The sequence below is a fragment of the Quercus lobata genome, chromosome 1 (genome assembly GCF_001633185.2).
Source record: "Quercus lobata isolate SW786 chromosome 1, ValleyOak3.0 Primary Assembly, whole genome shotgun sequence".
NCBI lineage: Eukaryota > Viridiplantae > Streptophyta > Magnoliopsida > Fagales > Fagaceae > Quercus > Quercus lobata.
In genome coordinates, this window is record NC_044904.1 from 37,853,413 (window position 1) to 37,924,505 (window position 71,093).

General features: G+C 36.2%; 5 protein-coding genes and 1 long non-coding RNA gene across 16 annotated transcripts; 3 read left to right on the top strand and 3 right to left on the bottom strand.

Annotated features, from left to right (window-relative positions):
* Nucleotides 1-2,755: 2,755 nt before the first annotated feature.
* On the bottom strand, nt 2,756-6,329 carry LOC115989443 (putative receptor-like protein kinase At3g47110). The gene is made up of 2 exons (XM_031113126.1): nt 3,640-6,329; nt 2,756-3,462 (listed from the first exon to the last, which is right to left on the bottom strand). Exons 1-2 carry the CDS (start codon nt 6,314-6,316, stop codon nt 3,080-3,082), a joined length of 3,060 nt encoding a protein of 1,019 aa, XP_030968986.1. The 5' UTR covers nt 6,317-6,329; the 3' UTR covers nt 2,756-3,079.
* Nucleotides 6,330-22,398: 16,069 nt separating this feature from the next.
* LOC115989452 (pentatricopeptide repeat-containing protein At2g29760, chloroplastic-like) lies at nt 22,399-25,215 on the top strand. Of its 2 annotated transcripts, none has more exons than XM_031113147.1 (2): nt 22,399-24,325; nt 24,568-25,215. In XM_031113147.1, the coding sequence occupies exons 1-2, from the start codon at nt 22,444-22,446 to the stop codon at nt 24,924-24,926; spliced, it is 2,241 nt and encodes a 746-aa protein (XP_030969007.1). In that variant the 5' UTR covers nt 22,399-22,443; the 3' UTR covers nt 24,927-25,215. The 2 variants fall into 2 exon arrangements, with proteins under 2 accessions (XP_030969007.1, XP_030969000.1); XM_031113140.1 differs by having other exon boundaries at nt 22,399-24,294; nt 24,537-25,215.
* Nucleotides 25,216-25,603: 388 nt separating this feature from the next.
* Nucleotides 25,604-29,031, bottom strand: LOC115953482 (putative receptor-like protein kinase At3g47110). Its single transcript, XM_031071161.1, has 4 exons — nt 28,633-29,031; nt 27,683-27,833; nt 26,364-27,412; nt 25,604-26,017 (listed from the first exon to the last, which is right to left on the bottom strand). Exons 1-4 carry the CDS (start codon nt 29,029-29,031, stop codon nt 25,604-25,606), a joined length of 2,013 nt encoding a protein of 670 aa, XP_030927021.1.
* A 709-nt stretch (nt 29,032-29,740) lies between these two features.
* LOC115953007 (tropinone reductase homolog At2g29290-like) lies at nt 29,741-40,019 on the top strand. 4 transcript variants are annotated; one of them, XM_031070678.1, is made up of 6 exons: nt 29,741-29,829; nt 32,869-33,076; nt 33,854-34,073; nt 34,170-34,296; nt 35,329-35,364; nt 39,711-40,019. In XM_031070678.1, the coding sequence occupies exons 1-6, from the start codon at nt 29,741-29,743 to the stop codon at nt 39,838-39,840; spliced, it is 810 nt and encodes a 269-aa protein (XP_030926538.1). In that variant the 3' UTR covers nt 39,841-40,019. The 4 variants fall into 4 exon arrangements, with proteins under 4 accessions (XP_030926538.1, XP_030926467.1, XP_030926307.1 ...); XM_031070607.1 differs by lacking the exon at nt 35,329-35,364 and adding an exon at nt 38,430-38,479 and having other exon boundaries at nt 34,170-34,279; nt 39,708-40,019; XM_031070447.1 differs by lacking the exon at nt 35,329-35,364 and having other exon boundaries at nt 34,170-34,344.
* Nucleotides 40,020-45,780: 5,761 nt separating this feature from the next.
* On the top strand, nt 45,781-55,429 carry LOC115989463. Of its 7 annotated transcripts, XR_004091947.1 has the most exons (6): nt 45,838-46,211; nt 48,146-48,190; nt 49,398-49,486; nt 50,129-51,158; nt 51,465-51,566; nt 54,597-55,429. It is a non-coding gene; the product is annotated as an uncharacterized LOC115989463 (long non-coding RNA). The 7 variants fall into 7 exon arrangements; XR_004091948.1 differs by having other exon boundaries at nt 45,781-46,211; nt 48,111-49,486; XR_004091950.1 differs by lacking the exon at nt 48,146-48,190 and having other exon boundaries at nt 45,844-46,211.
* A 1,220-nt stretch (nt 55,430-56,649) lies between these two features.
* LOC115953490 (putative receptor-like protein kinase At3g47110) lies at nt 56,650-59,981 on the bottom strand. The gene is made up of 2 exons (XM_031071175.1): nt 57,305-59,981; nt 56,650-57,128 (listed from the first exon to the last, which is right to left on the bottom strand). Exons 1-2 carry the CDS (start codon nt 59,979-59,981, stop codon nt 56,746-56,748), a joined length of 3,060 nt encoding a protein of 1,019 aa, XP_030927035.1. The 3' UTR covers nt 56,650-56,745.
* Between the last annotated feature and the right edge of the window lie 11,112 nt (nt 59,982-71,093).

Consider the following 71,093-nt stretch of genomic DNA (forward strand, 5'->3'; position numbering starts at 1 on the left):
TTATTTATTTATTGGTCAAGTATCATGTATGGCAGTCCGCAAGAGCCTTGGCAATATCAAAGTGTGTTTGTTGCTTTGCCTAGACATGAATTAGTATGCAACCTTAGCACTGCTATAGTTAAAATATTACTAAAGATGCTTCATAAGATCAATGCCTTAGTTAGACATTTCGTATGACAAGGGATAGGTTCAAGGAGTTTGATATGCATAATGTATGCTTGCAATTAATTGGTTTATGATCAATTGATGGTAGGCAACAAAATATGCCTACATGCTCTGAAGCTTCTACTATAATTGTAGGTGATTTTAGTAATGAAAATATCCACCATTTACGCTATAATATGTACAAAAATTTCAAAAACCATTTTACATAAAAGCTTACAGCATTATCCGTGCAACATGCAGGCAACCTTCTAGTTTATTATAATGGGAAAAAAAAAAAATTATTTGCTTCAGCCCCCCTTTCTCCGTTGCCGCTTTCAATTCTTCAATTGAATCATCGGAGCACCTCAAAGCCAACAAAAATCGTGAGTATTGGGTTGAAGAGATCCGCCTTTGAGTAGACAAAATCTTATAAAACTAACTCTCTCTCTCATTCAAATTCATTAACCATAAATCCTTTCTTGTTAATGGGAATAGTCTATGATTGGGTGCAACCATGCAGGAAACCCAACATAGATCTCTACAATAAAAAGGCAATCAAGCACCCAAACTCAGATCTGTGCAATAAAAGGCAGTCGGTGATCCCCATGAACATTGGTTGGAGGAGAGGTAAACAAAAAGGATTAAAGATTTCTAATGAAATGGATTTAAACCTTGTCATGTTAATTATAGTTATATAGATCCATTGGAAACAAAGCTCAAAAGCAAAGAAACATAGAGATCTTTGGAGATTAGCCTAGTGGAGATCCATGGAGATTGGCAAACGACAAAGAGGTGTTTGTGCTAGTTGAGGCAGCAGCAACGACAGCCATTTGGATTAGAGAGAAATATGGCTAATGGCGGCAACAACAATAGCAACAAAGGCAATGACACACACTAGCAGAAGAGGAAGCTTGGGGTGATCACAGGAAATAAATGAAGAGTTTGGAAATGTTTTTAACAAAATAATAATAATAATAATGACTCACAGGCTAAAGTTAAGAACCTGGAAAATTTTCCAACGTGGCCATTACAATATATAAAGATTTATATTTAGTTTGTAAAACACTGAAGTAAAAAGATGCTAGGTCATTGTGTTGTTAGTCACATAGGCAATAATACTAACGGTAGTTAAAAAATGACTAATAATGCTCAATTTTGAAACTTAAAGGACTAATTATGCTCACTTGAAACCTGAGGGACCAATTGCGCTCACAAGGTAAACTTTAGGGACCAATAATATAGTTTCGTCTAAGTTTTACAAGTCATTAAAACTTGTATACATGGCCAGATCATCAAATTCCCCAATTCAAAGATATATAAACATTCTAGAATGCTCAAAAGGTTTAGTATCAAAGCTCAAGCTTCAGTTGCATAGTTTTTATTCTACATTCAATCAACTTGTGAACTAAGATTGTTTTAATGTCATATTGATAATTTGACCTTCTTTTTTTTTTTTTTTTATTATTATTAATAATTTGAACTGAGTTTATCTTATATATAGTGGGTTTTTTATTTTTTATTTTTTTTAATCTTCCTTTGTCATGAACGAATGAGCTTCTTTGATCTAGGATTGAATTAAAAATAAATAAAAGACTATGGACTTGGCATCAATTTTTTTAAAAATTATATATAATTAATTTTGCAATATCTTTTCTTAGTTTCTCTTATTGCAATAGTTGTCAGTGTGTTGTCTTTCTCTGTCAACTACTATAAAGTAGTTTTTAAGTGATCCAGTTAGTTATACAGACAAGTGTGCAAGACAACATGCTTTATATTGGTGTTGGGCTATATGAATTCAAATTATGCCCAAATCTGTGCATGAGCTTTTGGAATGTTAGCAATAATGTTTTCATTGCCATATAGCAACCAAGGTGTGGCCTTTATGTGTTATGTGGAGCACCCTACACTTGTAATCAAAGAACATAGGGGCTTTATATGATTATTTGTAATTGTTATTTAACCAACTATCCCATATATCGCACGGATTAGCGACTAGTGTGTGTATATATATATATATATATATATATATAAAGCAAAGACCTCATGTGGAAGTAAATGAGGTCCTGTTATGTGGTATTCTAATTTTGCATTTATTTATATATTTTTAACTCTTTTTTAATTTCAAGTTTTTTTTTTTATTTTTTTATTTTTTTTTATTGTTATCTAAAAGATCACATTAATTTATTTTTACTGTTATCTCATCAATCTCTCATTAATTACCTAAGCATACACCACATATTTCTCTCTTCTTTATATTTTTTAGCATAACCACCGTTTTAGTATTAAAAACAAAAGCAAAAAAAAAATTAAAAAAAAAATAAAAATCAAGGACTAATGTAACTAACTAGATAAGGCCCTAAGGATTGTTAAATAAAATGCATTGTTTCACTATTACCAAAATAAAAGACCTAAGATTGGCAAAGCATTTGTAAGAGAGAGAAAGAGAGGAATCTAAGGGGCTACCACCATCGTTATCTTGGTCTCCCTCTACCATCAAGTTGCCAAAAACCTTGCGGTTTTTTTTTTTTTTTTGTTGCTTCTTATAATGAACTCATTACTAACAAATTTATATAACAATTATGCTATAATATATTTACAATGTTCTCCAAAACTATTTTGCATAAAACATTACAATATTGTCTGTGCATCACACGTGCAACTTACTAATTGAATTAAACAAAAATCCATACATATAGACCCATAAATTAAATAACACTCACTTATTAATAGAAGAAAACCCCGTCCCATACCCAACAATTATATAATTACTAAAATACCCTTGACTATAGAATAAATAAATAAAATATAAAAACCTAATTAACTACAATGGATACCTATTCTTATTCTTGGGCTTTGCCTATAACGTTAAGCTTCCAAAGATAATATTCTTCTTCTAATCAGACTATGATTGCGCCATCAGCTATGGGCTTTCATTTCAAGACTTTCGGTCCAAAAGAATTTTCCTTCTACTTGAAAGCAATTCCAGGGATACTCTACTCATGTCCATTCTATCTATTGGAGATTCTGCTGAACATGCAAGTCCAATTTGAAAGACTAATATCAAGCATTCAGTGTGTCCACTTGTCCAGTCACTCCAACTTGTAACCATGTTATCAGATTCTCCTACCTCATTGAAAATTGAATGGTCCACAATCTCCATCACTCGTCTTGGCAATGCCAACTTAACAAAGTTGTGAAGGTTCAAGTCATCTTTGAACAATTTATCAGTGGGTCTTCTTCCAGTTAACATCTCCAATAAGAGAATCCCAAAGCTGTACACATCCCCATTAGTTGAAAGTTGACTACCCATTCCATACTCTGCAAAAATTTAGAGCACTTTCATACACTAAGAACAATTCTTACTCAATGCTATGAAACTAGTGATTTGGTGAAGGTGTATGTAAATACTCTACAATGGGCATCCTTGTTTTTGATTATTGATGCATTCATTATATGTTAATACTTTTACAATTGAGTGAAATCATGATACATTACCTGGAGCAACATATCCAACAGTTCCCTTAATCCCCACTGAGCTTAATTGATTATGAAAAGCTTCCTTCCCAGATTTTGAAAGGAGTCTAGCCAAACCAAAATCACTTATATGAGCATTCAGATCATCATCGAGAAGAATATTGCTTGGCTTTATATCACAATGAATAATAGGGGTTTGGCAATGACGATGAAGATAAAACAAAGCTGAAGCCACATCTAATGCAATGTTGATTCTTTGGAGAAGGTTTAAACTTCTCAGTTGCTTGACTCCATCTTCAGAATGTAACCACATCTCCAAGCTTCCATTTGGCATGAACTCATAGACTAAAGCTTTGAAATCATTGCCCTCAAAATCAATACTCGAACAAGCAGTCAGAATCTTAACGAGGTTTCGATGCCGAATGTTCCTCAAGGCTTCGCATTCGGCAATGAAACTCTTGGAGGCTCCTTGCTTTTGACAATTGAGTACCTTGACTGCAACAATTGTTTCATCTAGACCAAGTTTTCCTTTATAGACACTACCAAAATTTCCTGTTCCAATCAGATTCTTCAAAGAGAATCCATCAGTTGCATTGCGTAATTCTTTATAAGAGATCTTTTGGTAGGAGGGTCCAAAGGTGGAAATGGAAAGGCATTTCTTCTTCGACTTTTTCAACCAGGAAAGAGCAATCAAAGAAAACAATGTCAAGCAGAAAGCAGCTGCAATGCTTATTGCCAATTTCAACTTTAAAGCAAAATGCTTTCTAGGTTTCTTGGGGCATGCCTGCAAATGTAGCTTTTGGATCCCCCCACAAAGACCAATGTTGCCTTTGACTTCAACTGCACTAGCATTTCCGAAGACCCCTTCTATAGGTACCTCTCCCTCGAGATTGTTGAAAGAGAGGTTCAAATTTTGCATGGGAAAATTAATCATATACCTTGGGATTTGGCCTGACAAGTTGTTGTTAGAGAGATCAAGATATTGAATACCTTCTAACTGACTTAAGTCGGGAATGGTTCCTTCAAAAGAGTTTACTTGCATATAAAGTGTTTCTAAGGCCAAACACGCCCCTAGCTGGGCTGGAATCTCTTTGGAAAATTTGTTGTATGAAACGTCTAGTGCAATAAGAAATTTCAAGTTTCCAAAATCTGGTGGTAAAAAACCGGTCAAGGAGTTATGAGACAAATTAATTTGGATTAGAGGAAGACCGAGAAGTTGCACCGGTATGGTGCCATTTAATTTATTATGGCAAAGGATTACCTTTTGCAGGTGGCTGCACATACTAAGACTTGGTGGTATGCTCCCTTCTAAGCTATTACTGTCCATATAGAGGTATAGCAATTGAGTCATGTTGTTAAAGGAAGATGGGATCTCCCCAATCAATTTGTTTTCATTCAAGTACAAAGCATTCAAGTTTGAGAGCTTTCCAATTGAAGATGGAATATTACCTGTTAACAAGTTAGCTCCCAGGTTAAGTTCAATTAGGCTAACAAGATTTGATATTCGTGTAGGTATGCTCCCACCAATAGAATTGTCGTTTAGCCGAAGCCGTAATAATTGGATTGAGAGGTTTGTTATGGAGTTAGGCAGTTCACCTCCCAATTGGTTGTCGTTGACAAACAGAAACTGTAACTGGCTGCAGTTGTTCAAAGAACTCAAAAAACTCAAATCATAAACTGAATAATTTCCAAGAAGATTATTAGAAGCATGAAACTTTTGAAGATTTCGTAGATTACCAAAACTCATAGGTATGGTTCCTGTGAAATAATTATGACCAAGACTAAGCGAGTGAATGTCTGAGACATTGGACAATGAAACTGGAATGGTTCCTGTAAATTGGTTTAATCCTATCCAAAGTATCTGGAGATTTTGAAAAATAAAGCCCAAGTCAGGGTTGAGGTTACCAGTGAAGTTGTTATTAGCCAAGGCAATATGTGTGAGTGATGATAAATTGTAAAGGGAAGATGGAAACACACCAGAAAGATGATTTATTCCTACATGAAAATATATCAAGCTTTTCATCTGGGCTACTGTATTTGGGATTTCTCCCTCCAAATTGTTATATACAAACGAAAGATTTTGGAGAGAGGACAAGTTCCCCAGAGAAGGTGGGAACCTTCCACTTAGCTGATTGTTTCTAAGAATTAGTATCTGAAGTTTTGACAAAAAGCCAAGTTCTGAAGGGATTCCTTGTACTAAATCGTTGTACTTGAGATCAAGATACTGTAGGTTGGAACAATAAGAAAGATTGACTGGAATTTCCCCTCCCAATATTGGATTATAACTCAGGTTCAAATTTCGAAGCCTGGTCAAGTAACCAACTTCTGAGGGAATTCCACCATGGAAAGAGTTACTTGCAAGGTCAAGGGATCGAAGGAAAGAAAGATTTCCAATGTGGGGTGATATGGTGCCAACCAACTTTTTGTTTTTTAGGTCCAAACCGATGACTCTTTGGTGTTGGTTGCCACAAGTGACCCCAACCCAGTGGCAGAAATGGAAAGAGTCATTCCAAGAAGCCAGGACATTAAGTGGGCTATCTATATGGGACTTGAATTCGAGCAGTGCAAGTTTATCAGTTTCGTTTGGAAGTGTAGTAGCTAAGGAAAATTTTGAGATCGATAAGGAGAGGAATAGAAGAAAGATGGCACGGTAGGTTAGTGAGAAGAGTGGTCGTGTATTCATAAGCAGATGATCCATCTGGGAGGAAGAAATTAACTTCTTCAGAGAGAGATACTGACATAGGCAGGAACTCTCACGCGAATATATAGAGAACGAACTAAGCAACCTTTTAGATGGGTACTGCTCATACTGATTAATCTGTGATTCTACAAATGATGTAGATTTGATGTGAGTTGTCTGCTTACTTTTTTTTGTAGTTCATAATATATATTGAAAATTTCCATGCAAGTTGTCTATTGTCGTTAGTTTTGACCATGTAGTCAGTCTTTTTTATTTTTTATTTTTTATTTTTTATTTTTATTTTTTTTAATTGAAAAATCCACTAGATAGTTTAGGGAGGATTTCTGAGAGGTCACCAAAATTGTCAGAAGGTATAGCTTGGCCGCAAAAACGAAATGTTGGTTTCATCCCTACTCATATAAAATGACTCGAAAAGTAAGCTTAAAGGCGGCTTCTGCTTGTGGAATGGAAAGCAATGCCATATAAAAAAAAAAAAAAAAAAAAAAAAAAAAAAAAAATCTAAATGTTGGGTTCTGTTTGATAATTGTCATTTTGATTGCTTCGTATTGAAATGAACCTCTCGTGTCTATTATGAATTTATGATCATTGAAAAATCTTTTCCTGTGGTCCCTTTTTCCTCCATTTTTCAACTACTTAAGTCTTCATCTTTCAGTTTCAGGGGATAGTGCATGATATTATCAGAGGTGACCACATTAGAGAATGGCGGTGAAAATGAGCCATGGAAATAATTGCAGTTTGGATAGATGAACCAGTCAAATTGTTGGTGGTAGCAGTCGTTCGTAGTGCTACAGTAGTGTCGACATTTTCAAACCACGAGCTTTTTATTTCAGTGCTTCATGGCCAAATCTTTTGTTGCCACACTTATACTTTCTTGATTGGTGGAACATAAGGATCTTTAATGAAGACTTTGGAGGTTGTTTGAACCATTCAATTTTGGTTAGTATAGGAGAAACATTTCATTTCCAGAAGTTGCATTCTACTTTTAAGAATTTCTTATCACTGCGAAATATTATCAGAGGTGACCACATTAGAGAATGATGGTGAAAATGAGCCATGGAAATAATTGCAGTTTGGATAGATGAACCAGTCAAATTGTTGGTGGTAGCAGTCGTTCGTAGTGCTACAGTAGTGTCGACATTTTCAAACCACAAGCTTTTTATTTCAGTGCTTCATGACCAAATCTTTTGTTGCCACACTTATATTTTCTTGATTGGTGGAACATAAGGATCTTTAATGAAGACTTTGGAGGTTTGTTTGAACCATTCAATTTTGGTTAGTATAGGAGAAACATTTCATTTCCAGAAGTTGCATTCTACTTTCAAGAATTTCTTATCACTGCGAAATATTATCAGAGGTGACCACATTAGAGAATGGCGGTGAAAATGAGCCATGGAAATAATTGCAGTTTGGATAGATGAACCAGTCAAATTGTTGGTGGTAGCAGTCGTTCGTAGTGCTACAGTAGTGTCGACATTTTCAAACCACAAGCTTTTTATTTCAGTGCTTCATGGCCAAATCTTTTGTTGCCACACTTATATTTTCTTGATTGGTGGAACATAAGGATCTTTAATGAAGACTTTGGAGGTTGCATGGTACTTTCAAGTATTTCTTATCACTGCAAAGCACGGGGTCCGCAATGGGTTGCTAATTGGGTGAGCTCATTAGTGGATGTCGCTTTGATTGATCAACTTTTTATTTTTTATTTTTTTGAGAATCAACAAAGTGCCTTTTATTCAAAGAAAAAACATCAAAGTCTGCTAGAAACAAAAGAAAGGAACTGTGGGGGAGCATCCTCCATCCACGTCCTATAATCTAAAACAATTAAAACAAAAAGAGCTAAAACAAAAGCAACCATATTACCCACTCTCTTAACATGAGAGTAGTGTAATTTACTTAAACATCTTGCCAAAGCCACACCGAACCCTGGTTTTTGCTCCCAACTGAATAGTGCATCCTCAAGATTGACCTTAACCATGTCCAAGATAGGAGCTCTCCAATGAACTCGGATTGGGGTGGACTGGTTGGGGAGGTTGTTGCACTGCCTAGAATTCCGATAGGATTTCATTGGCCACGTTGACGAGCTGCTTTGGAATGCAACAAGGTTGGTTAGTTCTGACTCGATTCCGATGTGTCCCTAATATCCAAAACATGACCGACAACGACTTTTTATTTTGTTTCGTTCTGATCATCCACGACAGCGACTCTTTGAAATCCATGAAAGCTGCTCCCACAATAGAATCGCTGTTAATCAAAGACATAGTCGTACTGAGGATGTGCTCAAGTAGATCAAATCAAAGATTGTCATACAAATTTTTATTACGTAGTACGTATCTATCTCTTTGTATTTATGTCCAGCTGATTTGGTCATAGAAATTAATTTACTGGATCACTGTTGTGGGGATTGCTCAATGAAATATGGAGGTCTCTCTCAGCAGTGCAGTACATTTTCAATTTGTCTTCTTTTTATTTCTTTTTCTCTTTTTTCATTTTTTTTTTTTTTCATTTTGAATTGCTGAGCTTACTCTGATTTTCAGTTTATAATATATAATTGAAAATTTTTTACGTAAGTTGTCTGCTATCATTTATTTTTTTGAGTTTCAACTCAGTATTACCTCGCTTTGTTCCACCCCGCACCAGATCTATCATCTACTGTACTAGTTGAAGTTTCTAGAATAATGTGGCAAAAGTGAAAAACATGAGACATAAGAAAAAGAAGTAGGTTTTTCTCTATGTTTGGATGGAGGGATAGGAAATGAGAGTAGCGGGAAAGATTGCTGGAAAATATTAAAATCAAGTAAATCCCAGCCACCTTTCCCTGTCATTTCCTCTCCACGCCCTCTGTTCCAAATATGCCCTTAGAAAAAAGTGGGGGAGGGGGAAATTTAAACAGAAGTAGGATGCACTCATACGCTATATTAAAGAAAAATGAGAAGATGAATATGGAAATTAGTTATGCCCAGGGAATCATGATCTTAAGACCACCATGCCAGTAGAAAAATATGATACAACACCTTGAAGGAAAAAGCGACTTTTGCTTGGAGTTTTTGAACTTATTCCCCCCACTATAATTCTCAAAAGCAAGGGAAATTTCATGTAGACAAAATGCCTATTGCTGAATTTGTGTAACCATTTTGGTGCTTCAGGCTTTGGAACCTGCTGATATCTATCATCTATGATCTGATGGAAGTAATGCAAGATTTGCCACAAGTGATCTAAAATTTCAGTCGAAAGGTACACAACAGGCTTCTTTTGTGTGTGTGTGAATGGAAAGACTATTCCTTGTCTAATAAATAATGTAGTACTTGTTAAGGAAATAATAATTAATAGTTCTTGTGTATCAAGAAATTCATTTCAATCCTTACATATAGATAGTACAGTAAACAAATTGTCTACTCGTCAAAAACAAAAAACAAGTTGTCTACTATAAAGAGTTTAATGACTTTAAACTAAGGGTCGTCCCTCCCATATGAGAAGAAGAGTTTGCCTAACCACATAAATTCTCATCTCTATTGTGTTTGCTAGTTGTTCTTTATTTGAGGCTACTGTTATTTGTTCCAATCCGTGAGTGCCATTGCATAACATACAAGAAGTGGTATAGGCAGAAGCACTTCCCCGGTTGCATAGCATTAGACAAGTCTATGAATACCATTTTTTTAAATGGAATTGGATTCATTGTTACTCAAAGGGTTCTATTCGAGAAGCTGGACGTGCCATGAGTTCTGGTGCTAATAGCTATAACAGAGGAGTTTAGGATATGAGGTAAGTCTAAATTGCATATCCATCCTCTGCTTGGGAGTGCCCTCTGAAGATTTGTGTGTGTGAATGGAAAGACTATTCTTTGTCAAATAAATAATGTAGTACTTGTTGATTAAGGAAATAATTAATAGTTCTTGTGTATCAAGAAATTCGTTTCAATCCTTATATATAGATAGTACAGTAAACAAATTGTCTACTCTTCAAAAAAAAAAAAAAAAAACAAAAACAAAAAAACAAAAAACAAGTACATGATGAGTAAATACAAATGAGTAAAATTTCACATTGAATGATAATGAAAATAGTAAGTGATTATTATAATATAATATACTTAACACTCCATAATTTTAATAATCAACTCTTGCTTGTTTGAATACTAATAAACACTTATATAAATAAATCTATTGACTTCTCCTACTAGAATTAGGACTAAACCAACCTTTTATATATATATATATATATATATATATATATATGTATATATAAAAGCAGAGAACTCATGTGAAAGTACATGATGTCCTGCTATGTGGTGCTCTAATTTTGCATTTAGCTTTTTTTTAACTCTATTTTTAAATTTTGTTTACTGTTATCCAAAAAATTACATTAACTTATTTTTACTGTTATCTCATTAATTTCTCATTAATTACTTAAGCTTACATTGCACATTAAATATATATAATATTTTGAGTAAATACAAATGATTGGACCGTCGGTGAGAGCTTGGGCAGTTGAGCCGGCGGTGAGATTGGGAGTAAGTGAGAGTGGGAGAGGAGAGTTTGGTGGAAACTGAGAGAGTGTGGCTGTGAGGTGAGAGGAATAGATTTTAGGGTTTTTAACACTGTATATAACGAGGGTGTTTTAGTAATTTAGAATAGAACCGAGTTGGGTCTAGTTCCGGGTTTAGGCCGGGTTTTATTAAAACTTGGACTCGATCCTTTTTTTATCGGGTCGGGTAAAACCCAACCCATTAGGGTTGGGTTGGGTCAGGCCGGGCAGAAATTACTTTCATCTCCATCTCTTTTTTATATATTCCATAAACTTCATTCTTCATATCTAATTGTTATTTATTTATTTATTATAATTCAATTGTTATTTTTCTATTATGGGTTATTCACACACATTTTTATGTATATAATATCTTATTTTTTAATGAGAATGTAGATAATATGTTGAGTAAATACGAATGAGTAAAATTTCACTTTAAATGATAATGAAAATAGTGAGTGATTATTATAATATAATATACTTAACACTCCATAATTTTAATAATCAACTCTTGCTTGTTTGAATACTATAAAACACTTATATAAATAAATCTATTGACTTCTCCTACTAGAATTAGGACTAAACCAACCTTATATATATATATAAGCAGAGAACTCATGTGAAAGTACATGATGTCCTACTATGTGGTGCTCTAATTTTGCATTTAGCTTTTTTTTAACTCTATTTTTAATTTTTTTTTACTATTACCCAAAAGATCACATTAACTTATTTTTATTGTTATCTCATTAATTTCTCATTAATTACCTAAGCTTACACCGCACATTTCTCTCTTCTTCATGTTTTTTAGTATATCCACTGTTTTAGTATTAAAAACAAAAGCAAAAAATAAATAATAATAATAAATCAAGGATTAATATAACTAACTAGATAAGGCCCTAAGAATTGTTAAATAAAATGCATTGTTTCACTATTACCAAAATAAAAGACCTGAGATTGGCAAAACATTTATAAGAAAGGCTGCCATCGTCGTTATGCTGGCCTCCCACTATCATCAAGTTGCTAAAAATCCTATGGGTTTTTTTTTTTTTTTGCTTACATCCAGACTCATCATCAGAAACTTCACCATCACTAAGGGTTACAGCCATAGCCTTACCCTTAGACTTCAAATAGGTAGGACATTTAGATTTCATGTGACCATACCCCTGACATCCAAAACACTGAGGACCCATAGAATTATTTGAAGATTGACCTACTTTTTCTCTAAGTTTATCATTATTGTTAGCCTTAGTGGGATCATTCTTCCTAAAGTTTCTAGGTTCAACAGTGTTCATACCTCTTGCCTTTCTGTTACTATTCCTGAGAAAGTTTCTAAAGTTCTTGGCAAGGTAAGCAACCACTGTAACAGAGAGCTCATCATCAAATCCACCAACCTTAACATCATCAACTGACTTAAGTGCCATTGATTTGGATTTGTTAGTTTTGGGTAGGTCCAACTCATAGGATTGAAGAGATCCTACAGGTTCATTAACTGGGATGAAGTCCACATCATTGCTCTCAGTAATAACAGTCACCTTGGGTCTAAAGTCTTCAGTTAATGATCTAAGAATCTTCCTAACAATTTTAGGTTGATCATAGATTTCACCCAAGTTAAAAGCAGAATTAACAATATCATTTAGTTTAACATAGAATTCATCAAAAGATTCATTATCAGACATCCTAATACTTTCAAATTTTGAAGTTAACTGCTGCAATTTATTGATTTTGACAGCCTTTGTACCTTCATGCACAGTCTGGAGGATATTCCAAGCAGTATGAGCAATCTCAACATTAGAGATTCTCTTAAATTCCTTCATAGAAACAGCGTTAAAGATAGCATTCATAGCCTTGTTATTGAACGCGATTGCTTCTTTTTGAGAAGTTTGCCACTCACTAACAGAAGTAGTGGGCTTCTCCCATCCGTATTCAACGGAGTTCCAGACTCTCTCATCAATCGATTTCAGGAATGCTTTCATCCTTACTTTCCAATAAACATAATTATTCCCATCAAAGTGAGGAGGAATAACAAGAGAGTGTCCGTGTTCCATGACAATAGGGGTCAAGGATCAGCTCAGTGATCAAAAGATCAACAACAAGAGAGCAACCCGTTCTGATACCACTTGATGGTTTTTAGACCACTTAAAACACAATTGGATTAACCTAGTTAATTAGTCAAGTTGTTACTTAGTCCAAATTCCAAGTCTAGGTTATTACAATCAAACAATCATATCATGCATAGCAGCGGAAAATAAATAAGACAATGATATGATCACCCAAGAAACCAAACCGGTAAAAACCTAGGGAGGATTTAACCTAACTATCCTCAAGGTAAACCTAAATCTACTATCTTGAAAGAATCGAAGTTCATACAATAAGACTTACAAGCCCCCACGCTCAACTTCTTATTGCTACCTACCAGTAGAACTTACTGACACGACCACGTGCAAGTTCTGAATCCACAGACTCCTTCTTTCTTGGATTCACCACCAGATACAAGCACACCTGCTTGTGTTTCTTTAAGTTTCAATGGCAGCAACTGAATTGATCATCAAGGTGTAGATAATATCTCTTCCTTGAAAACCCTAAGTTTGTGTAAAGGAAAGCTCCTCTAGATCTCACAAGAGATTTACACAAACAGCAATATGAGCCACACTAAAACGTGGCTAGGGTTTGCCTTTTATACTTAGGACAAATTAGAAAACCCTAAATGTTTTAAACAAACTAGGGCTGAGTTGGAATTTTGCAAAAAAACACATTCTGCCCAAGATTCGATCGATCGAGCCAAGCCGAAATGCATAGTAACTTCTGCATCAGCTCGATTCCAACTTTACATAAAATATACAACTTTGAGCAAGTCTAAACACAACTAAAGATATTGTTTTGATCATGGTTTGCCAACAATACACGTTAGAGTTCTAAATACATAAAAACCTAAGTCTTTAGAACCTAACAATTTTCTTTTTTATTTTTTCTGTTTTTTGAGAATCCACACTTACATTTTCTTGATAGGTGGAACATTAGGATCTTTAATGAAGACTTTGGAGGTTGTTTGAACCATTCAATTTTGGTTTGTACAGGAGAAACATTTCATTTCCAGAAGTTGTATTGTACTTTAAGAATTTCTTATCACTGCGAAGCACGGGGTCCGCAATGGGTTGCTAATTGGGTTAGCTCTTTAGTGGATGTCGCTTTGATTGATCGACTTTATAATAGAAAACGTCTTTATGTATATGGATGATTGGTCATTGGTATAAAATGAAGCACAAAAAATGGTACAGAGTATATATATATATCACATCCCATACTCGGTCAAGGCTTGGAGAGCATGAGTCATCTAAATATCTAACCTCTATGCGTTTCTCTTTAGTTCTCAGATAACCATAAACAAAATCAATTTCTAATGTTATGTAATAAAATTCAATTCATAACAGTCAGAGTCCAAATAAACCATTCCAATCTCTTTCTTAATGCCAGGAAACAAAAGTACAAATTGTGATGCAGAACAATCAAGAGAAAATAAAAAGAATAAGAAAATTAAAGGATAACCCTAATAATCAGCACTAAGGTGTTAGGAATCAGTACCCAAATATTGGAAAACCTCCTATCTGAATATCATTAATCAATCAAGCATCTATCATAAATACAAATAAACTAGGCTCTTATGTAGAGCTAGAGCTTCCAAGAAATAAAGAGATAAAATATAACTAATGAAAACTAATCATAACTGAACTCAAATACTAATCCTCATGTAATCTCAAATCTTAGAGCATTCACATCAGTTCGTGTAAATTTTCCGTCTATTTTACACGAAAAAACCTACTTTTTCTATTTTACACTACCACCTATATAAAACACCCACATCAGTTCTTCTATTTTACAAGATATTTTAATAAAATAATCACCTTTCTCATTTTTTTATTATTTCGCTCAACTGCCTATCCCTCTATACGCGCTCTCACTCTCTCTCTTTATTCATTTTTCCAGACCTCTCTCTCTATTCAGCCAAAAAAACAGAAAGACCTCTCTCTCTCTATACGCACTCTCTCTCCCTCTCCCTCATATTTTCTGATTTCTCTCTCTCTTCTATCTCCCTCTCGGTCTCTCTCTGTCTCATCTCTCTCCCTCTCGGTCACAAACCAATGCACATCATCAAAGCTCCGATCACCGATCCACAGCTCCGATCATCATCACAGCTCCGATCCACAGCTCCGATCACCGATCCACAACTCCGATCATCATCACAGCTCCGATCACCGATCCACAGCTCCGATCATCATCACAGCTCCGACCAAGCGAGACCCACGAGCTCCGATCGTTCCGATAAGCACCGATTTGTCTCTTTTTTGTTTTTCCGTTTGGGTTTGTTTGTTTTTCCATTTGGATTTTTTTTTTTTTTTTTAGCAAGTATATCTCTGTGTTGGTTTAAGCAACGATCTGTCTCTTTTTTGTTTTTCCGTTTAGATTTGTTGTTTTTCTGTTTGGGTTTTTTTTTTTAGCACCGATCTGTCTCTTTTTTTTTTTTTTTTTTTTTTTTTTTTTTTTTTTTTCCGTTTGAGTTTGTATGTTTTTCCGTTTGGGTTTGTTTGTTTTTCCATTGAGGTCGTTGTGCACGGATAAGAGAGAGAAAAATTGGTGCGAACGGAAATTAATAAAAAACTAAATACACGAGCTACAGTGCCCGTGTAAATTTACACAGGTACTGTAGCTCGTGGAAAATTTTAGACGATTATGCATGATTTTAGCTGGACTGATGTAGTGTGTTTTTTGCTTTAAAATGTGTAAAAACGGTCAAAATGTGTATTTTACACATTTATACACAGTTATGCAAGAGCTGATGTGAATGCTCTAATAGGTTCTGTTTGATAATTGTCATTTTGATTGCTTTGTATTGAAATGGACCTCTCGTGTCTATTATGATCAATTGAAAAATCTTTTCCTAGGTCCCTTTTTCCTCCATTTCTCAACTACTTAAGTCTTCATCTTTCAGTTTCAGGGGATAGGGCATGATATTATCAGTGGTGACCACATTAGAGAATGGTGGTGAAAACTGAGCTATGGAAATAATTGCGGTTTGGATAGATGAGCAGTCAAATCGTTGGTGGTAGCAGTTGTGCGTAGTGCTACAGTAGTGTTGACATTTTCAAACCACGACCTTTTTATTTCAGTGCTTCATGACCAAATCTTTTGTTGCCACACTTATATTTTCCTTTTTCTTTTCTTTTTTGAGAATCCACACTTATATTTTCTTGATTGGTGGAACATTAGGATCTTTAATGAAGACTTTGGAGGTTGTTTGAACCATTCAATTTTGTTTAGTATAGGAGAAACATTTCATTTCCAGAAGTTGCATGGTACTTTCAAGAATTTCTTATCACTGCGAAGCACGGGGTCCGCAATGGGTTGCTAATTGGGTTAGCTCTTTAGTGGATGTCGCTTTGATTGATCGACTTTATAATAGAAAATGTCTTTATGTATATCGATGATTGGTCATTGGTATAAAATGAAGCACAAAAATGGTACAGAGCATTTATTCCTTATATATATATATATATATATATCACACGTCCCATACTCGGTCAAGGCTTGGAGAGCATGAGTCATCTAAACATCTAACCTCTATGCGTTTCTCTTTATTTCGCAGACAACCATAAACAAAATCAATTTCAAATGTTATGTAATAAAATTCGGTTCATAACAGTCAACAGTCCAAATAAACCATTCCAATCTCTTTCTTACTACCAGGAAACAAAAGTACAAATTGTGATGCAGAACAATCAAGAGAAAATAAAAAGAATAAGAAAATTAAAGGATAAACCCTAATAATCTGCACTAAGGTGTTAGAAATCAGTACCCAAATATTGGAAAACCTCCAATTTGAATATCAATAATCAATCATCTATCATAAATACAAATAAACGAGGCTCTTATGTAGAGCTAGAGCTTCCAAAAAATAAAAGATAAAAGATAATAACTAATGAAAACTAATCGTAACTGAACTTAAATACTAATCCTCATGTAATCTTAAATCTAATCCATATTCGAATCAGGGTTGGCCCTAGGCCTGGGCCACTTAGGCCATTGCCTAGGACCCCCTACTAGAGAAAGGCCCCAAATTAGGGGGGGCAAAAATTGTTTTTTTTTTTTAAAAAAAAATATTTTCGGGAGATATTAAAAAAAAAATTAGTTTACATTTTTTTTTTTCACTATTAAGATGGCTCAAAAAATTAAGTAATGTTAGAAATAGAGATAAGACAAATTTAAATAAATAGGTCTTACAAATAGACGTGTTACTAATCATAAGTAATTCAAATAAGAAAATGTTAAAAATACTATAAATTTTACAACATAACTTTTATAATTTGATGTGAAAATAAATATGATAGGTGGACTTCAACAAACTATTAAATGCATTTTTGAATGAATTTTTGTGATTAGTGATATATCTTTGTAATTTTCATGTTGTAAATTTTTTAATATCTCTAGCATTTTTATAAGCCTCATGTCACTAATCACATCCATTACAATATCAGTCTGTAGTAAAATTTGTTATAACTTTAGCATTTTCTAAATTAAAAAATATATATATTAAAAAGTAAAAAGAATGGATTTTTTTAATAAAAAAATCCTTATATAAAATACTAGTTAAATATTATTTAAGTAATAACATAAAAGACCCAATTTGAAGACTTTGCCTTAGGCCTCCGAAACATTTGGGTCGGCCCTGATTCGGATAAAAAACCATAATTATCCAATTTTCTATGAGATACATACAAAAATCTGAAAATGCAAATTCTAAATTAATTTTGGTATTGCTCTTAGATACATTATAATCCCCGAGAAAACTTGACCTCAAATTTTTCCTAAGTAAATTGACATTTAAATATATTTATTACCACCTTTTGGAGTTACACTATTTTAATTGATATTTTACTGCGACTCCTTTTATCATTTTATGTTCATGTATTGAACAATAATTGTTCTTACGTTATGCTTATAAGAGCATGACCATCAGGTGAGCCAAATGCCAAATATTTGGCATTTGGCACACCAAATACCAAAAAACCTTTCCATAAAATGTTCTAAATGCTATAAATTTTGACATACATGAACAGTACCGTTCCATCTTTGAAACGGTACGGACAGATATGCTAAAAGAAATATTTTTTTTTATTCATTCTCTCTCTTTTTTTATGACTTTTCTTTCTTCTCTCTCTTACTTTTTTCTTCTTTCTTTCTCCACCTATTCCTTATCTTTTGTCACTCCCTCTTCGCTTTTTCTTCTTCTTTCTTCTCTAGCATCTTCACCTCTCCCTTTTCTTTTCTTTTTCTCTTTCACTTTCGTGTGTTCATTTTACTACTATTTTGTTTCACACTTCTCTTTGAACAAAAACCCATTTGGAGTTTTGTAGTTTCAAACCTCTCCCTTTTTCTTTTTCCTTTTTTCTTTTTTCCGACACTTTCTCTACGGTGGTTATGGTTGGTTGGTTGATTTTGGGTTTTGGTTATGGTTGACAGTGGTGGTTGTAGTCGTCATCGATCTCACTCAGCCAAGCTCGATCTCGCCGATCTCACTCACGGCCTCACCCTCTCCAGTCATGGCCGATCTCACCCCGAGGCCGCTGTCGATCCCTCTTCCCTCTCCTCTCTGTCCGCTTTTCACTCTGCCTCTCTCTGGTTGTGGATTTTATTTTTATTTTTTTACAAGGTGGTGTTAGTGGATGTGAGTTTGTGCCGGTGGTGGCTGTAGGTGTTGTTGCGGCAGTGTTTGTTGGTGGCCGTTGTTGCGGCAGTAGTGGTTGTGCCGTTGTTGTTGTTGATGATGATGATGACGACAACGATGGGGAGGAGTTAAAATATTATTTTAATGTGTTGTAAATATTATTTTAATGTATAGAATTGAAAAATAAAGACAAAAACACCATTTTGGTCCCTACATTTTGGTAGCAGTCAATTTGATCCCTATTATTTTCAATTTGCGGTCAATTTAATCCCTACTGTTAATTCACTAACGGAAAATGTCTATATGGCAAAAGGTTTGACCAGTTGGCATATTTAGTGTTAAAATATTAAATTAGATGCTGATGTGTGGCCACATTAGCGATTACATGAAGAAAAAAAAAGCCACATCAGCTTTAATTTTTTTAACCAATTTTTTTTCCTTTTCTTTATTTCTTTTTTGAATATTCTTACCATTTTTTAACCAATTTCATTTTAATTCAAATGGAATTTTTTTATAGAAAAGCTGATGGTAACGCTCTAATTATGTTATTATTTAGGTTGTTTCACTTTCACTTTTACATTAGACCTGTATCATTCCTACTCAATCTCCCTCTATCTCTCTTCTTCTTCTTTGTTTGACCATTCCTCTACGCTTCAGTATTAAAATATACTAATCCTCTCTTTTTCCCTCTTTCTACTTCAGAATCTTCTTTCCTTTTCCAAATTTCTTCTTCAGATCAGTGCCTAATAAATCTGAAGGCAAATGCAATAGGTTAGTGTTTTTTTTTTTTATTGAAATGCATTTTTTTTTTTAATTATCATCTTTTGAATAGTTTATTCTTTTATTTTGGCTAACAATCTGTTTATATATAATTTTGCATGTGTTTGAGAGGTTATAAATAGATTTTTTTTTTTTTTTTTTTTTTTTTTTTTGCATTGCATTGCAATTGTTAGATAGATCACATTTTAGTAGTGTATTGGTAAGTGTGATTGTTATTTCATTTTTGATATCATTTTTTTTTTTAGAGCTACACATTTTTGATATCATTGATTCCTTTTAATTATCTAAAATTGTTACAATTCTAGGCGAAAATTGGGAAAAAAATTATGTTCCTTTTTTTGTGAATGCCTAAAAAGGGTTTTTATGTGCTGCGTATATGCATGTTATTTATGGGATTTATAATTTTATCAACGCCTTTATAATAATATAAGAGCATTCACAACAGTGGTGCTATATAGATATAATTGTATTTTTTTTAGCTCTTTATCACAAAATAGATGTGCACTGTAGTTCACAGGTAAAAAAAAAAAAAAAAAAAAACTTTTTTATTACAATTCTCTCTCCTCTCTCATTAAATATACATTTCCTATTCTCTCTCTCTCTCTCTGACTTCTCTTCTTTCTTCTTTCTTCCTCAATATTTTTTTCTCTCTAGCTTGCCGGCCAGCTCCCTCATCTCCCTCATCCCTCAGCTCGCCGGCCAACTCCCTCATCACCGATCTGTTCCACCAACCCAACTCGTCGACCCACTCCAAGCCCCATCGCCCACATTGATTATGACGACGATTCCGACGAGGAAGCCATCGAAGCTGCAAACACTGAAACTCTGATGAAGACGACTCCTCCATTTGCACCTTCACCACAGCTCGCCTCGACGGCGCCAACGCGGGTGGAGGCTCCGGTTCGGCTCAGCTCGAAACATGAAGATCAAGACGGAGAATCTAAGCTCCTCCGCCACGGTTAAGATCAAGAATCTGGGTCCCACAGCTCATGCCGAGAGCTCGGTGCCTGGAATCGTTGTTTAGAAGTGATTGATTCAATGAATTGAGAATAGAAATGGTGTTTGCGGAATTTGTGAATGTGGTTGTGGTTTTGTTTTTGTTTTTTTGTTTTTTTTTTCTATGTTGTGTTGTGGTTGTCAAAGTAGAGTGGTGGTTGTGGCCGGTGGTGGTGGTGGTGGTTGTGGGTGTGGCTGATGGTAGAGGTGGTTATGGATGGTTTTTTGGTAGTGGGATATATTATTTTATTGTAGTGGTTATATTATTTTATTGTGATGTTTATATTATTTTATTGAGTTGAAAGCTAAAATAGATCCACTGCAGCTGTGGAGGTAAAATAAATAAAGTGACTTTTTGTGTAGCTAAAAAGCTAAAAATTTAGATCCACTGCTTTGGATGCTCTAACAATTTCTGAAAAAAAAAAAAAAAAAAAAAAAAAAAAAAAAAAAAAGGTATACACAGTACAAAGAGATGAATACGGGCATATGGGCCATATGGCATGTGTCAGCAATAAATAAAATTTAAAAAAAAAAAAAAAAAAACATAATTACGCTCTATAGATTCCACCATGTTTTATGGTTATTTGGGTTTTTTTTTTTTTTTTTTTTTTTTTAAGAGATAATTACAACAAGCTACTAACCTCGCAGCTCGAATCCTTTCTCCCCTAGACCCCCCAAGCACTTTGTGCATGAGGAGATGCCAATTCAGTTACAAGGCCTTTGACGATTATTTGGGTTTAAATTAGGACAACTAATTATGATCATTAGATGTGTCATTTAATTTGGTACACATCAAGTAGGGAAAAAAATATTATATATATTTTTAGTTTCAACCTATTATGTCCACTTCTAATAATAACTTTTTATCATCATTAGACTAAGACACAAATTAGTTTTTGGTGTAAGTGGGAATTGAATCCCAGATCTCTTATATAATCATCAGAGATTTTACCAGTTGAGATAAATAGAATCCACAAAAAAAAAAAAAAAAATTTATATATATATCATATTTAAATACACAACATTTTCACTTTTGTGTTACACACCTATTTGTGTGTGTTTGTTTCTAAAAAAAATATTTAGTTCAATATATAAATTAATATAATACATGGATATGTCCTTTTGTTTACACATGAACAAAAAATCTATCAATCTAATGGGTTGGTTGTAAGTTGTAACCCATAGGCATTTTATAGTTAATGGGTAGCTATACATACAACAAAAAAAATAAAAAAATAAAAAATAATGAATTGTTATATCATCCTTCATAAGTTATAATTCTTATTTCTTTAACATCTGTGTAAATTGTACCTCATAACTACTTATCTCCTAAAAAAAATCCTTTAACTTTCGTTAATAAATAATAATTGAATTATATATAACAAACTATACTATGAATTCCAATTGCAACAAAAGTATTCTCACAAAGGTATGACAACTTTAACAGTTTGTTAACTTCTTTTTATTTTTTTTCCTTTTTCAAGCTATTTACTCTTTCTTCTAATTCTATCAATCTTTTTCCTTTTTGAGGTTATTTTTCTATTTTCTTTGGCAAAGAAAATGGTTAATCTTAACGTTGATGATATACTCCATAGATAGAAAGTCTAGAGGAATTAAACAAATCTTAAAACCCAGCGAGAGAGGGAGAGACATGGAAACTGTGGAGTTTCACTTCTCTTAATGTTGATGGAGTTCTATCATTGTTGATGATCTCAATAGATAAGCTTCCAATTGCTTTTGTTTTTCATTTTTGTTAAATAGCAAATCTAATATCATTGTTGTTATTAACTATTGATGTGTAGACCTTTTTTTTTTTTTTTAGTTTACATTAGTTGTTAATTGAAATTGCTGATGTGGTTTTCTCATTCTGGTATTTACAATTTATGCTTTCAAAGGAGGAAAAAGACTAATCAAATTTAGTCACAAATTAAAAGAGGTCAACAAAAATTAATATAAAAAACCCTCTTTACCCTCTTTATATAGTAATAATTAAAAAAAAAAATTCTTCTAAATGCAGCATACTTTTTATAAGATATCTACTTATAATATTTATAAATTGAAGAAAAAATCGGCCAATAACTAGTTTGGTTACTAAAATGGAATTGGCTGTCAAATGAGCCAAAAACTGATGGCAACTCAAAGCACCCCACCTGTCTCTCTACCACGTCACTCCAAGTCCAACAACCCAAACCCGTACCCGCTCTCCCCAACTGTCAATAACGACCGGTATCCAATACTATCACTGATCAACCAATGCAACAGTACGAAGCAGCTAAAGCAAGTCCATTCCCAAATGCTCCGTACAGGTCTCTTCTTCGACCCTTTTTCAGCCGGCAAGCTCATCACTGCCTCTGCTCTCTCACCCTTCTCTAGCCTCGACTACGCCCGCCAGGTGTTCGATCAAATTCCTCAACCAAATCTTTTTACTTGGAACACTCTCATTCGTGCTTATGCGTCCAGCCCTGACCCCACTCAGAGCCTTCTAGTCTTTCTGCAACTGCTTCATCACTGTGAACATTTTCCTGACAAATTCACTTTTCCTTTCGTGATCAAAGCGGCTTCGGAGCTCAAAGCTTTTCGGGTTGGGAGAGCGTTTCACGGGATGGTGATTAAAGCGTCGCTTAGTTCGGATGTCTATATTCTGAATTCACTCGTGCATTTTTATGGTTCGTGTGGGGATTTGGATTTGGCGTATGCGGTGTTTGTGAAAACTCCACAGAAAGATGTGGTTTCTTGGAATTCTATGATCACTGCTTTTGCACAAGGTGGTTGTCCTGAGGAGGCATTGGAGTTATTTAGGGGAATGGAGAAGGAGAATGTGAAGCCGAATGATGTGACAATGGTGGGTGTTCTTTCGGCTTGCACGAAGAAGTTGGATTTGGAGTTTGGGAGATGGGTGTGTTCCTATATTGAAAGGAATGAGATTAATTTGAACTTGACTCTGAGTAATGCAATGCTGGATATGTATATGAAATGTGGGAGCTTTGAAGATGCAAAAAGATTGTTTGATAAGATGCAAGAGAAGGATATTTTCTCTTGGACAACTATGCTTGATGGATATGCTAAGTTAGGGGAATATGATGAGGCTCGACATGTTTTTGATGCAATGCCTAGTAAAGATATAGCTGCATGGAATGCACTGATTTCTGCTTTTGAACAGAATGGCAAGCCAAAGGAGGCTTTGGCTGTTTTTCGTGAGTTGCAGCTCAGTAAGGATGCAAAACCGGATGAGGTCACTCTTGTTTGTGCTCTATCAGCTTCTGCTCAGTTAGGAGCAATGGATTTAGGCAGGTGGATTGATGTGTACATAAAGAAACATGGGATTAAGTTAAATTGTCATCTCACTACCTCTCTTATTGACATGTATGCTAAGTGTGGGGATCTAGAGAAAGCACTTGAGGTATTTTATTCGGTGGAAAGAAAAGATGTGTTTGTTTGGAGTGCCACCATTGCTGGTCTGGCAATGCATGGCCATGGGAGGGCTGCATTAGATTTGTTCTCAAAGATGTTAGAAGCTAAGGTCAAGCCCAATGCTGTGACTTTCACGAATCTATTATGCGCCTGTAGCCACACAGGATTAGTAAACGAGGGACAAAGGTTATTCTATCAAATGGAGCCAGTTTATGGGGTTGTTCCTGGAGAGAAGCATTACGCTTGCATGGTTGATATTCTTGGTCGTTCGGGCCGTCTGCAAGAATCTGTCAAATTGATAGAGAAAATGCCCATACTTCCTACCGCTTCTGTATGGGGGGCTCTGCTTGGGGCCTGTAGACTTCATGGGAATATTGAGCTTGCTGAGCAGGCTTGTAGCCATTTGCTTGAGTTGGACCCTAGAAATCATGGAGCCTATGTGCTTTTGTCGAACATATATGCTAAAACAGGGAAATGGGATAGAGTTTCAGGGTTAAGGAAGATTATGAGAGATTTTGGACTAAAGAAAGAACCAGGTTGTAGTTCAATTGAGGTCAACGGAATTGTTCATGAGTTTCTAGTTGGTGGCTTGGGGCCTGTAGACTTCATGGGAATATTGAGCTTGCTGAGCAGGCTTGTAGCCATTTGCTTGAGTTGGACCCTAGAAATCATGGAGCCTATGTGCTTTTGTCGAACATATATGCTAAAACAGGGAAATGGGATAGAGTTTCAGGGTTAAGGAAGATTATGAGAGATTTTGGACTAAAGAAAGAACCAGGTTGTAGTTCAATTGAGGTCAATGGAATTGTTCATGAGTTTCTAGTTGGTGATAATTCTCACAAGCTATCTAAGGAAATCTACTCAAAATTGGTTGAGATTGCAGCAAAATTGAAGTCAGTTGGTTATGTGCCAAACAAGTCCCATCTCCTGCAACTTGTTGAAGAAGAAGACATGAAAGAGCAGGCCCTAAACCTTCACAGTGAGAAGTTAGCAATTGCCTATGGGCTTATTAGTATGGGCCCATCTCAACCGATTCGAGTTGTGAAGAATCTTCGTGTTTGTGGGGACTGTCACTCGGTTGCTAAGCTCATATCTGGGCTTTATGATAGAGAGATACTTCTAAGAGACCGTTATCGCTTCCATCATTTTAGAGGAGGAAATTGCTCATGTATGGATTATTGGTGAATGTGAACAGCATTGGCTGTGAAAATCTCACATCATCCATCTAGAATGATGTTTTCGCTGGCTAAATAATTGTTGAAGCGGCAAGAATTCAATCAAACTAGGGATTAAGCTAATGCCCCCATGTGGACTACAGCATAGATCTAGAGAGTAATGACAAATTGTACTCACACACAAATAAGGAAACCAGTGATGAATTGTCAATTAGGGGCATTTCCGTAGAAGTGGAGTTGCTTTTGAGAGCTTATTTGGAACATTAAGATCTTGCACAAAAAAGCTTAGTTTTTTGACTGATTTTATGTTATTAATGTATAGATTTTTTAATACAATAGACTCTCGAATTACTAGAGCACTGAAGACATTTCATCTAGTATAAAAGATGTCAAATTAAGGAGCATTGCCATACATTTACATGCGGACACTGGACAGAAATTGTGAAGCAAGAGGAATTTTACGGAGAATAAAAAATGCACAATCATATACATATATGAGGTACAATTAATAGAGAAAGATACTTGGGGAAGTAAAACTTGAAAAAAGAAAAAAGAGAGAAAAGGAAAGGGGGGGGGGGGGGGGGGGGGGGGATAAGAAAAGCGAACATATTTACATGTCTTTACTCATAAATATAACTTGGAAATGAGTTTCAGTAAAATTCCAATCATTGATGCTTTTCAGAAATTTTACTTGTTGACGGAGCTTTGGATTTTCATTTCATGAGTTTTAGTCGAAAGGAATTTACCTTTGATTGAAAGCAATTCCAAGGCAACTCTTCTCATCTCTGTTCTATCTCCTAGAGATTCTACTAAACATGCAAGTCCAATTTGAAAGACCAATATCAAGCATTCAGTATGTTCGCATGTCCAGTCACTCCGACATGTAAATATATTCTTATTTTCTCCTGCTTTGTTGAAAACTGATTGGTCCAGAATCTCCATCGCTCGTCCTGGCAATGCCAACTTGACAAAGTTGTGAAGGTTCAAGTCATCTTTGAATAGTTCGTCAGTGGGGTTGTCTTCCAGTGAACGTTTCCAACAAGAAAATCCCAAAGCTGTATACATCCCCATTAGTTGAAAGCTAACTACCCATTCCGTATTCTGCAAAAAGTCAGAGCACTCTCATACACTAGAACAATTCTTACTCAATCCTATGATACTACTTATTTGGTTAGGGTATATGTAGATATTATATAATAGGCTTCCTTGCTTTGATTATTGATACATTCTTTTAGTAATTATAGAAGGAATTAACTGCCAAAATTTTCTCTTTAATTCCTCATTTTTTTCCTTACCAGTGTATGCTTTAAAAAATGAGTGAAATCATGACTTATTACCTGGAGCAACATATCCAATGGTTCCCTTAATTCCGGCCGAACTTAATTGATTAAGAAAAGCTTCCTTTCTAGATTTCGAAAGGAGTCTTGCCAAGCCAAAAATCACTTACATGAGCAGTCAAATCATCATTGAGAAGAATATTGCTTGGCTTAAGATCACAGTGAATGATAGGAGTTTGGCAGTGGTGATGACGATAAAGCAAAGCTGAAGCCACATCCATTGCAATTTTCATTCTCTGGAGAAGATTTAAATTTCTCAGTTGGCTGAGCCCATCTTCAGGATGTAACCACATCTCCAAGCTCCCATTTGGCATGAACTCATACACTAAAGCTTTATAATCTTTGCCCCCAAAATCAATACTCAAACAAGTGGTCACAATCTTAACAAGATTTCGATGCAGTATGTTCCTCAAGGCCTCGCATTCAGCAATGAAGGTCTTGGAAGCTCCTTGCTTTTGAAGGTTGAGTACCTTGACTGCAACAGTTGGTTCATCTAGACTAAGTTTTCCTTTGTAGACACTACCAAAATTACCTGAACCAATCAAATTCCTCAAAGAGAATCCATCGGTTGCATTGAGTAATTCTTCATAAGAAATCTTTTGGTAGGTGCGTCCAAAGGAGGAAATGGAAAGGCATTTCTTCTTCAACTTTCTCAACCAGGAAAGAGTAAATAAAGAGATTGATGTTAAGCAGAAAGCAGCTGCAATGCTTATTGCCAGTATCAACTTAAAAGCAACATGCTTTCTATGTTTCTTGGATCCTTGACTGGGGCATGCTTGCATATGCAGCTCTTGGATGCCCCCACAAAGAGCACTGTTACCATAGACTTCAACTGCGCTAGCATTTCTGAAGACCCCTTTTACATGTACCTCTCCCTCAAGATTGTTGAAAGATAGGTTTAAATTTTGCAACATGGGAAAATTAACCATATAGCTTGGGATTTGGCCAGACAAGATGCTGTGGGAAAGATCAAGATATTGAATACCTTTTAGCTTTCTTAGGTCAGGAATGGTTCCTTCAAAGAAGTTTCCTTGCATATAAAGTGTTTCTAAGGACAAACAGTCCCCTAGCTGGTCTGGAATCTTAGTGAAAAGTTTGTTGTATGAAACGTCTAGTGCAACAAGAAGTTTCAGGTTTCCAACTTTTGATGGTAAAGAACCTGTCAAAGAGTTATGAGTCACATTAAGGACTATAGAAAGAGATACAATAGAGAGGGGGACAAACAGTCAGCTAGGGAGCTCCTCAATTAGGAGATGTTCCACTACAATGGGATTAACCCCCTTCCAAATTTTTGAGACACTAGTGACTCTTGCATTCTTGGCCAGCTCATGCGTTACTCTGTTGCCTTCCCTTTTCAAATGCTAAAACAAAAACCAGTTGAAAGAAAGTGCAATAGATTTAATATTCTGCAAAATGTGTCCGATCTCACCTCCCACAGCCCCTAAGTTAATTGATTGGATGAGAGAGAGGGCATCTAACTCAAAGATTGCATGGAAAACCTCCATTTCCGAGGCAAATAAAGCACCATGGAGCAAAGTGAGAGCTTTAGTCACTTTTGCTGTGAAAGGGGCTGCAAGGACCTAGTTCAATGCTGCAATGACAGTGCCATGTGAGTCACGAATTATAAACCCGATATTGGAGTTTCTGCTGTCCTTAGTGGCAACACCGTCCACATTGATTTTGAAAAAGCCTAAAAGGGGAGGTCACCAACTAGTGGCAAAGGGATTCTGATAAGGGGGAGGAGGGAGTGCAAGATCCCTTGAACTCCTGCAATGTTTTGTTAGCTATTTCCCAAACCTGTGAGGGTGGCTTACCTGCATCATCATGCACTGCCTGATTTCAATTCCACCAAATAAACTAGGCCACGGGGAAGAAAATTTCAAGGTCATTGGTGGTACCCTTTTCAAGAAGATTCAAGGCGATGTCTGTTGGGTCTAGGATTGAGGAAACTAAATTCACTAGATAGTCTTGCTATAAAGACCAGGTCTACTTGGCATGATCACAATGGAGGACGGCATGAGGAAGATTTTCTATTGCCTTATCACAGAGGGGGCAGAAGCCAGGGGAGTTAATGGCCCTAGTCCTTAGGTTTAACATAGTAGGAAGGCCATTCACACAAGTTCTCCAGGCAAAAACCTTGAACTTTGGAGGGATTTTTAACTGCCAAATTTTCTTCCAAAGCTGAGATCTCAGGTCACTATATGAGCTTTCACCTCCTTTAGCTGTGTCTACCAAATTACAAGCTATATAATATGCGCTTTTGACAATGAAAATTCCTTTTTTGTTTCCCACCTAGATTAGGCTATCTTTTGGAAGGTTGTAGCTTAGGGGGATCTTAAGGATTGTGCTAGCTTCGAAGGGAAGAAACAATGACCTTACCGTGTCTGCTTTCCACCATCTGGTATCCAAATCAATAAGAGAAACAACCATAGGGAAATCCTCAAAGTCTGTTGGAAGGGAGGTCACTTTGTAGGTTGTTGGAGTTGGTAGCCACTTGTCCTCCCAAATATGGATTCTTCTACCATTGCCCACTCTCCACCTTGTCTCCTTCCTTAGCACATCAAGGCTAATATGGATTCTTCTCCAAGCATAAGAGGGGCTGGTTCCCTTCTTAGAATTAAGTATCTCATCATGAGGGAAGTACCTTGCCTTGAATACTCGAGCAACAAGAGAGCTTGGGTTTGACAACATTCTCCAACCTTGCTTGGCTAGCATTGCCAAGTTGAAAGCCTCAAGGTTCCTAAAGCCCATCCCACTGTGAAGCTTTGATTTACACATTTTCCTCCAGCTAACCCAGGGGACTTTGGATTCTTTCTCCTTTTGGCCCCAACAGAAATTTCTCATCACGCTTTCGAGATCATTACATAGATTCTTAGGGAGTTGGAAGCAGCTCATGATGTAAATAACATTTCTCTTTATTAATCATCACACTCACGTAATTAACATCCCTGTCTGGACCACCACTAACGGGTGGGTGAAAAAATTGAACACTGTTGCTCGTATCCATCATATATATGAAATTATGTGGTGGACATTAATTAGAAGAGTCTAATTTACCGCGTGTGGGCTACAGGTTCACAATTTTTTTTTTTTTTTTTTGTTTTTCGCGTAATAGGTGCTTTATTAGATAAACATAAAGACTTCATACACATGACTACAAACCCATTCAACACGCAACATTAAAACAGAGCTCAAAGAGCAACAACAAAACAACCAAAGAACTACAAACAACCTGATGAGAACCGACAGCTGGAACAAAAACAAAAAGCAAGATGACTGGATGATTATTGATAGTGACGACTCTCGGATGAAACAAAACGCATTGAGTCCCAGTATAGACATTTCCACATTTTCACAATAAATTTTTATGTTACAAGCTGAGACCATAATACCCAGCTTGTTTGTTTCTCCGGGTGGCACAAAGGTTTTGACCATTTTAGGCCTTATAGGCTTATAGCAAACATTAGTAATAGATTGACGGAGATAAATGGTAGAGGCAGAAATCGGAAATAGAGAAAACAGATGGTCACTTCAAGGAATGATTGCTCTTGTTACTGGTGGCACTAAAGGAATCAGGTTCTTTCTCTATCTAATACTCTTTTCTTTCTTCCTGCTATTTTAAGCTTGAAATGCATTCCTTCTGAAGATTTCTAAATATAGGTAAATTTGTCACTAACCCGTGCAATGTACGGAAAAAATTATTAAAAATAAAATTTTAAGAAGAATATTTTACTAATTTTGTTTATATTGCATGTAATTCAAATGATTAGTTCATATATAAGCAAGCTTGTTCAGAGTCAAGCTCAATTCCCAACAGCAGCATCACTTTTTTGGTTTAGGGGTTGGGGGTATCCAGCTTAGATATAATTACACTTTCCAATGTCAAAATCAACTTCAAAATATGCAATGCAACTGTTGATCCATACATCCTCGTTCCTCAAAAGTGTGTCAAATGCCACAGACATTATAGTTACACTATAATTCAGGGCACAACACTACATATTAACCATCATAACACCATGCAGACACTGATTAATCAACAATGAAGTTCAAATAAATGTTAGATGTGAGTCCCAAGACATTTGGTCAAATGCAATGTAAAAGTACAACATCAATATTACAATCCTATACGTTGAGCATATTACCTCACTTAGGAACCACATATATACACATTTCCAAGATTGAGACATATTATCACCAACATGGACTCCTGTCTTTCTCACATCAATTACTAAACCATTCACCAACACATTACCACAAATTAGGTTCCTATAATCAACCAATACAAAAATGAAACCATAACCATAATAACTACAATGCACTCATATATTATATCATCCACCACAACACAAGTTATAGATTCACAAATAGCAAAATTACAATCACAAATTGACATAGCATATAACTATAAATCAAAGATACGTTTTCAAATTTAGCAAAAGACCCAATACACCAAAACACAAATATATATATATATATATATATATATATATACACACACACATACACATACACACTACATACCCCTTGGATTTTCTTAGCAGTGACAGAGCACTTGGGTCCACTTGCCCTCTTCTTAGTGGTCTGATACACCAACTTCTCACCTTAAAAATCCACACAAAAACACAAACATTAACACAAACCCTTATTAAAAAATCTGTAAAGTTGTAATTTACAACTATTTTGTTTTGGCTTTAATTTCATGCCAAATTTGATTGTAATTTCTTCAATCATTTTTCCCTATATGTATGTGGGTTTTCAATTGTAAGGAATGAGTGTGAGAGAGTGTGAAAACTCAAGATTAAAAGGATGAACAAGTTGATTTCACGAGTGTCTCTCGAGAAGCTTACTCGCGAAAGAGCCACGTGTAGAGTACATGACTGGAAGATGAAGGGTCATGCCATCCTAGAGGTTTTCACAAGTGTCTCGAGGGAAAGGCCATCCTGCGAAATACTCGCGAAACTTTTTGTTTGGCAAAGTGTTATGTTTTCTTTACCAAGTCTTTACCCACACTATATATACCCTCATTACCCACAAATTGTAAGGAATGCTTTTCAGAGAGAAAACCCTAGAATATACACATAAGAGTCAGAGATTGTTATACCCATAATCATCTACACATTTCCTTGTAGTTTTCCTCAACTCCTACCTCTCCATCTCTACATCCTTGAGAGGTTGATAGCTCAAACACTTACCACACCCATTCAAAGTGTAAAGTGAGAATTTGGTGCTACTGGGAAGTATTGAAATGAGCCATTCATTGGCAGATGTAATCGGGTTAAATTGCGGGATCTAGAAAGTTAGAGAAGACAAGGTTCCGAAAAGCCAATTGGTAGCAGGAGTTTGGAGGGGTCAAGTACATGGTGTAGACTAGGGTTGGAGTGTCTTTTGTTATTCGTGTACTCCAACTTTATTCTCTAGTGAATCGATTTCGACTTGGAGGGTCGCGAAGAGGTTTTTCACCAAGTTCTTTACTTTTCTCTTTAATAACACGTCTCGGTGTTATCTTGTGTTTGCATCTCTCTTCCCTACTCTTAAGCTTTCCTTTTATTGTTGATAATGGATGAATGGCTTAGGGTAGTGATAACAGTTGTTTGCGCTTTTTTACTCTTGTTCCGCATTTAGTATAAGTTAGAGTAAAATTTATCCGTAATTTTAATTTGGTGGTCTAAACAAGCTCTTGTATTTTTACACAAATCTGAGCTTTCAAAATCAAACTAAAACACCAGCTTTCAAAACAAAAATAAAAGCCCAATATTAAAATTTTAAGATTTTTAAAAAAAGTTCAATAGTTTTTACCTGAGTCTTGACGACCTAGCGCTGGTAGGACTTGATGGCATAACTGTGGCACTTACAATAGGTGAGCTACTGCACCATTTTCAGGGCACTCTCTACTTGAGGCTCTCTTTGATCTAAAAGGGTCAAAATTTTACAGTTGACCGTATTTTCCGATCCATCCAAACACCCTATCAGGTGTAAAATATTTTCCGTAAAATCAAGGTAGAAATTGAGATTGGCACCCACAAACCATCCCAAAACCCATATTGGGGAGAAAAAAAAATTGATTGATGGCGAGAGTGGCAGACTTGGTTGGCAGTGTGAAGAACTAAGGGTGAGAGGGGGAGAAACTGTTATGAGTGAGAGATGGGTGGAACTGACAAAGGTGGTACTAGAGATGGGTGGTGCCAGAGAAGGCTTTGGTTTTATAGTATATATAGATAAATGGTCATGTGAAGTGACTTTTTTTTGTTTAGAAAATTATGTAGTTGCATTTCAGTAAATCATGGATTAACATAGGATTAGTGTACTACATGTATACCTTTGAGTAAAAAAAAATTGTAATACATATAAAGTCAATATACAATACCATTTAATTAGAACTTTACGCTGTGAATGTTGGACCTAAAACCGAACCAAGTTAAGCATTTTAAGTTCTATCTCTCTTATATTTTCTCTATTTCTTGTTAATATTGTCATATATTTTAAAAATTATACTACTTGTCAACTAGAATTTTTTTTTTTTTTTTTTTTCACATGAAATGCTTTTTTTTTTTTTTAAATTTACTTTTGTTTTCTAAAATTCTATTATAACTTAGAGCTACATGTTGTGATTAGGTATGCTGTTGTTGAGGAATTAGCAAGCCTAGGGGCTTCCGTACACACATGTTCTCGAGATGAGGCCCAGCTCAATGTATGCTTACATGAATGGAAGACAAAGGGATTTCGAGTCACTGGTTCAGTTTCCGATGTAGCATCACGAGCCCAACGAAAGGAGCTAATCAGCATAGTTTCCTCCCTATTTAATGGCAAACTCAGCATCCTTGTAAGTCCTCTATTTCCTCACCATTTTTGCTTTACATGGCATTTTATACGATACACAAAATTTGGTATAGTGTAAAGGATCGATCACCCTATTTTCTAACACCTAACCATCAAAAGTTTAACTTCAGGAATCTGTATTCTTTTATTCATAAAAATGTTCTTTTATGTGCTATAACCTTTGGCTTCCATTATATTTAGAAAAGCATGTTCATTTTTTTGAGGTCAATGATAAAAACAAGTTAATTTGCATTGGAAGAATAATTTTAAAAGAAAGAATCTGTGCACTTATTTCCTTGATAAGTGGCCATATGGTCATTGCCATATTTGGGATTAATTCAATTTTAGTTATAGTGACATCACTTAACCTAAAAGCTTAAATCTATAAATTTATATTCAATTGTATTATATTAATTCCTCAAAAAAAAAAAAAAAAAAATTTATGTGAGACTTTCACACACACTTATATATCATTCAAATAGCATCTAAGTTTTTTTTTTTAAAAATTCTTTTCGAACAACTAAGTGATTGCAATTTACAATATTCAATATACTATTTATATTCATTTTTATGGAAAATTCTTAGGTACTTTCGAAACACTGAGAAATTGTGCTCCCTCTCACCATTCATGGTAAGCTCCATCATGAATATAAGAGGAGTGAGCATAATTCACTGTGCTCTAGGAGTGCCTAAAAATCACTTCATTTTTACGTATGAGAGCTTTAATTAGTAATTACTATAGCCTTATTGGGCTAATGTCCTTATTAATATCTGGTTTCAGATAAACAACGTGAGAACCAACATGCCAAAACAAACCACAGAGTACACAGCTGAAGATTTCTCATTTCTCATGTGTACCAATCTTGAATCTGCTTATCACATGTGCCAACTTGCTTTTCCTCTTCTGAAAGCTTCAGGAGCAGGAAGCATTGTTTTTGTTTCTTCCGTTGCTGGTGTAGTAGGCCTAACTCTTGGAGTATCTATTCATGCTACAACTAAAGGTAATTCTCTTTTGATATTTGTCTTTTAATTTTATCGCAAGCTTTTAAATGTTAGTTAAATGGGGCAATTAACTTTTGCCAAATATTTATTTGTAGGAGGGTTGAATCAACTAGCAAAAAATTTTGCATGTGAGTGGGCAAAGGATAACATAAGAAGTAACTCTGTTGCACCATGGGTTATCAAAACCCCCTTGGCTGATGAAACTGTAAGACTACTTTCCTTGTGTATGATAGCACTTGACCACGAAGTTGGACACATTTATTTTATTGGGTCAAAATGAGAAATAACCCAATACAATATATCTGTTTTTATTGAATGAACAACTAATGAAACCCAAAAATTACAACTCGATAGCAGGATAATTTCCCCTTTCCCTAGTTCTGAATTCTACCCAATGTGCCCCTAAGCCCGAATAGCTTAAGGCCAGCTCAGTTAGAGAGTTCAAACAAACACTAAAAACAGTAAGCCCCCCAAAAAATATATTTTTGGTAGCAAAGTTTAACAAAGAGTGTTCCTCGTTCTACCCAATGTGCCCCTAAGCCCGAATAGCTTAAGGCCGGCTCGTCAAAGAGTTCAAACAAACACTGAAAGCAGTAAGCCCCAAAAACAATATATATGCTTGGTAGCAAAGTTTAACAAAGAGTGTTTGAATCACAAATTCTAATTTAGAGTGTTTAAAAACCATATTTTAAAAACACCTCAAGAGGAGTTTTTAGTTTTCAAGTAACAATTTTGAGTAATATTGTTATAATTAATTTAAAGACTGTGGGACCTATATGATGTTGACAACACATAAAACACACGTATTTAATATAAAAAAATATATAGTCATACCAAACACTCAATTTTTTTTTTTTTTCACTTTTGAAAATATGTTTTTAAAAACATAATACCAAACATATTTTTTGCATTATGAGTACTTTAAACGCTTATCTTTACAACATTTTTTAAAGCACAGTAATCACCTTAATTTGAAAGCCAATACATAAACTCTCTTATCAAACAGGGACTAATGACTCTCCTTTTCTTATGCTTTCTACCTCCTCTCCTGCGATGAGAAGCGGAGGTATTTATAGGCGTAATTGTCTTGCTCCCATGAGAATAGAGGATAGTGATAGTGACTTAGTGAGCTCTTGACAATTCATACATGTCGTCATTAGGTCAGCTAAGAGCGTATAGGCTAAAATCTATCCCCATTTCTATTTAAACAGGTCACTTAACATTCAATGTAGAGTTGTTCTTAGTAAGTGGTAGCATTACTGTGGAGGTGATAGATCCCTTCCCTCTAAAGTTATCTTTTCTTGATCAGTTGGTTCTCTCCTCGAGAAATAGTGATTTTTCTTTTCCGGATACTAAGTACCCGTGTAGAGTTATAAATTGACCTAGGTTAATTAATTCAATTACCCAAGTTGATTAACTAGGTTAAATTACATGCAAATTGTGAAGACACAAACAAATCACCAAATAAACTAAAGTGTGCCAGAAATTCATTTTGACAAGGTGATTTGTTGAAAAGTAGGGAAAACCTCTCACAAGACAAAAACTCAACCAGGTGATTTTCAGGTCACCACTATCAAGAATAACTTATCAAGAATAACTAATCAAGAATCAAGCGGTTACAAGTATAAGGAATCTTACCACTACCTTGGACTACCTAAGGTCTAACATACAGTTGAACCTTCCCTCCAATCCCCAATTGAACTTGTTCTTGTAGAGACTTCTTCCTTTGCACAAATCTCAGTACATGAATAACTTTCCAGCAACCAATGTTTGTTGTTGAATACAAAGTTCTTCACTTTAATACACGTTAAAGATCTGGAAGCACTTGGTTACAAAACCCTAAGTCACATAAGAACATAGTAGCTTCTTTAACTGAGTCTCTGTGTCTTATGATGACTTTAAAATAAAGTTTTTATATCCCCTACGAGTTTAATGAACGAAACTCTAGTAATCCAAGTTATCATGAGCCAAAAAATAAATTTGAGAATTTTGGATCTACGAAGCTTGATAGATCGAGAGGAGTCAAGACTAGTATCGAGGTACTTCATTTATTCTCAATAAATGCTAGTCTCGAAACTAGTGTCAAGGTTCACTTTTTTAGCTTTTCTTCACTTGTTTCGTGGTGCAGTCTTCATGTCTTCAATAATATTACTTATCTTATTTACTAAACATACTTCATGATATTCTAGAAACCACTTAGAACTACCCAATTATAAGTAAAGTGTGTTTTGTCAAAGGATATGTCCACGCATGAAAACTATGACCCTAACAACTCGAATCAAGAGACCCATTGTCTAAAGGCTCTCAAGGACCTTTGACTCAGTCTTTGAAATGGCTCGGTCCAAACAAATATCCAAGGGGTTCCAGAGAGAAGTACGGACCAATCGCGTTGGCCCTACGACACCACATTTCTCTCTTTTTTATTTTTCTTTTAGTCGTAGCTGTGTTTTGATTTGTTTTCAGCTGAACGCCATTAACTCCAAATTCCCCAGTCTAAACAGTCCCCCCACATTATAATTGTTAAATGTGCTAAGTGATGAGGTTTATTGTTACAAAAGTTTTGTTAGCCTAAATTTAACACTTGGGAAGAAAGTATATATTTTCAAATACTTTGTAATAAATCTTGTTGGGTTACACATATTAGTAAAGTCCCACATTGAATAATAATGAAAATAATGAGTAGTTAATATAACATAATTGAGCACATACCCATTGGGGCTTAGGCCTTGTAGGTTAAAATGCCTCTATATGTTATATTAATTATTCAAGGAGTCTCCCCAAAGTGTTTATCTCCCCTAACAAGTGGTATCAAAGCCCACAATGATGTAAGGAAATTTTGGCAAGGTTATCAAGGTTCCTTTCACAGTTGGAGTGGGAATGGGGTATGTGCACTTGATGCCCTTTTGCAAATGGAGCAGGGCGGGTCCCTTTTGCAGTTGGAGCAAAGACGATATATTGCAACAAGCAAGCCCATGAAGCCCACATAAACGATCTTGGAAAAGGCCCAACAAAGGAGTATTATTGCCAATGGTGCTAGATAATGATGAAATGCGAGGTTCCCATGAAGGATAAAAGACGTGCAGGGTTGACACATAGAGACCCATAGATTAAAAAAAAATAAAATAAAATAAACTCATTCGGCGAGGGGGAGCAAGTAGGACTTATCCATGGCCCACAGAGAGGTCTTAAAGCTTACAAAGAGGCAGAGACTCACACATAAGAGGGAGATTATTGGGTTACATGTGTGAGTGAAGTCCCACATTGAATAATGATGAGAAGAATAAGTAGTTAATATAACATAATTAAGCACAAACCCATTGGTTCAATCCCTGCCTACACCAAAAATTAATTGGTGTCTTGGTCTGATGATAAAGAGCTAGGAGCGGACACTATAGGTTGAAACACTCTCTCAAAAAAAAAAAAAAAAAAAAAAAAAAAGCACAAACCCATTGGAGCTTAGACCTTTTGGGTTAAAATGTGTCTTTATCCGTTATATGAATTACTCAAGGAGTCTCCTAAGGTGTTTATCTCCCCAACAAATCTTACCACACTAAAGTAGAAAATACAAAAGTTCTTAGTAATAATTTATCCTTATTTGTAACTTTGCTAATTTGTATCCAAATTGGTGAATACCTCATGCAACATTTCTAGGTGCGTACGTAGTATGTGTGATACTTAAATTACTTTCACAAGGAGAAAGGTTGTTTTTTTTTTTTTTTTTTTTTTTTTTTTTAAATAATAATAATAATAATTTGAATTATAAATGTCTTTCTTGAAAACATGAAGAAATGGCCATTGAGCGACAATATTATTATTATTATTATACACACACGTGCCTATATGCCTCTAAACATGCAAAAATGCTAGTATTTTAATCACTATACTCACATATGTTAACAGGATAGCCATATTTTATTTCTGTCAGAATTAGTATGCCTCCATTAATTAACAACACATATACAGGAGGTTACAGACTAATGGGCACTAATACATGACATCCTCAGTATAAAAATATTTGTAACAAATACTGATTGAAGTTTATTCATGTACTAAGAACTGTGAACAATTTACCAGATTTAACCTTAATTAGTACGGTACTCTAGTATCTTGCATTAGTGGTCATTTTTCTGAGTTAGGCATGCCAACCAAAAACTGAAAAAGTATAAAAAAGAAACAAATAATAATAATAATAATAATAAGTAGTTCAAGACTAACCTGACAAAATAATTTTAATGGTTAAAAGATTAAAATTCATTATTTTCTAAACGTTTAATATTTTGAGAAAATCAGTAATTTTTCATGGAGTATTGGGAGATCATTGATAATTTTTTATTTGTATATTATCTTCTTAGTAGTTTCTGAGCAATGAAAAGTTTTTGGAGGCTGTTAATTGTCAAATCCCTCTTGGACGTATTTAGGGGTGTCAAATGGATGGGTTTGGGGTGGGCATAATTAGGTTGGGTATATAAAATTTATTTACCCATTAAAACCCATTTAACTAATTTGCTTCTAACCCAAACCCAACCCAACCTAATTATTATGGATAAACCCCAACCCACCCAATTACCCAACTATCAAAATTACCAAAATACCCCTAAAGTGAAAAACTCAAATCTCACTACTCCACCTAGCCTTATCCTTCTCTGGTTCAAAAAGTGAGGTTGAAAAATTTCATCAAATCTCCAAAAAAAAAAAAAAAAAAAATCACAGGAATCCCAAACTCTAATTTTCATCAAATCTCAAACTCCAATTTTCTCAGCAACCAAACACTCCCCAAGAAATAGAAGTGGAAGTGAAAGTAGACTCCTAGACTCAACCTCCCACCAAAAACTCTCTACAACCAATTTTCATCAAATCTCAAACTCCAATTTTCTCAGCAACCAAACACTCCCCAAGAAATAGAAGTGGAAGTGAAAGTAGACTCCTAGACTCAACCTCCCACCAAAAACTCTCTACACTCCTCTCACCATTCTACACCAAAACCCTTCTCACAGTAATCCACACGTCGGTGCGTGTCAGAGATCTCGGTGATCCGCTTTTCGTCCCTAGGGATCAGCTCATGCACGTTGATCCACGCACTGGTGTGCTGCCGAATCGACTTGATGACGCTCCTAGACTTCCCGATCACCCCTCCAGCCTTCATGTTGTGGCATAGAATCCGGAACGACATCGTCAGCAATGGGTTCGGCTGGGGCTTCACGGCTCGACCCAACCCGACCCGCCTTTGTAGCGATGGTGAGGTGGGCCTGGCGAAGCTGGAGCCGCCGCGTAGTGGTGGTTGTACCGGTTTTTTTGCTTTGCTTTGTCCCTTTGTTCTCTGCTTGTTTCTTGGGAAAATGGGATTTTTTTTTCAAACTTGGAAACCCTAGAAAATGGAAGAAGAGAAGAGGGGCTGAAAGTGGGGTAAGGCTGAGTTTTTTATTTTCATTTTGGATGGGAAGTGCTGGGTTGAATTTGGGTTAATTGTTTTTGGGTTAAATGGGGCTCAATGGGTTTTTAGTTAAAACTCAATAATTACTGGGTCTAATTGGGTTGATGCCCATTTAACCGAAATAATAATTGAGTGAATTTGGGTTCAATTAGAGTGGGTGGATTTGGGCAGGCAAATGGGTTTGGGCTTATTTTGCCACCCCTAGACGTATTGGAGAGCCAAAGGAGGTTTCTTCCTCGGTGGCATTCCTATGCCTACCTGCAGCTTCTTACATAACCAGTCAAACCATTTGTGTTGATGGAGGGATTACTGTGAATGGCTTCTGCTTTCCCTAAGCATACTTTGAAACAGCAAAAACAATGATGGACACACCCCCACTGCAATATATGAAAATAAATGAATGTAATAATTCATTGTAGAAACAAGATTTATTTGACCAGAAATTAAAACTAAAAAACTCAAAAGTTATCATATCTGAAAAATAAATGAATGTCATAAGTGGGATTTTTGAAAAGTGGACTTGGCTTGGGCCGCATGTCATCATTGTGACAGATCCAATATATTGAGCATAAGTCTAATAAATATTACTTTTTTTTTTTTGATAGCGTCTAATAAGTATTACTGTTTATTAAAAAAAAAAACATATATATATATATATATAAAATTAGAGCAATGCGTGTAGTTGTCTCATTCCAAAAATAAATGAATTAAAGATATTTGTTACACTCTACACTATTTTTTTTGAGAAACCACCCCAGGAAGACGAGGGGGGGGAGAAATATTCATTAAACTAATTCAGATGAGTACACAGAAAGGATGTCTGGAGGAACATCCTCCATCCAGACAATAAAAGGGGAAAATTTACAAGCTCGCCTAGCAATCGAATGGGCTACTTTGTTGCCATGTCTGCGAGTATGACAAAAAATAATTTCACTGAAAGCTACAGATGCAATCTTGATATCTCGAACTACATGCCCAAAGCTGGTGGAGGAGAAGTTTGAGCTATTTAGAGACTTTATCACCACTTCCGAGTCACCTTCAACAATTACCTTGTTAAACTGAAGCTCCCGAGCTAAATAGATGGCATTGCGAGCTGCCAGCACTTCCACCATCTCTACCGAGGTAGGCAACAGAATGATTTGTGATGAGGCAGCCATTACTAGACCAAGGTCGTTTCTAATAATTACTCCCAGCCCAGCAGAGTCAGTCTCCTTGAATAAAGCCCCGTCTAAGTTAACTTTCACCCAGCTTTCGGGAGGCGGAGACCATTTGACAGGGATGGGAGAAGGGGAAGGGCCACAGGGGAGTGGATTAGCATCATGGAATTCCTGAAGGGTGTCACGGGCCAAGGAATTGATTCTTTGCAGTGGGACAGTTATCTCCCCAACTCTCAATCTATTTCAGCGGGTCCAAATAATCGAAGTGATGATTGCAAATAAATCAAAGCAATCACTCCTAGAGCAGCAAGCTTGAATAATGTCCACGAAATTGGAGTAGAGCCTGGTTTGCCTGGTTAGCCAAGTGAAGTGTAAAGTCCAATCCTTAGCTAAGGCCAGACAAGACCAGAGAGCATGAAGAATTGTCTCTTGCTCAAGACCACAGTTGGGACAGACCGGGTCACACAGCACCTTTCTTTTAACCAAATTCACCCGAGAAGGCAGAGCATCCAGACCCGCCCGCCAAATTAATATTTTTACTCTGTTTGGAACTTTCAGGTTCCAGATCGCTTTCCAGATTTGCTTGGATTGGGTAATGTCCGAGGAGCTCGGGTTATCGCTGGCACCTAGATTCATAAGGAGTCTATATCCAGTTTTAACCGAGTATTCACCGTTAGCAGTCAAAGGCCAGAAAATTTTATCTTCGTAATCCACCAAGCTGATAGGAATAGATTTGATTATTTTCGCTTCGTGTAGTAAGAAGAGGTTGTCTATTACCTCATGCAGCCAGCATCTATTGACACCATCCATCAGCACTGAAACTCTAGCATCAATACCGAGAAAATCTGGGGGAGACAGAACTCGATTAAGGTGTGGGTCAGGGAGCCAATTGTCATGGTAAATCCGGATCTCTGAGCCGTTGCCCACTCTCCAACGCAGCCCTTTACTAATCACATCACGCCCTTTGAGGATGCTTTTCCAGGAAAAAGAACCAATCCCAACCTTGGCATCGAGAATACTTCCACTCGGGAAGAACTTAGCTTTGAAGAATCTATGGAAAAGAGAACCTTCGTTGCCCAAAAGACGCCAAACTTGCTTAGCCAACATAAAGTCATTAAAATTTTGGAGATCTTTGAAGCCCAATCCACCCAAACATTTGGGCTTACACAAAGAATTCCAACTTGTCCAATGGATTTTCCTTTGATTGCCTCGCTGCCCCCACCAGAATTTTTGAATTAAAGCTTCAATGTCGTTGCACAGAGAAATGGGGAGCTTAAAGCAGCTCATGGCATAAGCTGGGATTGCTTGGACAACAGCTTTAAGAAGGATTTCACGGCCTGCTTAGGAGAGGAGCTGCTCTTTCCAGCCTTGGAGCTTTGCCTAGACACGCTCCTTAATAAAATCCAAACTGGCTCTCTTAGACTTACCGACTAGAGCAGGGAGACCGAGATACTTTTCATAGAGCTTGATGTCCTGAACCCCCAGGGAGTCTTTTATTTGGTTTTGGATCTCAATAGGCGTGGATTTACTGAAGAACAGGCTAGTTTTGCACCTATTTAACATCTGCCCCGAAGCCCTTTCATAACAAGATAGCAACTTTTGGATCATATGGCATTCGGCGAGGGAGGCCCTACAAAAGACGACGCTATCAGCTGCAAAAAATAAGTGCGTCAGTCTAGGACCTTTTTTACATATGGAAACAACCCTAATGAGGCCAGCATCGGTTGCACTGGCTAGGAGGCCATGAAGGCCTTCAGTGCAAAGTATGAATAAGTATGGCGACCCAAGAATCACAAAAACCCATCCTTTTCATCAGGGCTTCTAAATAGGACCATTCTAAACGGTCGTAGGATTTGCTCATATCCAATTTGAGTGCCATGAACCCGAATTTCCCAGTTTGATGGTGTTTCATATAGTGAAGGGTCTCAAATGCCATAAGGACATTGTCAGTGATGACTTTCCCTGCCTGGAAGGCACTCTGGTTTTCAGAAATGATAAAGGGGAGGATTGTTTTAAGCCTATTGGCTAGGGCTTTTGAGACCAACTTATATATCACATTGCACAGGCTTATAGGCCTGAACTCAGTGATGCTTTCTGGAGACTTAACTTTCGGGATCAAGATGATATTAGTGTGGTTGATTTCCTTTGGAATCTTACAATTATTCAGGCAATCCAAAATAGCAGTATATAGATCATCACCAAGTAAAGACCAGAAAGAATGATAGAAAATCGGAGGCATACCGTCAGGGCCAGGAGCCTTGATGGGGTCCATCTCTTTAATAGATGTATCCACTTCTTCTCTTGAAAACGGTTTGGAGAGTTGGTTATTCATTTCTTTTGAGACAGAGGGCCGGATTGTATCGAGAATTTCATTCATGTTCGATGGATTGGAAGAGGTGAAGAGGGAGTTGTAATATTCAACAGCTATCTCTTTGATCTGGCTCACCTCTGAGCACCACCCATTGGCATTGTTTCTAAGGCCAGAAATCCGATTCCTTCGGTATCTGTGGGAGGCTTTGTTGTGGAAGTAGCTGGTGTTTCTATCACTGCATTTTAGAAATAAAGCCCTGGCACGTTGCTCCCACATTTGGCTTTCTTTGTCTAGTAAAGCATTAACCTCCAATTGCAAAGCCTTAACTAATGCATAGTCTCCCCCTCCCCCCCCCCTAGCAACTGCAAGTTCAGCTTTAGCAAGCAGTTTACTTTTAGTTTCAATCATTTTCTTAATACACTCAAAAGATTGTTTACTCCAAATGGAAAGTCTATCACCACAGAGTTTAATTTTACCTGCAACCTAGGCCATGGTAGTATCCGGAGCAGAGTTACCCCAAGCCGAGATGACTGTATCGGAGCATCCCCTGTCGCTCAACCACATTTTCTTGAATTTGAAGGGTCTATTTGGTTTGGGAATAATTCTGTCCGGCTTCACTATGATTGGTCTATGATCCGATGCGTGAGAGTGTAAGTGCTGAACCTGAGTACCCGGGTTGGAAGCAAACCAGTTGTTGTTCGCTACTGCCCGATCAAGTCGCTCCAGAACCAAACCACCGAGGCGTTTTCCTTTCCAGGTGTATTTCTCACCTCTAAAGCCTAAATCCATTAGACCGCACTCATCCAAGACCTCCTTAAACGCCTTCATCATGTTTTCTTGTCTTGGACCCCTACCCAATTTTTCATGCGACCACATTATTTCGTTGAAGTCTCCCACGCAGAGCCAGGGGAGGGAGAGACGCCGGTGCAGCTGGCGCAACAGAGACCAAGTTTCTTGCTTCCTTCTTGAATCCACAAAACCATATATACCAGTAAAACGCCATCGATCCTCACTGGAATTCCCAACAATAGTATCCACGTGGTTCGACGAGGAGGAGATCACTTCGATGTGGATTGTCTTTTTCTAAAAGAGGCTGAGACACCCAGTACTGTTGATCCGAGGAACAATCCATGCATGATCGAAGTTTAATTTGTTACACAAACTGCGAAGCCTATCTTCATCTTCCCACGTCTCAGCCAAAAACAGGGCAACGGGATCTTGTGCTCGAACTAAAGCTTCGAGCTCTTGAACGGTGCGCCGGTTCCCAAGCCCTCGCACGTTCCAGCATAGCCAACTCATGGTTGCCGGCGGGGCTGGAAGTTAGCCGCCGCCGTTGGAAGAGGGTTTTCATCAGTAAGGGGAGCTTCAATGGCTCTGCGTTTTGGGGAGGAAGTGTGATCTGGGAAAGAATGGGAACTTCTTTTGCCTATAATGAGGTTAAGTTCATGTGATTTTGAGGTAATGGGAGGCCTTTGGATCCGAGTCCATTTCTTACCAACTTGGGCCTGAGTGGAGTAGATATGTGGGTCTTGGTTTGTAATGTCTTTTAAGGGTATGGGCTAGATGGGCTAGACTTGGTTCTGGTCCGTATTTGGGCTAGAATAGGTAAAGGGCCGATAATCTACTTTAGATATTTGTTCCCGCTCATTTACTTTTGAAAGCCCTTCTTGCACATTCCCACACTCAAATAGATTGATATCTTTGTCGATCTCTCAGATTAAGTGCTCAAAGTCTACTTGTAGAGTGGGTTTCCGAGAAGCGTCAGAGTCTGTCAAGTCCGAGATGGCCGAGGCAGCAGTTGTATCCCCGTGAATTGCGTGAGAACCCAGATTCGCACAGGGTGCATTAATTGTCGTCGGGCGGTTGCTTGCTGGTTCAGAGACCAATGGAAGGTTCCGTTCGTGTGGGTGTGATGGCGGAGCGGATGCGTTTTGGACTGGAGTTTCCGTTTTCTTCTTGGCAAAAAAACCTGGGACAGCCACTACATTTTTACGAGCTGCAACAAACGGAGGGGCTCTCATCCATGCCCAAACTGCTGGTCATCGGGTTGAAGGGAGCCTTCGCTATCAATCCATTTCTCACAGTCCTTATCGGTGTGTGTGAGCCAGCCACACCAATAACAAAGATTGGGGAGTCTTTCGTACTTGAAAGAAACCCAGTGTTCTCTGTCATCATCCAGGGTGATGAGTCGGCCACGGCATAGAGGTAGTGAAATATCGATGGACACTCTAACTCTGAATGAAGCTTCCGCCGTCAGAGTCAGGGGGGTCTTTTGGGTGTTGCATGACCCCAATTGTTTCACAAATCTGTTCGGCAACTTCTTTGTTCATGTATCTCAATGGTATATCATATACTTGAACCCAAAAGGAGACTTTGTTGAAATTACACTCATTTAGAGATGACTCCTTTTTGATTTTTGAGAGGGCCATTAGATGTTTGTTGAAGCACCACGGTTCCAACGATAGTATTCTATCCACTTCTGCTTCATTATCAAAAGAGAAAAGGATGATATGATCCCTATTATTCTTGATGTTAAAACCCATTTTTGATCTCCGTAGGGGCGAGAAGGTTCTTGCTATGGCATCAATATTTAGAGTGCGCTTTGTAAAGAACCTAGCTGCAATGGTGAATTCATTTATGGCTTGTTCTTTTTTTAATCTGAGACCTGAACCCTCTCTATCTGAAAGGGAGAGAGAGCTCCAATGTTTTGTAAGTCGTCCATTCCACTATGGAATATGCAAGTAATTTAAAAGTGTTTCCCAAACCCCTTGAAAGAGTAATACCACTAGCTTTGAGAAAACACAGTTAACTCAAGGGACAAAACCTCCTTCCACGGAAGGGACGACAATGCCACACTACAACAAAGCTCTCAGGGAGAAGCCTTGCTAGAGAGCAGGCAACTTACACTCTACGCTGTTTCACTTTATATATTTCACCAACTGCATTAATATGCAATGCATTTGATTTATTTTTTTTCATCTTAAGAAGAATGGGTACGGCTAGGTATATTTTTCCCTTTATTGAAACCCGTATAAGGAAAAAAAAAAAAAAAAAAAAAAACATAAAAACCCAAAAAATGGTTCAGGGATGGAGACATGTAACGCTGAATTATTAAACAGAGAGACGGGGAGAAAGAGAACGATAGAGAGAGAGATTTGGTCAAGCATAGAGAGTGGAGAGAGAAAATCTGAGAAGACAGTCAGGCCTTTGCCACCATCAGATCCCGTATCCTCCACCGGTTAGCCTATATTTTTTAGTTCTTTAAATTTGGGTTTAAATATGATTAAGGTCTGGGTATTTAGATTGGATTGTATTGGATTGCATTCAGGTTTTGGCTTAGATTCAGTTTTGAGTAAGGAATTTGGGTTAGAATGGCTTTTAATATGCTGTTTTTAATTTTTTGTTGAAATATTTTCCCCTCTTTATATTTTTGTTTCCCATGTTTCTTTTCTACCATTGTTGTCAAGGTTCTTACAGTATATATTTAAAGTTTTTCATTTGCAATTGCTCTGATTTGAAATAATAAAACCCTAGAACACAGAGAATAAGAAGGTGTTGAACATTAAAATGCCTTTCTTCCTCCACTGATGCCAATCTGCTTCAAGCATTATATCTTTGTGTTTCGGATCCAAAATTAAATCGTACCCACAAAAATCCTTACACAAATCTGCATCTTCAACGTCCCAAAACACCATCTCTTATCCGTCTCCAAAACCAAAAATAAAAGTCCACTTAAAAATCTGCCACGCTTACAGATTAAGAGAAAAGTCACAGTGTTTTGCTGAAACACTTTCTACCTTAAGCCGTTTAAAAAACCATGAATCGCCGCACTCTTAATCAACTACACACACCGCAATTCAATCCAAAAAAAAAACTACACACACCACAAAGAAAAGATAAATTCCCTCCGTTTGGTAGAGGACAAAATGGCAAAATAAAACCTCTTCCTCCTTCCAATTTTCAGTTTGACACCTTCTTTGTTCCACTTCTTTTCTGCAACGTCACACCCAAAGGAAAACGATGTATCTATATGGACCCAAATGTAATTAGTAAAACACGTTTAGAACAACTATCAAAAGACGCCTAAGATTTGTAAAATGGTGATGAATCATGATAAATATAGATATAGCAAATTCTTTTACAGATAACAGCACAAAAAACGCACAAGAGATTTCTTTGTAATCTACAATGACAATGGTTAAATCGAATGTCAAAAGAAAAGACATTAAAATAACACTCATTAGGAGTTCTTTTATTAGTAACTATGACAAGACTATAAGTAAAAATGACAAAAAGTAAACCTTCAGCATATAACGTCAGTTCTTAGAGAAGACATTCTATTGTCACAGCAGATGTGGTCACCTATTATCAAAGTTTGGAGTCTTATATACAGGCAGCAATGATTTCTCTACTGACCACCACACTTCACATTCTAATGCAATTGGCATTAGCTTTTGATGTTTTCCTTGATACTAGCACACAGAATCGAAAACTACAATGGCACTAAAGAGAGTATCCAACTCTTTCAACTACTCCCATTTGGAAGTGGACTTCAAATTTACCCATTTAAGTAAAAATCTGTCAACTTTTCAAACCTGCATAAACAAACATTCAACATGAATTCAGTCACAACAAGAATAGAATTACATTTTCCAGTGGGTTATATGCGTCACAAGAAAAGACACTACAGTGACTGACAGTAGAGCTTAAAGCTGGATAGTATTGACTAGGCACAAATTTTTTCATCCTTGATTATCAATTAGCTAATATCCCTGATTCTTTTCTGGGTAGACTGCAAAATTAATTTATGTAAGCATTTTAGATTTAACATTCATAGCTGTATGGTCTAACTTTTTCCCTAATTTTGTGATGCCTCCCTCAATTTTTTCAAATCAGTTTGTAAATTCTCACAAAATAATCATTATCCTATGGCAAGAAAACTATGTATCTTATTTCAACTTATCATTGACAATGAGGCTAAGTGTAGGAAATACAATTCAAATTGGATAAAAGAACAACTACAATATATTAGTTTTTTAGTCATAGACAATTTCATTGATAGAAGTTTTCAGTCATATTTCTGAGTAATACACATATTGTATTCATTGAATAATTACACACAAAATTCAACTTACAGAGACTTATGTCCATTGCCTTATCTGCAATCTATAGGCTATTTCCCTCCATACGGTGGTATGAAGTGGAGCACCCAAACAGGTTGGTGTATTAGTTAAGACAACAAGGCTGACTATAAGAGAAATCATCAGAACATTTCTCCCTGCATTCTCTCAATTTGGTTCATTTCACTTCAATTCTTGATTTGTTTTGGGTGACAGAGTTGCAACATTGAGTGTGTGTTGGGTTAATATCTGTGTTTGTGTATGTTTTTCAACCATGGCATCTCTGCTAGATGAAGTTAAATGAGAATTCCAGAAATTCCAATATAGTTGCTTTGTAGATAAAATAGAAAAATTTATTATTGAAATCCATGACAGTTTGGTTGTGTAATCCATAGAAAGTTTGGTGATAAATCCTTATTTCTATCTCCTCATAATCATTTTTTCTGTTCTTGGAAGAATATGAAACTTAATCTTAAAATGAACTTTTAGACTCTAATTATTATAGGGCTCCCGAGTTGGAACCCTTCTATATTTTTCTTTATAAAATTGAATTACAATGCCCTTTAAGATTATGTATTTGAAAGTTAGGGGAATCTAATAAGTAGGTTTGGTTTGTTTATGATTTATTACTCGGTGGCTTTGTGCATTGAGACTAGGGTTTGGATTTTCTCTACAAATTTTTTAATTTGTCATTGAGAATGAATTGTTAGTTCAATGATTTTGGGTTTGATTTAGAGGTGGCTCGGTGTTTTTGAAAGTATATTCGTAAAAAAATTGTGGGTCTGTGAATGTGATCTTACTTTGGAGATTTTTACTGATTTAGTGATGGCAGTGGTATTGAACTTGGACTTGGTTTTTGCATACAGGTTTGCATAAGTGAATTAAACTTATCTTCTAATAAGATTAGATTTTATACTCCAATATTTGTTTCTATGATTGATTACAGACCACAATTTGATATTTTGGTTTTCTCATCCTCCTTTTCTCATCAACACATATTCTTTTATCTTACTCTCATCTCTCTTACAAATTTCACTATATATAAAAAATAAGTACCCAAAATGGACAGAATATATTCCTTCTTTCATTTATTTATGTGCCATATATAGGGGCTGTCTTATTGTTTGATTTATTTTTTCACTTGATATATCAAAATTTTGAAGATGCAACAACCATTTTTTTGGTTACTAATATTACAATTTGACTAGATTGTAATAGAGCTTTGGCATTTTTTTTAAAGCATGTTGAGTATGTCACTTTTGAGAAAACTGGTAGTAATAATGCATTTATTTGTTTAATGACAGACATATATTAATTTTGAATATCAAAGGGTGAGGTTGAACGGAGCAGAGAGCTTGATGAGAGACTTATAGACATATTAAAGCATTTGAAGGTCTGGATAAGCTATAAAAAGTTGGAGGTTACTTTTAACTTTGTGCCTAGATAGAATAAACCACTCAAATTTCTTATATTGGTGTACTGTATTAAGAGATTTGAGCTTTTATAGGGCTTTGAACTTCTGTTAATATTCATGTATTACTTAAGGCTTTTTTTTTTTTTTTTTTTTGTGTGTGGGGGGGGGGGGGGGGGTGGAAACTTCCATCTGGATCTAACATTTCTTTATTGTTATATTTTTTTAATTATGTTTTAATTACTTGAATTTTTTTTCCTTGAATTAGAAGCATATAAGTTTGTGAATGTATAAGAAAACTTACATTTTTCTGTATAACCAAATTTGTAGTCCAACTTGCAATAGATTTTGATTGCAAGGAGATATGGGTACACTTTTTGCAATTTCATATTCTGCCCTGTTGTTACAACTCCTCATACACTTTCAATAACGCAATGAATCTATGTAAAAAAAAAAAAAAACAATTGGTGTACTGTTTAATGTAGATTATGATCAAACTTTGTGGTTTATATTCATTTATGATTTTTTGTTTTTTGTTTCTCAAAAAAAAAAAAAAGATTTTTTTTCGTTTTTTTAATTTTATAGTTTCTTATCAAGCTTCTAAGATACATTTACTTTGTGCAGTATATAAATGTTGGGGTTGAATGGAATCTACAAGGGTCTGTATTTATTCCTCACAAAAAGGACATGATAGGTAGAAAATAAGAACGGAAAACAATATTTGGCCGATTGGAAAAGAGCAAGAACAAAAAGAACAATTGAGATATGAAATGAGCATTGAGCACATAACCACACAAAAAGCAATGAAAAGGCACATTAGAATTCAAAAGAAAAAAAAGTTAGCTAATGCTGAATTAGCATCTTCAAATGCACTTGGTTGGATTGTTTTAGATTTAGATATTTGAGTTAGATTTGGTTTTAATTATGGTATTGGGTTTAAAATAAATTTTGTTTTAAGTATTTTGTATTAGATTTGGGTTAAATTAGTTTTTGGTATCTACCTATGATGTTTGTAATTAGATTTGTAAATGGAGATATGTATTGGGTGTTTAGTACGTGGTAAAAGTGTATTTAAATATATTATTAAAAAAATTCTTTCTAATAAATATAAATAAAAAGCTTCCCGCACATAATGCAGGTTAAAAAGCCAACTATATATAAAAGCAAAAACCTTTAAAAAGGTGCTGTCACATTAAAAAAAAAATTACCACTTAAAATTCTGCCACGTATATAAATTAAAAAGCGATAAATTATGTTGTCTGGCAATACCGCAACAACATTTAAAAACCTCTCCTTATAATTAACAAAAAATAACTGGTTAAAATGAAAGACTATGCATAGATAGAAATAGAGAGAGGCGAGAGGCCTGGGACGCAGAGAAAGAAACAGAGAAACAGGCTAGGACATGGAGAAAGAAACAGAGAGAGGCAGAACGGTAAAGACTACATCGATTGGGCAAAAGAAATCAAAAAAATCTCAAAACACGATTTTGCAGACGACGGAGAAAGAAACAGAGAAAGAGGCAGAGTTCCTAAGGCTGTCCATTGTGCGTTACAATCAAAAGGGAAAGAGAGCAGAGTTCGTCTGAGCCATACACCATCCATATCCTTGCCAGATTTAGACCACCAGATCGACGGAACTGACATCGACAATGGTAATTTTTTTTTTCTCAATTTTGTAGGTTTGGGTATAAAATGTTACTTTTAATTGAGTTTTTTTGTTGGGTAGATTTAGATTTGATTTTTTTTTTTTTTTTTGTTTTGGGTTTTTGGAATCTCTATCAAAATGATTGTTTTCTCAATTTTAGATATCTGCTTTTGTTTTGTTTTTTGTTTGTTTTTTTAGATTACAGAGATTACTAAAAATATTGATTTGGGTTTGAAATGTTACTTTTGATTGAGTTTTCCTGTTGGATAGGTTCAGATTTGATTTATTTTTGTTTCGGGTTTTTAAAACATAGAATGATTGAGTCCTGCACCATCAGGAGCCTCGCCATAGAAGAAAAATCTATGGACCATCAACACCGTAAGACCATATAGCGATAGAGTGAGAACTACCACTGGTAATTTTCTTTTTCCTTTCTTTCTTAGATCTATAGGTATGAAATATGAATTAGTTTTGAGAAATTTGGTACTCTCTGGTCATTCTCCAAATTCTTTTCATTCCAAATTAAATTTGTTTAGTTTAAAGTCAAGGTTTTTGAAATTTCAGTTATAGTGCCTGATAGGTGTTTGATGCTAGTTCTCAGTTAATAAATCCTTACTGTTTGTTAAAAAAGAAAAAAAAAAAAAAAATCTAAGATTCAATGTCTGCTTTCTACTTTGCCTAGATTTGATCCTTTAAACTTTAGCAAAGGGATGGCTAAATGGCAGTTTGTGTGTGTATAACAGTGACATTCCGGATGATTCTCTATAGAGACAACATCTTTTATAACTATTAGATACCCTGTTGTGAATTGTTGTGAAAGATCAAAGTTGTAAAGAATTTAGCTTCAGTCATATCTAACTCTATGATCATTGTTACATAAAATTTCTTTCATTTAAGTCATGGGTTACAATCAAATACAAAATGTGTCCACTTTCCTGATTTCTTTAAAGTTGCTGCTATACAGGGAAAATATACAAGGGATTGCCTTTAAGTAATGTTTCTTAAATTTTGTTATGGATTATTTTGAAGTTTTTTCCTTCACTTCTGTCAATGTTCAATTGTAGCGTGCTTAATTTAGGTGCATTTTTTGGGTGTATTCATGCTGTAATGTACTCCACGTGTTTGACAAAAAGTCTCACTCAAAATTGAAATTTACTGCTTAAAATTGAAACTTACCAAACAACACCATTTGAAATCCCAACAAAGTTAGTTGTGGCTTGCACCCAAGTTGTTTCGAGGGCTATTGTTATATCATAGGAAAAGCAGGTAAAGATTCTAAAATCTTTAATTGTTTTCATTTGAGTTTTGGGTGAGAATTTTAGCTAAAGGCTTGCTTTGCTTCTTCAAGCTCAGCCCCTTACTTTAAAATAAACTCAGCCCGAGTCCCCAAAAAACTCAGCCAGACGCTCTTCCCCTCTCTCCCTCTTTTAGACGCATGCTCTGCCCTTATTCCTCTCACTCATCTGTTTCAGCCTCCGCTCCTCCAACCTGTAAGTTTTTCTCTCTCTCTCTCTCAAGGCAAACACAAACATAATTTTGCAATCTCCTTCAGTTAACCTGAAAAATTTTGTTCCTCTTTTTGTTGATGCAATTGTCTTTTCATTTGTGGTTGAGATCTTCTATTGCATGGATTTAGTTTGAAATTTTTTAAGGCTGAGAAACTTACAGATTTATATGCAAATTTTTAAGTTTTCTCTGGGATTATTATAAGATTTGTGTTAATCGCACACACTTTGTTTTTTGAGTCAGTGTTGTTAATTGATAACACTTTTAGGCAGGAAAAAGTCACTATAGACCTGTTACGTAAAGTGGTCAGTTTATCTTTGTTTGTTTGTTTCTTTTATTTGTTTTTCATTTTTTTATTTTTTAAAAATTTCTTTTCATCATCTTTCATTAGATGATTGTGTGAAGTGGATCCTAAGTGGGTTTTGTTCTGTTTAAGCCGTTGTTTCCTTGGGAAAGTCTTTTTATTTTTCCATGGGCTTTGTCAGTTTTGAGTAGTTTTGTTGTATTAGATGCCCATGTTCATCAATTCAAGGGTAGCACCATAGCAGTGATAAGTCTTTATTAGTTTTCTGCTTTAGCCTCTATTTGTTTTTTACTGCATCATTATTGGCAATTTATTTCTGGGAAGAATTTGAAACTGGACTATTTGTGTTTTAGATTAAGATGTCAAATGCTTATAAAAAACTTGGTGAAGAGTTAAGTAGCTTGAGAAGTTGAGGAAAGAGGAGCCTAAGAATAGGAGGAAATAGATTCTTGAAAAGCATTGATAAAGCTTCAAGATATAAGTGTAAATGACTAATTATTTTTTTTGTAATACTTATTAAACCAAATGTATAGCACATTATGATGACTGTAATATTTTGCTTTATAATATTTGTTTGTTTCTCATTTATAAGGGTCATGTATATAAAATTTTATTTGTTTCTCATTTATAAGAATCTTATATATATAATTTTGAAGGTTTTTCATGAGAAATGTTTAAACTACAATTTTCATCTTATATTAGAGCCAATTCAGCTTTCAAATAGTTTAAATTTAGAGAAATATTTAAACTTAACATGTTAAAATACAATTTAAAAGTTTTCCGTGCATTGCATAGGTTAGTGAATAAGAAAAAAAGCCATCTAAAAATATGCCACGTTCACAATTAAAAAGTGATAAATTATATTGTTTCACAATCTTAACACCGTTTAATAGTTTTCTTGGTGTGTGTATATATATATATATATATTGCACAACTTCAACTTTCCCCTATGATAAACAAGACCCTTCTGTCTCTGAATTGGATTTCACCTCTTCGTTATTGTAAACACACACACATGCAGAAAGCACAGGCATCGTTTCTTACCAATACACTTGAAAGTTAAGCAAAAAGATAACAATAAAGAACCATAATAATCTATCAATAACATTTGCAATACAAATATGTATCACAAAGTTTGAATTGAAAATTGTTGCAGAGAAGAGGTCAAATTACAAACTATGGCAAAGAATGGATTAGTTGCTTAGGTCCAGAAAATCTTGGCCCCACCTGGACGCTATATTATTATCATTTATGTTTATTGAATTGAATTTTAACCTCATTTGCATTTATAAGACAATAATATGTCTAATTGTCTGATATTCTTTAAGGTGCATTATATTTGTTGCTCTTTTCTTAGATTTAGTCATGTACACACTCTAATGCTCAAGGCAAATTGTCAACCTGCAATAAATGATGTATATAGTGTGTGAAGGGTGGTTACCACTAATTGGTTGTGTCAAAACCATAATAATCTTTGCAGAGCTTTTAAGTTGGTAAATTTCTATAAGATGCTATGTATAGAATAATAGGGATGTAATATAATGTAATGTCCATTCTTATTTTTTAAAATTGTTGAAATTTCCTTATCTCTTTTGTTCTGTTCTAAATGAAAATTGTCTTTTTGAATATCTTTAGTGGTGCCAAGAGGGAAAGTTGTGAAACCAAGAGATAGTTATGTTGAAGACAATGGAAGAACAAGTGTATTTCCATAGTTTCAGAATGAATAGGAGGCAGATGTGAAAAACACACCAGCAGTTTCGCTGCCTAAGAAGAATCAAGATTCAGTCATGAGCCGCATTGATATGGAGTTCTTTGCACCACGACTTCCTCCATTTTATCCTTTCGAGAAGGTCTCTATGGAATTGATGGTACCTTTTAAAGTAACTACAAGTATACATCCTTCAAAGAATCCGAATGCAAGTTCTGCAAAAGTTCACTATTATGTTGCTTCAGCAATATACAATTAGCTTTTCTCATGAAAATTTTATTGGTGAAGGTATGCTTGGTAGTGTTTATAGGGGTAAGCTGCCCGATTGAAAAGTAAGATTCTTTTAACTAAATAAGAACTAATTTGCCAAGATGATGGTGTGGCTGTTTGATTGTGGCTTTTACTTCAGAATGCCTCATGTACGTTTGTATTTGTTGTCTTTTTTCCCCCTTCATCTTCTTTATCCTCATTAGGAGTAGGAGAGTAGTCGAGAAAGAGCCATAGACAAATAAGAAAATGCATTAGTGAAGTTTAGAAGAATGCAAAAATTGTCAATATCCTTATGCTTCAAGAAATTTATGTTAAAGGATTGTGCTAAAAAGCACCAACCAAATGTACATGGCTTAGGAAAAGAATAGGTAGTTGTAGATTTCTCTGTGAGATTACACAAATGTAACTTTGATTTAGTGCCACCATCTTTTAGTTTTTTATGGGGTAGTACAGTGATTGGTATTCATAAAACTCTACAATTTAACTTTTTCAAGAGGTTTTTTTTTCCCCTCCCCCAACAAATATCTTTTGTGCAGTTTTTTTTTATGTATTCTTGAAATTAGTTGTCCTCTGTGTAATTTAATTTGGATAGCTATAATAAGAATCCTATAATCGTGACAACATAGTTTGTATAATTGAGGTTTTCTGTATTTTCTTCATTTGACCATATTTAATGCATAAACACACCTTCAATTTTAAGGGAGTTTCTCATCATTTTAAAAAATAATAATAATTAAGAAAAATAAAAATAAATGGGAAGTTTTTTTCCTTTTTCTTTTTTTCCTTTCCATTTTCTTTTTAAAAAACCAGTTTATTTAATTTTAATTATCTATGGAGTTGTCATAATATTTTTATGATTTTATATATTTTTCCATGAATAATAAATAAAAGTAGTCTGCGCATTGCGCGGGTCATACACTAGTATATATAAAGGGCAAAAACTTCATGTGGAAGTAAATGAGGTCCTGTTATGTGGTATTCTAATTTTGCATTTAGTTTTTTTTTTAACTCTTTTTTAATTAATTTTTTTTTTATTGTTATCCAAAAGATCACATTAACTTATTTTTACTGTTATCTCATCAATCTCTCATTAATTACCTAAGCATACACCACATATTTCTCTCTTCTTTATATTTTTTAGCATACCCACCGTTTTAGTATTAAAAACAAAAGCAAAAAAAAAAAAAAAAAAAAAAGACTAATATAACTAACTAGAGAAGGCCCTAAGGATTGTTAAATAAAATGCATTGTTTCACTATTACCAAAATAAAAGACCTAAGATTGGCAAAGCATTTGTAAGAGAGAGAAAGAGAGGAATCTAAAGGGCTACCACCATCGTTATACTGGTCTCCCATTGCTATCAAATTGCCAAAAACCCTACGGTTTTTTTTTTTTTTTTTTTGGTAGCTTCTTATAATGAACTCATTACTAACAAAGTCATATAACGATTATGCTATAACATATGTACAACGTTCTCCAAAACTATTTTACATAAAACATTACAATATTATCCGTGCATCGCACGTGCAACTTACTAATTGAATTAAACAAAAACCCATACATATAGACCCATAAATTAAATAAGACTTACTTATTAATAGAAGAAAACCTCGTCCCATACCCAACAATTATATAATTACTAAAATACACTTGACTATAGAATAACTAAATAAAATATAAAAACCTAATTAAATACTATGGATACCTATTCTTATTCTTGGGCTTTGCCTATAACGTTAAGCTTCCAAAGATAATATTCTTCTTCTAATCAGACTATGATTGCGCCATCAGCTATGGGCTTTCATTTCAAGAGTTTCGGTCCAAAAGAATTTGCCTTCTAATTGAAAGCAATTCCAGAGCTACATTGCTCATGTCCATTCTATCTATTGGAGATTCTGCTGAACATGCAAGTCCAATTTGAAAGACCAATATCAAGTATTCAGTGTGTCCACTTGTCCAGTCACTCCAACTTGCAACCATGTTATCAGATTCTCCTACTTCATTGAAAATTGAATGGTCCACAATCTCCATCACTTGTCCCGGCAATGCCAACTTAACAAAGTTGTGAAGGTTTAGGTCATCTTTGAATAGTTTATCAGTAGGTCTTCTTCCAGTTAACATCACCAATAAGAGGATCCCAAAGCTATACACATCCCCATTAGTTGAAAGTTGACTACCCATTCCATACTCTACAAAAATTTAGAGCACTTTCATACACAAAGAACAATTCTTACTCAATCCTATGAAACTAGTGATTTGGTGAAGGTGTATGCAAATATTCTATACTGGGCATCCTTGTTTTGATTATTGATACATTCATTATACGTTAATACTTTTACAATTGAGTGAAATCATGATACATTACCTGGAGCAGCATATCCGATAGTTCCCTTAATCCCTACTGAGCTTAATTGATTATGAAAAGCTTCCTTCCCAGACTTCGAAAGGAGTCTAGCCAAACCAAAATCACTTATATGAGCATTCAGATCATCGTCAAGAAGAATATTGCTTGGCTTTATATCACAATGAATAATAGGGGTTTGGCAGTGACGATGAAGATAAAGCAATGCCGAAGCCACATCTATTACAATGCTGATTCTTTGGAGAAGGTTTAAACTTCTCAGTTGCTTGACTCCATCTTCAGAATGTAACCACATCTCCAAGCTTCCATTTGGCATGAACTCATAGACTAAAGCTTTGAAATCATTGCCCTCAAAATCAATACTCGAACAAGTAGTCAGAATCTTAACAAGGTTTCGATGCCGGATGTTCCTCAGGGCTTCACATTCGGCAATGAAACTCTTGGAGGCTCCTTGCTTTTGACAATTGAGTACCTTGACTGCAACAGTTGTTTCATCTAGACCAAGTTTTCCTTTATAGACACTACCAAAATTTCCTGTACCAATCAGATTCTTCAAAGAGAATCCATCAGTTGCATTGCGTAATTCTTTATAAGAGATCTTTTGGTAGGAGGGTCCAAAGGTGGAAATCGAAAGGCATTTCTTCTTTGACTTTTTCAAACAGGAAAGAGCAATCAAAGAAAACAATGCCAAGCAGAAAGCAGCTGCAATGCTTATTGCCAATTTCAACTTGAAAGAAAAATGCTTGGATCTTTGAATGGGGCATGCCTGCAAATGTAGCTCTTGGATCCCCCCACAAAGACCAGTGTTGCCTTTGACTTCAATTGCACTAGCATTTCTGAAGACCCCTTCTATAGGTACCTCTCCCTCAAGATTGTTGAAAGAGAGGTTCAAATTTTGCATGGGAAAATTAATCATATACCTTGGGATTTGGCCTGACAAGTTGTTGTTAGAGAGATCAAGATATTGAATACCTTCTAACTGACTTAAGTCGGGAATGGTTCCTTCAAAGGAGTTTGCTTGCATATAAAGTGTTTCTAAGGCCAAACACGCCCCTAGCTGGGCTGGAATCTGTTTGGAAAATTTGTTGTATGAAACGTCTAGTGCAACAAGAATTTTTAGGTTTCCAAAATCTAGTGGTAAAAAACCGGTCAAGGAGTTATGAGACACATTAATTTGGACTAGAGGAAGGCCAAGAAGTTGCTCCGGTATGGTGCCATTTAATTTATTATGGCAAAGGATTACCTTTTGCAGGTGGCTGCACCTACTAAGACTCGGTGGTATGCTCCCTTCTAAATTGTTGCTCTCCATATCAAGGTATAGCAATTTAGTCATGTTGTCAAAGGAAGATGGGATCTCCCCAATCAATTTGTTTTCATACAAGTACAAAGCATGCAAGTTTGAGAGCTTTCCAATTGAAGATGGAATATTACCTGTTAACAAGTTAGCTCCCAGGTTAAGTTCAGTTAGGCTAACAAGATTTGATATCCGTGTAGGTATGCTCCCACCAATAGAATTGCCGTCTAGCCGAAACCGTAATAATTGGATTGAGAGGTTTGTTATGGAGTTAGGCAGCTCACCTCCGAACTGGTTGTCGCTGATAGACAGAAGCTCTAATTGACTGCAGTTGTTCAAAGAACTCAAAAAACTCAAATCATAAACTGAATAATTTCCAAGAAGATTATTAAAAGCACCAAACCATCGAAGATTTCGCAGATTACCAAAACTCTTAGGTATGGTTCCTGTGAAATAATTATTACCAAGATCAAGATAGTGAATGTCTGAGACATTGGACAATGAAACTGGAATGGTTCCTGTAAATTGGTTTGCTCCTATCCAAAGTATTTGGAGATTTTGAAGAACAATGCCCAAGTCAGGGTTGAGGTTACCAATGAAGTTGTTATTAGTCAAGGCAATATTTGTGAGCGATGATAAATTGTATAGGGAAGGTGGAAACACACCAGAAAGATGATTTATTTCTACATAAAAAGATGTCAAGCTTTTCATCTGGGCTACTGTATTTGGGATTTCTCCCTCCAAATTGTTATATGCAAGCCCAAGATTTTGGAGAGAGGACAAGTTCCCCAGAGAAGGTGGGAACCTTCCACTTAGATGATTGCTTTCAAGAGTTAGTATTTGAAGTTTTGACAAAAAGCCAAGTTCTGAAGGGATTCGTTGTACTAAATCATTGTACTTGAGATCAAGGTACTGTAGGTTGGAACAGTGAGAAAGATTGACTGGAATTTCCCCTCCCAATATTGGATTATAACTTAGGTTCAAATTTCGAAGCCTAGTCAAGTAACCAACTTCTGAGGGAATTCCACCTTGGAAAGAGTTACTTGCAAGGTCGAGGGATTGAAGGAAAGAAAGATTTCCAATGTGGGGTGATATGGTGCCAACCAACTTTTTGTTTTTTAGGTCCAAACCGATGACTCTTTGGCGTTTGTTGCCACAAGTGACCCCAATCCAGTGGCAGAAATGGAAAGAGTCATTCCAAGAAGCCAGGACATTAAGTGGGCTATCTATGTGGGACTTGAATTCGAGCAGTGCAAGTTTATCAGTTTCATTTGAAAGTGTGGTAGCTAAGGAAAATTTTGAGATTGATAAAGAGAGGAATAGAAGAAAGATGGCATGGTAGGTTAGTGAGAAGAGTGGTTGTGTATTCCTAAGCAGATGATCCATCTGGGAGGAAGAAATTAGCATCTTCAGAGAGAGATACTGACATAGGCTGGAACTCTCATGCGAATATATAGAGAACAAACTAAGCAACCTTTTAGATGGGTACTGCTCATACTAATTAATTTGTGATTCTACAAATGATGTGGATTTGATGTGAGTTGTCTGCTTGCTCTATTTTGCAATTCATAATATATATTGAAAATTTTCCAAATAAGTTACCTATTGTCATTAGCTTTAACTGTAGTTAATCATTTTTTGCTCAAATTATTCATGTGAATAACTATTTTTTAGTTTTAACCCACATTTTTTTTTTTAATCTCATGTTCAGTTTTCCTCAATTTCAACCCCAAAAAAATTTGAAGGCACTTGACATATTCTCAAAATAAGGTTTTTATTTTTTATTTTTTTATTTTTTATTTATTTTATAAATTGAAAATCCACTAGATAGTTTAGGGTGGATTTTGAGAGTTCCCCAAAATTGTCAGAAGGTATAGCTTGGCCCAAAAATGAAATGTTGGTTTCATCCCTTGTCATATAAATTGACTTAAAAACTAAGCTTAAAGGCGACTTCTGCTTGTGGAATGGAAATCAATGCCCATATAAAAAATAATAAATAAATAAAAAGGCAAAAATACACTTTTGGTTCCTACATTTTGCTCTTAGACCAGTCCCTAAAATCAGAAAATCAAATTCGATCATGTGATTGCATTAGCCAATACAACACAAAGATGATTAAATTGAACTATGTGATTTATTAATCAATAGTACCATTACGTGGTTAAAATTTAATTGGAAAATTTAATGTCAACATCGAAGAAACTTTACCTAAATGTTATCTTGAAAAGAAAGCCTACCTGTACTCTTGTTTTCTTTTTCTTGGTCTGAAAGCCCTTTTTTGCTTTAGCTAGCAAGAAACAAACATCTACGGTCAGTCTTCACTGGTTGGATCATAATAGATTATCTAGAATCACGTAATGCAACAAGTAACCGAGTTTTAAATACGAAGCAAATACAATGTTTGCTGAAACATTTCAATCAACTTTTAGACTTCTGCTCCTAAAGGTTGATTGAAATGTTTCAGCAAACATTGTATTAGCTTCGTATTTAAAACTCGGTTACTTGTTGCATTACGTGATTCTAGATAATCTATTATGATCCAACCAGTGAAGACTGACCGTAGATGTTTGTTTCTTGTTGGCTAAAGCAAAAAAGGCCTTTTAGACCAAGAAAAAGAAAACAAGAGTACAGATAGGCTTTCTTTTCAAGATAACATTTAGGTAAAGTTTCTTCGATGTTGTCATTAAATTTTCCAATTAAATTTTAACCACGTAATGGTACTACTGATTAATAAATCACAATAGTTCAATTTAATCATCTTTGTAATGTATTGGTTAATGTAATCACACGATTGAATTTAATAGTGAGGAAAATTGGAAAATAGATGTCTTAAGTAATTGTACTTACGCAATTTTATTAATAGTGAGGAAATGTAGTTGCTATCATGCAAATCGTAGTGCTACCTACCCTATATTATTTCTTGATAAACAAATCCCATGCTAATACAGTAATACTTGTTGTGGTGGGCCTTTTTGTAATTTTGGGCTGGGCTGCCTCCTGCTGTACTGGGCCCAAGAATTCTGGATAAGGGAGTTGGGATCGGTCCAATTGTAACCCACCTTGGTCTAGCTTGTGCACAAACTATGCCTCATTTGCCAAGAGTTTCGTTCACATGCCCATGGCAGGCGGAGCTACTTTGGATGAGTCATGGCAAGCAAACATGATAATAATAATAAAAGAAAGTACTTTTGCCATTAGATAAAGTGAAAAAATGATTCCCGATTAAAATGATAATCACAATGATAAGAAACACCTTGTAAAGAAAATGGTGGAAATAAATAGGTAAGACATGAGTTATCAAAAGAAAGAAAAAGATCAATCCGTCATGCCAAGTTATGTCATAGGACCAAGACCAAGGAGGGAACTATTTTCCTCAATGTGAATAATCTCCTAGAAAAAACCTGCGGTAGAAATTAATCACTTTGAGGGAAGAGAACTTGAATGGCTTGTGCCCAAAAGAATCCATTGCCTTTGATAGAGAGTAGGGCTTTTAGAGGGAGAGAAGGGATCAACCTATTGGTGCATACCTGCCATTTTATCTCTCTATTTTCTTTCGTTATTTCCGATTCTTCTTTTCTTTTTCTTTTTCTCTTCTTTTCTCAGTGTTTGCTACTGTGTTGTGATTCTCTCCTAGAGGATACTATTACCATGATCATGATCCCCCTTTGCTGTGCATGGCAAGGGTTCTTTATATAATGCCTGTCGTGACTAACTTTTATTATTTTAGCATTTAACTACCTTTGTCTGGTCTGGGTGTCCTTGCCGACCACCACTGGTTTGTCAATCCTTACTTCTTTTGGGTGGCATGTCATCCTAACAGGACATTTCCCCCAAAAGAGCCTAAACAGGAACCCCAGAATAAGTTTTCCCCTCTCCCCACCACCATACCATGGCCTCTTACCTCTGACCCATGACCCACCACTTCTTGTATTGGTTGGGTATAGGTTGGTGGTGTCTGGGCCTTGCGCGTGCTCCACTTCTGTGTATGTCCAAAACCTGCTCGCCGCTCATACATTTGCCGTGGTCTGGGGGCTCATCTACACATTTTTCCGCCCATCCTTGACTTCTTATGGTGTGAACTATTTTCTGATTTCTCATTTTTTATGGCCTGCTCCCTTTAGGGGCTGGGCTTTGCTTGATTGTGGGCTTTCCTTCCTTCAACCCACTTTTTACTCTTTTTTGTGGTCTTGCTACCATTTCTTGCTGTACCGCTTTGCTATTTTTGCTGTGATGTTATTTGACCCAAGCCTGCTGGGCCTCTTTGGGCCTGCTGCTTATTCTTCTCTCAATGACTAAGTATGATCATTGGAATTTTTATTACATTGCTTGCAGGCTCCTGTGTCCCATTTATTTCCTCTTGGGCATCCTTGGCCCATTTATTTTCCTTAGGCATCCTCAACCCTTTTTCTAATTTTGCATTCCCATGAGCTTTTACTAACTCCTTTGGGCTTCCCAGGCCCAATTACTTTATCTTTCATCCTTGGGGCTCATGAACTTTCCATCAGCCCCTTTCTTTCTTTACTTGCATTACTTTGGGCTTGCTGTGGCCCATTCTCACTTTTCTACATTACATACTGCCCATAGGTTTGCTGCTTCTCTCTTTTCAGGCTCCTTTAGGCCCGTTTGCTTCCTCAAGGCCCATTTGTTTATTTTATGGGCCTATGATCCATTATTCCTGCCACTTGGGCTTAATGGTTTTTTCTATCCACTTACTAACTCTTTTCTGCCCATGTTACTGGGCTTCTTCCTTCTATTGGGCTTCCCAAAAATGAGCATCAACATTTAGCCCCTTGAGTATATGAAGCGTTCCTACGGTTCATATGTGAGTAAAAGACTTTCCTGTCCTTTCTGTCTTTCCTTCTTCTTTTTCTTCGTGAGCTTTTTCGAACAGTGGACCCTAACTTATACATATGTATATATTTTTCTTGCCATGAACAGTGTTGTCTCTTCGAATTTCTCAGTTTAGCAGTTATTATGAAATGCAGTCGCCGCTTCATTAATTCCATCCCTCATCTGATGGCTGACTCATCGTATTCTTTCGTGTCAGTGTTAATGACGTTGGTATTTAAGAGAAATTCCCTTCATATTCCTAACACAAACATTTTCTCCCTTTCCAACACAAACACTTTCTCCATTTTCCTTTCTTCACCGTGTTCTCTCTCTTAAACACTTTCGTTCATTTACTCCGATCAACCACTGCACCATGACGCCGGTGAAAGGCCAAAGTTCTTCCTGCCATAAGGGAAAAGAGATTGTGTCTGATGCTCCCACTACGCGCAATGTAGGTGAAGAGGCCGTGTATTCCGAATCAGACCATTCCAGCGAGGAGGAAGCGCGGCGTGCCCCTAATAGTGAATGCGCTCCTCTAATAGATCCTTGGTACAATATCCATGCCCATTTCCCAAAAGTTCCCGATGATTACAGTCTACCGCCGCAGGGCCATGTGTGTCTTGCTCTTTGCCGTTGCAATACAGATGTTTCTTAGGCTCCGTTGGCTTCCTCAATTCTCGACCTTGTTATCCGCCAAGGCATTTCACTCCCCATGCCCATTCTCTTTGAGTTTAGATCGGGCACCGCTTTGGGTTGGAAGGAATGGGTGGATAGGGAGTTGTCCGACACGGGTTTTATGGGGTTGCTATAGCGGGCCGGTGTATTGAAGGCTATTGTCTCATCCCGCTATTTATCTAACTATAGGGACCTCTTCAACCTCCGCCATTTGGTCCGTTGATGGTGCACCACCACTCACACTTTCTTTCTCTCCTGTGGTGGGATCACCGTGACTTTGGAAGATGTAGCAAATCAGTTGCTTTTGCCCATCCCTGGTGATGTTGATCCTAGCGCTTTAGAGCTTTCTCCGGAAGAAGAGGCCATGGAGGCTGAGTTGAAGAAAAGGATGAGTGGCAATGCGAAGTTGTCATATTGGGTTAGTTCCTCCTCAAAGATCTTCGTTGCTACTCGCCGTGCAGCCTTTATCATGTTCTGGCTTTGTAAGTTTATCTTTGGCTCTCATCTCCACTATGTTGTGAAGCCTTTATATTTTCGATTAGCTATCAAGATATCTGCTGGGGTAAGCCTGCCATTGGCTCCCATGTTTTTAGGACACTTGTACATTCAGTTAGATATTCTGCGAAGCAATGAGAATCAGGCAGGCTCTTGCCATATAGTCACTTCTTCCATTCACAGTACTATTCTGCAACACTTGTTGTATGAGTGTTGTGCTAGGCACTTGGCGAAGTGTAGGCTTGTCCGTTTTGCTAAGGAGAAATATCAGTTGTGCCCAAGAGTCATTACCGATTTCTATGGTAGATTTGAGTTTGACTTTCCGTTGGCTTTTCGTTGGGTTGGTTTAAAGCCAATTGATCATCCTGCTATTGAGTTTTTTGATAAAGGAGTTAGGTTTTCTTGGAGAGCATACAGGAACTTAGGTACAGGTTACACATGCGCCGATTCTGTTATGGGTCCATTTGTTGATACTGCCAGGACCACAACCCATTGACTGGTTTCGAGGAGAGGGTGATTACTTACTTGGTAGCCACCAACGCTGGGTGATTGCCTTATCTGGCTGACGAGGGCATTAATTATATTCTCAAAATAAGTTTTTTTTTTTAATTGAAAAATCCACTAGATAGTTTAGGGTGGATTTTGAGAGGTCCCCAAAATTGTCAGAAGGTATAGCTTGGCCCCAAAAACGAAATGTTGGTTACATCCCTACTCATATAAAATGACTCGAAAACTAAGCTTAAAGGCGACTTCTGCTTGTGGAATGGAAAGCGATGCCCATATAAATAAAGACCTAAATGTTAGGTTCTGTTTGATAATTGTCATTTTGATTGCTTTGTATTGAAATGGACCTGTCGTGTCTATTACGATAAACTGAAAAATCTTTTCCTGTGGTCCCTTTTTCCTCCATTTTTCAACTACTTTAGTCTTCATCTTTCAGTTTCAGGGGATAGTGCATGATATTATCAGAAGTGACTACATTAGAGAATGGTGGTGAAAACTGAGCCATGGATATAATTGCGGTTTGGATAGATGAAGCAGTCAAATTGTTGGTGGTAGCAGTTTTGCGTAGTGCTACAGTAGTGTCGACATTTTCAAACCACGAGCTTTTTATTTCAGTGCTTCATGACCAAATCTTTTGTTGCGACACTTATATTTTCTTGATTGGTGGAACATAAGGATCTTTAATGAAGACTTTGGAGGTTGTTTGAACCATTCAATTTTGGTTAGTATAGGAGGAGAAACATTTCATTTCCAGAAGTTGCATTGTACTTTCAAGAATTTCTTATCACTGCGAAGCATGGGGTCCACAATGGGTTGCTAATTGGGTTAGCTCTTTAGTGGATGTCGCTTTGATTGATCGACTTTATAATAGAAAATGTCTTTATGTATATGGATGACTGGTCATTGGTATAAAATGAAGCACAAAAAATTGTACAGAGCATTTATTCCTTACATATATCACATCCCAAACTCGGTCAAGGCTTTGAGAGCATGAGTCATCTAAATATCTAACCTCTATGCGTTTCTCTTTAGTTCCCAGGCAACCATAAACAAAATCAATTTCTAATGTAATGTAATAAAATTCGGTTCATAACTGTCAGAGTCCAAATAAACCATTCCAATCTCTTTCTTAATGCCAGGAAACAAAAGTACAAATTGTGATGCAGAACAATCAAGCGAAAATAAAAAGAATAAGAAAATTAAGGATAAACCCTAATAATCAGCACTGAAGTTTTAGGAATCAGTACCCAAATATTGGAAAATCTCCAATCCGAATATCATTAATCAATCAATCGTCTATCATAAATACAAATAAACTAGGCTCTTATGTAGAGCTAGAGCTTCCAAGAAATAAAGAGATAAAAGATAACAACTAATGAAAACTGATCGTAACTGAACTCAAATACTAATCCTCATGTAATCTCAAATCTAATCCCTATTTGAGTCAAGGCCGGCCCTAGGCCTAGGCCACTTAGGCCATTGCCTCGGACCCCCTACTAGAGAAAGACCCCAAATTTGGGGGGGCAAAATTTTTTTTTTAAAATATATATATTTTCAGGAGATATTAAAAAAAATAGTTTACATTTTTTTTTTTCACTATTAAGAAGGCCTAAAGAATTAAGTAATGCTAGAGATAGAGATAAGACAAATTTAAATAAATAGGTCTTACAAATAGACGTGTTACTAATCACAAGTAATTGAAATAAGAAAATGTTAAAAATACTATAAATTTTACAACACAACTTTTATAATTTGATGTGACAATAAATATGATAGGTGGACTTCAACAAACTATTAAATGCATTTTTGAATGAATTTTTGTGATCAGTAATATATCTTTGTAATTCTCATGTTGTAAATTTTATAATATCTCTAGCATTTTTGTAAGCCTCATGTCACTAATCACATCCATTACAACATCAGTTTGTAGTAAAATTTGTTATAAATTTAGCATTTTCTAAATAATAAAAAATCATATTAAAAAGTAAAAAGAATGGATTTCTTAATTAAAAAATTATTATATAAAATGCTAGTTAAATATTATTTAAGTAATAACATAAAGGCCCAATTTGAAGGGTTCGCCTTAGGCTTCCAAAACATTTGGGCCGGCCTTGATTCGGATAAAAGTCTATAATTATCTCCTATGAGATACGTACAAAAATCTGAAAATGCAAATTCTAAAATAATTTGGGTTTTGCTCCAGCATTATAATCCTCAAGAAAACTTGACCTCAAATTTTTTCTAAGTAAATTGACATTTGAATATATTTATTACCACCTTTTGGAGTTACACTATTTTATTTGATATTTTACTGCCACTCCTTTTATCATTTTATGTTCATGTATTGAACAATAATTGTTCTTCCGTTATGCCTATAATGATGTTATTATTTAGATTGTTTCACTTTCACTTTTACATTAGACCTGTTTCATTCCTACTCGATCTCCCTCTGTCTCTCTTCTCCCTCGTTGTTTGACCATTCCTCTACACTTCAGTATTAAAATATACTAATCCTCTCTTTTTCCCTCTTTCCACTTCAGAATCTTCTTTCCTTTTCCAAATTTCTTCTTCAGATCAGTGCCTAATAAATCTAAAGGCAAATGCAATAGGTTAGTGTTTCTTCATTTTTTATTGAAATGCATTTTTTTTTTTTTATCATCTTTTGAATGGTTTATTCTTTTATTTTGTCTAACAATCTGTTTATATATAATTTTGCATGTGTTTGAGAGGTTATAAATAGATCCCCCTTTTTGTTGTTGTTGTTGTTGCATTGCAATTGTTAGATAGATCACATTTTAGTAGTGTATTAGTAAGTGCGATTGTTATTTCATTTTTGATATCATTGATTCTTTTTAATTATCTAAAATTGTTACAATTCTAGGTGAAAATTGGGAAAAATTATGTTCATTTTTTTGTGAAAGCCTAAAAAGGATTTTTATGTGCTGCGTATTTGCATGTTATTTATGGGATTTATAATTTTATCAACGCCTTTATAATAATATAACAATTTCAACAAATTTTATAAGCAGACATATAAGTGTCATATGACTATATGAGTATGTGTGAAGTACAAAGCAATCGAATACAACTTTTAAGTCGTAATGATGGAACTCTCTCTCTCTCTCATGAGGAAAAGGAAGAACTTGCACGTAGCAAGAAGAAAGTAAAGGACGTGAGCCATGCTGGTTTCTGTGAAGGCCTTAACTCTGGTCCTATGTCACCAAATCACGATGAGGGATCGTGTAACCCGAATACTTCGTTTAGAGATAAGTTGGTGGGAGAAATTCCAGGGGCGTTCTCACAAGCTTTTCGCTTCAAGGATGGTATGGATGATTATGCTGAGTCAGATGAGGAGGTGGAAACGCTTCGGCAAGGGCTGTTATCGGGGAAACTCTCTAGGGAGTTTAAACAAAAAATCCGGAAGCCATGGGTTAGAGCTTTTATCGTGAAAGTTTATGGACGGAGTGTGGGGCTTAACTTCATTCAAGCGAAACTCCTTGCTTTATGGAAACCTGCAGGTAGATTAGACTGTGTGGACTTGGGTCATGGATTCTTCCTCACGAGGTTGTCTTCAGGAGAAGACTATGAGAATGTTTTGAGAAAAGGCCCGTGGTTCATCGGAGACCATTTTCTTTCTATCAGACCATGGGAACCGGATTTTAAGCTTGCTTTAGCAAGTGTATCATCCATTGCGGTATGGGTTAGATTAAACGAGCTCCCCATTGAGTACTACAATGCAGAGGTGCTGCAAAGTATTGGGAAAGCTATTAGTAATGTTCTTAGAATTGACACTTTCACAGCGTCTGAAACTAGAGGGAGGTTTGCAAGGATTTGTGTGTAAGTGGATGTGGAGAAGCCTTTGGCTACTGCGATTATGATAGGGAGACTTGAACAATAGATATGTTACAAAGGAATTCATAAAATGTGTTTTGGGTGTGGGTGATTAGGGCATAGGAAGGAGCAATGCCCATACATTATCTGGCAAGAATCGACGGCCTCAAAGATGGGGGTGAAGGAAGGTGGTGAGACGGTTTCAAGCTCACGCAAAACTCATGCCATTGACATATCGAGGAGCGGGGAGGGGACCAACGATGTAGTGGTTGGTTCAGAGCAGTACGCAGAACAGGTTGATGTGCATAAGGGTGTGTACGGGCCATGGATCGTGGTGGCTCGCAGAAAGAATGGGACAAAAACTCTAAAGAGTGGTGGGACCTCACCTAGACAAAGTAATGGTTTCAGTTTCAAAGATAACGGTAATGTGGAGAAGGAGAGCCTAGTACGGGTTGATGTGCTTTATGGGCCTTTGAGGGAAGTGTAAAGCTGTCTGCTCCGAAGTTACTAGATAGGGCCCAAATAGCTGCGGTTGTCCAGAGCTTGAGAAGTGATGGACCGAAGTAGGCCTAGTCTAGCCCAAGCTTGATGTTAAAAAAGGGTGATACTAATCACACTTTAATTCGGCCCATGTCAGCTCACATATCACAGAGGTTTTCATCAGTGAAGGGTAAGAAAGGTGCAACACACAATGGGTTTTCCTTTGGATAGCATAGCAGCGCCGTTGGGGGTTCAAACTCACCTTGCAACATGCCCAATCATCCTAAGGTGAGTGTTGAGACGATGGGGAGTTTTGGTCAGTGCAGTAAAATGGTGGCAAGTGTGAAAGTTGCTGATGGTTTTCTTTTCACTGCCTCTACGGGTTCAATGGTGGGTAACCAAGGCCAAGTGTCAGGCAAGGCCGATCTGATCCATGAGGTGGTTCAAGTGGGAAATCAAGGGAGAGATACGGGTGAGGCAGATCTGAACCATGAGGTGGTTCAGCTCCAATTGCATGAAAGCATAGACTGGTATATTGTTAGTAACGGAGATAAGAGTGAAGATGGAGAGGTGGCCATACTCGGATCCAGCATGGGTAGCCCTTATGCTATGCAGTGTGAGCTACCAGAGGAGATGGAGATGGGGGTTTTGCAGTTCATAGGTACTCTATTTCCAGGGGAAGTTCAGACAAGAGAGGTGTTGAGGCGGATAGTATGGAGCTTGAAGGAGGAGGCGGAATCGAGGAGCCTCAATGCTGATTATCCCATCCCTTCAAAAAAAAATTTATGATGAAAATTATTATATGGAATTGCAGAGGTGCCTTGAAGCCCTCCTTTAAAAAGTGAGTCTAAGATTTGGTGCAGAATCACAATCTAGCTATTTTGGTTGTTATGAAAACCTGTGTTGGGGGAGATAGAGCTAGTGAGATCACAAACTTGTTGCCGTTTGGTGGAGCAATCCATATCGACACCATTGGCTATGCAGGAGGTCTCTGGGTTCTGTGGAATGCTGACAGGTTTGAAATAGCCTTACTTTCAAGGACTGAGCAAGAAATTCATGCAGAGGTGAAGGTACGTTTCACAAAAGTTAGCTGGTTACTTTTTGCTGTGTATGCTAGTCCTAGGAATGCCGAAAGGCAAGTTTTATTGAAAAATTTGATGAGTGTTGCTGAATTACATAATATGCCCTAGGTTATAGCTGGTGACTTTAATGAACCCCTCCTTAGCGAGGATAAATTTGGGGGTTAGGCGGTGGTTGTTGGATCCTTCTTCTTTTTTTTTTGATAGTGCATTAGGTGTGGGAAAGTAATAATAGACTGGTTGATGCTATTAATTGGTTTACGCAGAAAGCTAAGGAGCGGAATAAAAACCAATTTGGGAATATTTTCACTAGAAAAAAGAATTTGATGTCAAGACTGAATGGTATTCAAAGAGCTCTAGCTTTAAGACCATCGGAATTTCTTGTGAAGTTGGAAGATGAGCTCCTTAGGAAAATGGATCTTGTGCTTAGATAGGAGGAGGAGTTGTGGGCTTTGAAATCAAGGGTGAATTGGATGATACAGGGCTTACAGTAATATGAATTTTTATCATGTTTCAACCTTGGTTAGACAGAAGAGGAACCAAATCATGGCTATCAAAAATGCAGTGGGGGATTGGATCCATGAGGAGGGAGAGATAAAAGATT

Bases quoted from the DNA above. Each gene is read 5' to 3' on its own strand.
- LOC115953007 (XM_031070447.1), top strand. From the start codon at position 29,741: ATGGTAGAGGCAGAAATCGGAAATAGAGAAAACAGATGGTCACTTCAA. The intron at 34,074-34,169 runs GTAATTCTCTTT...ATTTATTTGTAG, and splicing joins TATTCATGCTACAACTAAAG to GAGGGTTGAATCAACTAGCA. The intron at 34,345-39,710 runs GTCAAAATGAGA...TGCCACCCCTAG, and splicing joins GGACACATTTATTTTATTGG to ACGTATTGGAGAGCCAAAGG.
- LOC115989443 (XM_031113126.1), bottom strand. From the start codon at position 6,316: ATGGATCATCTGCTTATGAATACACGACCACTCTTCTCACTAACCTAC. The intron at 3,463-3,639 runs GTAATGTATCAT...AAATTTTTGCAG, and splicing joins TGTTGGATATGTTGCTCCAG to AGTATGGAATGGGTAGTCAA.
- LOC115953490 (XM_031071175.1), bottom strand. From the start codon at position 59,981: ATGGATCATCTGCTTAGGAATACACAACCACTCTTCTCACTAACCTAC. The intron at 57,129-57,304 runs GTAATGTATCAT...AAATTTTTGTAG, and splicing joins TATCGGATATGCTGCTCCAG to AGTATGGAATGGGTAGTCAA.
- LOC115953482 (XM_031071161.1), bottom strand. From the start codon at position 29,031: ATGTGTAAATCAAAGCTTCACAGTGGGATGGGCTTTAGGAACCTTGAG. The intron at 27,834-28,632 runs GTAAGGTCATTG...GCATTGAACTAG, and splicing joins GATGGTGGAAAGCAGACACG to GTCCTTGCAGCCCCTTTCAC. The intron at 27,413-27,682 runs GTGAGATCGGAC...ACTCTTTGACAG, and splicing joins TAACTTAGGGGCTGTGGGAG to GTTCTTTACCATCAAAAGTT.
- LOC115989452 (XM_031113147.1), top strand. From the start codon at position 22,444: ATGAGCCAAAAACTGATGGCAACTCAAAGCACCCCACCTGTCTCTCTA. The intron at 24,326-24,567 runs GTGGCTTGGGGC...AGTTTCTAGTTG, and splicing joins TGTTCATGAGTTTCTAGTTG to GTGATAATTCTCACAAGCTA.